This window comes from Mytilus edulis, chromosome 2 (genome assembly GCF_963676685.1).
Source record: "Mytilus edulis chromosome 2, xbMytEdul2.2, whole genome shotgun sequence".
NCBI lineage: Eukaryota > Metazoa > Mollusca > Bivalvia > Mytilida > Mytilidae > Mytilus > Mytilus edulis.
In genome coordinates this window covers 64,867,738-64,930,030 of record NC_092345.1, presented here as the reverse complement: position 1 = coordinate 64,930,030, position 62,293 = coordinate 64,867,738, and the positions used below count along the sequence as shown (strand labels likewise).

The following is a 62,293-nucleotide window of genomic DNA, read 5'->3' as shown; positions in this document are numbered from 1 at the left end:
CAATACGAATACAAAAAATCTGGACTTAAAATAAGGCGTATAGGTAGTTTTCGATTTGTTAGCCGGCATGACTTAAAACAGCGAATCAAAGAATTCAACTTTATTTATAACTAATATAGGACAATGCTGTTATTAAAAAATACTCCAATATTACCAATAACTGATAAAATCCAGGTCGACGGGTTCAAACAGAAAGATTTTGAAAGCAGAGAAAACTGTGAAACTTATAATCGGCATGACTTTATCAGATGACAATACTAGTACTAAAATAAGGCTTACGCATAGTTATATACTTTAATTCAGTCACGGACCCGTGATATCACGGGTGTGTTCTAGTATATACAAATGTTATGACTTTGGAACTTTGTTGTAATTTTTGTATTTTTGTCTACATACATATAGCAGATCTTCCGATTATCCGACTATAGAATTCAAAAGAAAGAGTTCCTCATATCTCATTGAATTGATAAAATGTTTACCCAAAGGATTACTATACACATAATTGATAAAAATTGGGATGAAAATATAATCCTTTTTAGCTCACCTAACTGAAAGTCAGTGTGAGCTTTTACCATCACGTTGCGTCCGTCATCCGTCGTAAACTTTTACATTTTCACCTTCTTCTCTGAAACCACTTGACGGATTTTGACGAAACTATGCAGGAATGTTACCAACAATCCTACCTTTGTTTTGGTCCAATTAAAAACATGGCCGCTACAGCAAATCTTAGATTATGAGCCTAGATCGTTCATATGACGGTCAATGGCACATTAAACAGATGTCAATATTTCTTCTAAAGGATGAACAAACACAATCAAAACATAAAAATGTACCTCCTCTAAAGTTTGGACGCTGATTTATCAACCCATCAAGAAGTGCTGTCCCTTCTTCTACCTTCCTGACGGAAATGATCGTGTTCTTCAGTGTTTACAGTATGATTTCTAAGAGAACTTTACCATGTTTTGTTTATACTGTAAACATTCACTAATTGACGAATTTGTTCAATTGATTTATTCAGATATTGCCATACAGATTTCTTACGCATATCATATATTCCCAGCTAAATGCACCTATAATAGTGACACATCACCATAACATCATATATAAAACAAGCTTTAAAACACACAAATCATACCTACTCTTTCCGCCGTGTTGACTGTCACCATTGTGTAATAAGTTGACACGTGATAAGAAGCAATTAAATAATCCGAGATAACGATATAACAATCCGAGATCTCGATATAACAGTTTCGTTTTCTCGAGATAACGATATATTTTTTATCGAGATCTCGATATATTAAACCGAGATAACGATTTAATAATCCGAGATCTCGATATAACAGTTTCGTTTTCTCGAGATAACGATATATTAAAGTTTCGTTTTCTCGAGATAACGATATAATAATCCGAGATCTCGATATAACAGTTTCGTTTTCTCGAGATAACGATATATTAAAGTTTCGTTTTCTCGAGATAACGATATAATAATCCGAGATCTCGATATAACAGTTTCGTTTTCTCGAGATAACGATATATTTTTTATCGAGATCTCGATATATTAAACCGAGATAACGATTTAATAATCCGAGATTTCGATATAACAGTTTCGTTTTCTCGAGATAACGATATATTAAAGTTTCGTTTTCTCGAGATAACGATATAATAATCCGAGATCTCGATATAACAATTTCGTTTTCTCGAGATAACGATATATTTTTTATCGAGATCTCGATATATTAAACTTAGATAACGATTTAATAATCCGAGATCTCGATATAACAGTTTCGTTTTCTCGAGATAACGATATATTAAAGTTTCGTTTTCTCGAGATAACGATATAATAATCCGAGATCTCGATATAACAGTTTCGTTTTCTCGAGATAACGATATATTTTTTATCGAGATCTCGATATATTAAACCGAGATAACGATTTAATAATCCGAGATCTCGATATAACAGTTTCGTTTTCTCGAGATAACGATATATTTTTTATCGAGATCTCGATATAACAATTTCGTTTTCTCGAGATAACGATATATTTTTTATCGAGATCTCGGTAAAACGGTAATGTTTTATCGTGATCTCGAATTAAAAAAAATATTTTCTAATGTTTTGTGTGTCCCCTTACGGCTTCCGTATTTCAACACATACCATTGTCACTCAATTAAAAAAAAATACAGATTTAATAAAACATTCCCCGTTTTTGTTCTCAATTTTAAAGCTTTATTGCTTCCACCTTGTATGGAAAAAAATACATTTTGTACTTGTAGTTCGAGGTGTTTAGCTTGTAGTTATGGATTGTGAAGGCTGACACATGTCTGTCCCTCTGGTATCTTTCGTCCCTCTTTTACAGCATAGCCATTAAACATTTGCTATTTCTATGAGTTCATAGTCAGACACTGTTGTGCACAATTCAATGCATGATCTGCGATGCCATATGTCGCAGTCGTCACAGCATACGCCCTCGAATTTCCATGTTACAGGATGGTAGTCTTTGTTGTTTTCTTTATTTGATGTCCCAATGTAAGGTTGATTCCAATGATGTATTGGGAAGCTTGCTTAAGCCTCGGTCACACCTTACCGGATATCTCGAACGGACGCCTAACTGATAACTTTTTTTCAATCCGTTCATGTCCGTTAGACGTCCGTTCTTATCCGTTAGACGTCCGTCCATATCCGTTGCATGTCCGTTAAGCGTACGGTACATCCGTCGACGTCCGTTCTGTCCGGTGGAAAATTTTGAGCATGTTCAAAACTTTGAACGGACGTCCAACGGATAAAATGTCCGTTGAACGTCCGTTAGGCGTCCGTTTTGTACGGTACTCGTCCGTTTCATTTCCGTTTTGTATCCGTTACGTGTCCGTTATACATCCGTTGGAGGTCTGGGAGATAAATTCACCAACGGACTTCTACCGGACGTTTAACGGATAAAACGGATGTTGAACGGATGAGAAACGGATTTCTACCGGACGTATAACGGATAAAACGGATGATGAACGGATCTGAACCGGTTAAATGCCAATTGAAAATTTCGCGTCAAAAATACCAATTATTGGTATGTCAGATTTCTTAAGGTTCATGAATTCTTATTATTCATAATCGATCTTAGAGTATAGGCACGTCTTCACAATCAAGCAGTTCTTATTCAGGCCAGACACTGCCCTTTGGCGGAATTTTGAAGAACAAACCAAAACCAGTTACACAGAAACATTTTGAATATTTATGCGATTTACATGTTTTATTATTGTCGCCTTTGATTTTTCCGTAAATCTTGTTCATCCGTTTTATCCGGTACGCTTCCGTTAGGTGTCCGTTTTATGCGGTACTCGTCCGTAGGATGTACGTTCAACATCCGTTCTGTCCGGTACGTTTCTGTTTCTCGTACGTTGCATATCCGGTGTGTGTCCGTTATGCATCCGTTACACGTCCGTTTTATTCGTTCAGTACATCAACGGACTCCCAACGGATAACAATTTTGTCAACGGACAACTTCAATATTTTCATCCGTTAGGCGTCCGTTCGTGCTATCCGGTAAGGTGTGACCGAGGCTTTATATTGTAGTTAATTCATGTGTTTCTGGTTTGGTATCTGTTGTTTTTGGGTTTGTTTGTATTTCAGTTTAGGTTTAGCGCGGAAGAGCCCGCACTGAACTATAGAACTGAAAACACTTTAGTTTACAAGTAGTTTGGCTGAGTTTTGATTTGGTAATATAATCCATTTCGTTTTTTGTTTGTTTTGGTGTATGTGTTTACAGTCTTGGTTTAGCGCCGTCATAGACGGTAATGGTTTAGCGCTGTCATAGACGGTAATGGTTTAGCGCTGTCATAGACGGTAATGGTTTGGCGCTGTCATAGACGGTGATGGTTTAGCGCCGTCATAGACGGTGATGGTTTAGCGCCGTCATAGACGGTAATGGTTTAGCGCCGTCATAGACGGTAATGGTTTAGCGCTGTCATAGACGGTAATGGTTTAGCGCTGTCATAGACGGTGATGGTTTAGCGTCGTCATAGACGGTGATGGTTTAGCGCCGTCATAGACGGTAATGGTTTAGCGCTGTCATAGACGGTGATGGTTTAGCATCGTCATAGACGGTAATGGTTTAGCGCTGTCATAGACGGTAATGGTTTAGCGCTGTCATAGACGGTAATGGTTTAGCGCCGTCATAGACGGTGATGGTTTAGCGCCGTCATAGACGGTAATGGTTTAGCGCCGTCATAGACGGTAATGGTTTAGTGGTTTAGCGCCGTCATAGACGGTGATGGTTTAGCGCCGTCATTGACGGTAATGGTTTAGCGCCGTCATAGACAGTAATGGTTTAGCGCTGTCATAGACGGTAATGGTTTAGCGCTGTCATAGACGGTAATGGTTTAGCTCTGTCATAGACGGTAATGGTTTAGCGCCGTCATAGACGGTAATGGTTTAGCGCCGTCATAGACGGTAATGGTTTAGTGGTTTAGCGCCGTCATAGACGGTGATGGTTTAGCGCCGTCATTGACGGTAATGGTTTAGCGCCGTCATAGACAGTAATGGTTTAGCGCTGTCATAGACGGTAATGGTTTAGCGCTGTCATAGACGGTAATGGTTTAGCTCTGTCATAGACGGTAATGGTTTAGCGCCGTCATAGACGGTAATGGTTTAGCGCCGTCATAGACGGTAATGGTTTAGCGCCGTCATAGACGGTAATGGTTTAGCGCCGTCATAGACGGTAATGGTTTAGCGCTGTCATAGACGGTAATGGTTTAGCGCCGTCATAGACGTTATGGTTTAGCGCTGTCATAGACAGTAAATGGACTGCAAATGCATGACATCGTGATTTATAAATTGTGATTTTTTTCAGAGAACTGCGATTTTTACCTTCAGTCGTATACAATTGCATAAATATAAATATAGTCGTATTTGGAACTTTTTTGAATTTTGGTTTTTGTTGCTCTTCAAAATTCCTATATGATTAAAATGCCTTCAACTGTTTTTATTCCAGCGCAATTACTAATACGGCTAATGTATATATAACGCGGGTCTAGTGTACTAAATTACAAGTTTATATGCACTTCGGATCCATATAAATTAAGAGTTAAAACTAACATTTTTCTTTTGTCAAGTTTTTTTTAAATAGAAATTCAAGGTTGGATTAGTTAACAATGTACTCTCCTTTTCTAGATTGGTTTTACGAATAAGATTCTAGTTTTTTTGTTGCATTTGTAGATTAAAAGACAAAAGTAAAGTGTGCACCTCAAATTTTAGTTGGAGAACCCGCCCAACACGAACTCGATAAACAATCATATATTGTTCAGTAAAAGTGAATGGTTTTCATTGTTTATCATCAAATTCAGATTGCGTATATTCTGTATTTAAAAATTGAATTTTCAAGTTCAATGCAAATTGAATACAACTAGATCTTTCTGATGTTGTTTTTTTTTTACATTTGAAATTTAGAAAACACCGAAAAGCCCTTTAAAACCAAATTATGAACATGCTATAGGTATTCACACAAGCACCAAGTGTGCTATTAACCAGACTTGCTCCTGTACGATGACCTATATAGTTGCTTACATCCACGTCATTTGAACTCTGGTGGATTATTGTTTATATTGCCCGGACACATTGTTCTGACTCCGAGCCGACCAGCCTTTTTTTAACCCTTAAGTTATTGTCGAGTGCTTATAGCGATGACGCAGCAAATACTTATTTCAATCTTTAGTTTGACTTGCCCGTGATAGAACCCACGGCATATCACTTTAATTCGTTTCGAAAACTCGCTAGTCCCACGAGACCTTTATGCGACCCATATGGTACAAGTGTAAAGTTCCCATATACATTTATGTTAGACCAGGCCACAACTTACTACAATATGATGCACACCTACAATGCAAATAAAACGAGACGAGGGCTATAAAATGTGGGTTATTTGACAAATAGTCAGCAACCTAACATTCAAAAGACAGTGCAACCCTGCATATAGCTAATAAGTACATAATTGTTATACTATCAAAAAGATCCATCATTGGGGTAAAATACAAGTTTTAATAACAGTTTCGTAAAACCATACTTCCATTTTTTGCGTGATTACGATATTTGGTACTCATTAAAACTTTAATGAAAATGACAGGTTTCTTGTTTTTTTTTTTAATTATTGTGGATATCATCAGAAAAGATACAATATTTCTTCGCAAAAACCGATTCTTAAACTTTTCGAATTATCTTTCTTTGTCCAGAAAATAATAATTAAAAAAATAAGCTATATATAGTTAATAGTTAAAAATCCACTGAATTTCACGGTATACACTAATGCGAAACAAAACCTTACAGGCCTGATACATGCATGATATAACAGTTACAATTGACAATTAAATTCAAGCAGACATTATAGTCTTAGACATTTGGTAAAGTAAGTTAACGTCTGCTACAAGATACTATGGGTTATCACACATGGAGCTTAGCCTTTGTAGACAACAAAACACAGACAGTTGCGTAAGACAATAAGTATTCAGATACAGAAGGCGTTACATGTAGAGTACCGTAAGGTAGTATACTTGCCCCTATCCCTTTCTAATTTATATTAACGATATCAGAGATAACATTACAATAAAAGATCTGCCTGTTTGTTGATGATTTTACCATCTACCGACCTATCGAGACAAAATACGATCAATGGCGTACACTATATCTTCAGCCAGAGACATGACTATTCAAAAATTCTCATTCTTCTCAAGAACAGTAATAGCCTGGTCCTGGTCAACATTAACGGACTTGACAGCGAAATCTCAAAGTATATAATCATTCTAGCCACTGACTGCGTAGAGTGATAGAACGTTTTTATCCTGCACCAACTGTACAGCAAGAACTGTATTTTTATTTTCTCATCTTTTCTTGTAAATAAACATTACTAGCAGTCATACGATACGCACAAAGCGTTGAGTGCACATGAAACGAGATTAACTACCATGTTGAAGAATAGTGGTTAATATTCCTTTCGCATACCAATAATCCTCTTCAGTTTAAGGTGAAAGAATGGTTCAACTTTTTCATCACAACAAAGACTTTCAAAATATTAAAAAGCACACACGAACCTTTTAATTAAACAAAATTGCAATAGCATATTTTTCTTACCAAAAAGTTTATTGACAAGGCGACAGACCTAATTGATAAATCTACACACCCATTCAACACCATTCATGGCATTCTTTCTAGAATTAATTATTTTCATGAATCTTAAATTAACATCTTATTATTCAAATGATTTATACATTAACTGTCAAGACAGTGGATTATTAGACATGGAACATTCTCCATTTCAAACTAAATCATACTAATTTAATTGATTCACGTCCTCAATAGAATTAGAGACATATATTACATATAAATGTCTCTGATAGAACCAACTGAGTAGATCATGTCTATTGTTATAGCTAGTTGGCCTTGTACGCGACCTTGTAGTCTGAGCGTTCGCCCTTATATTGGCACACTTTCGTTCTAAGACCTGCGACCAGGGGCGGATCCAGGATTTCTGGTTAGGGGGGGGGAGGGGGGCGCAATTTTTTTTATCTTCGCCGATGGAGCGAGGCGAAAAATTTTTTGAAGTAGAATTATTGAAAAAATTGTTCTAAATTGGTGAAATTGAGATTTCTCGAAGTAAAGTGTGGTAAAATTAACAAGAAATTAAAGTTTCAAGCTGAAACCGCCTAAATCCATACCTGACAACAATCTACAATCACCGTAATTAACAAGAAATATGTGAGCTTATATTCATTGAGACTACCCCATATAGTTCCCAGAAAACGGGACTGAAGATAATAAGCCTATAGAGACAGGTCTCGATCCGGAGTACACAAGCTGACCCTCCATATAGAAAAATCTAGCGAATGTTATGTCGATGGTTGCCTTGAAAACTGGTGTTGCATTCATATATATTAGTCAATCGAATATCTTCAGGGGGAAATGCAATAATGACGTACCGTTGTAAGAGATTTGTATGCTTCCTAGTGGATCATCTGGACCAAATAACAAGCGACTGACTAACGGATGGACGGACAGAGATAAAACAATATGTCCCTGTTCCGCGGAGAACCACCAAGTTATGATGGCAAGGTCTCCTACAAATCTACAACAATCTCCTAACTTACGCACTAAGGGATTCATATTGCATATATGAGTGAGATTATAAAGCTACAGTTATAAAGCTGCAGCCCCACAAACAGAAGCTGAAGATCATGCGAACATTTTATTTTGATTCTGTGTTCCTGTGCAAACCAATCTACAATCAAGACACCAGCACCTGTTATAAAATTATTTATATAGAAATATCAGATAATATCTTAACTAAAAACATTGAAAGACATGGTGCTGGTAGTTGTGACATAAAGAAATACAGGAACACCACAAATAAATAATTGTTTTGCACATCGTCTTGATGTGTCTATAGCTAAGCCATTTGTACATGGTTTCAATAATGTGAAATTTAACTGCCTTAATTAAAAATTACTTTAACACTCCATAACACAAGTCCTGCCAAACTTGGTTAAGACGATGGACATGTGAAGAGTTGACAGATACAGACGGGTGGACCGATGGACGCAAAGTGAGACGAGACAGATCACAATTGCTCACCTGACCAATATTTACTAGTATTATATTTTGCAAATGAAAATTTCTACTATTACCAGCGATTTTGAATTGTCCTTTAATAATATCTGTTTTTTTTACTTTTCATTTTCGGAGGTCGTGCCAGACTTTACTGTATTCGCCACAAACAACTAAAATCAGAATGAGATGCATTTACGAAGTTATGTTTATTTTCTTGTGATCCCAAGCATGTAATACGGTAATAATTCGGCTAAATTTTAGGTTGCAAGTGAGAAATAAATATAGACACAGGGATACAAATTAATAAACTAACCTTTCGCTTGAGACAGTATTTCTATCTTTCATTACGAATATTATGAAAGAATCTCACCTGCCGACTGTTTTCTTGACCGTGCCATAATGGAATTGTGAAAGTGAGTAAGTGATGTATTGGAACTTCAGTTAACCAAGAAATTGATTATAAAAATCGCAAATACAAGGTAACATTTGTTTTTACTTTAACTGCTAAAAAACTTATTCAAGTTGTCCTCAAACGTAGCTCGATCCGCGTTTGACACCTTCCTTTGAAATAATTTATAGAACTTTAATTAATCGTAGGTCAGTTGATAAGTAATCACGTTGATTCTGTTAAACTGACTGTTTTCTATACTTTGAACTTAAAAAAAGATGGAATGGTCTCTTCTGATACTTAAATAAACTGAAGACAACCCATGCTTAACAAATTTTAGGGGGGGGGGGGGGGCGCACGCCCGCCACGCCCCGCCTAAATCCGCCCCTGGCGACCTATGTCATACTTTGTGGTGATTCAGTCGGTGATCCCTTAACCTTCGGAAAAGCAATGTTACAAGGGCGAATTAAGGGATGACATCAAAAGATCGATGTAGGATAAAAAACTTAAATCAAATAGTTTGGGGGTGGGGGGTTAAAATTCTACAAGTTTTGTATATCTAAAATCAATTTTTACATATATCCCTATTGGTAAATCAATTTTTTTCCAAATTAAGTTAAGAGGGGGTGGGGGTGTCAGAGAAAAAACTATGTGAATTAAGTTTTTTATCCTACATTGAACTTTTGATGTTGTCCCTAACTTTGACCGGTTATCGCTGGTTTGGCATGATAGCAAGTTTATATGTACCAATCATGGGATTAAAATTGTCTATATTTACTTCTTAATCGAGCTTTGTCTTTGTTATTGCTCATACTACCAGAATTGTCGTTTTAATTGTTCATAACATATAGGCTTGTTTTCTTTTACTGCTTCCTACAATGGATGGCCTATTTTTATATTGCCTATTGACGTAGATTGGACTCTTCATATTGCCTTACCATGCATATGGGATCTTCTTTTCTTGATGTTTATACCGTGGGCTTTGTCTATTCTTTTTACTCATACAATGGGCTTTATCTATTCCTATTGCTAATACCATGGGCTTTGTCTATAATTTCTATTGCTAATACCTTGGGCTTTGTCAGTCTATTCCTATGGGCTTTGTCTGTCTATTTCTATTGCTAATACCTTGGGCTTTGTCTGTCTATTCCTATTGCTAATACTATGGGCTTTGTCCGTCTATTTCTATTGCTAATACCATGGGCTCTTAAAATGGATTATGTGTTTATTGCTCATAGCATAGATTATCTTTTCTGTTTGCCTTTCTTTCATCTTTGTTCATAACACGGGCTTTATCTATTCTAATTGCCAATACCATTACCATGAACTGTGTCTTCTTCTACTCTTCATACAATGAATTATGTCTTTCTTATTGGTCATACCATAATCTGTCTTTCATTTTACTCTCACCATTGACTTGGTCTTTTTTTTTATTGTTTTTATCATGAACTTTGTCTTATTTTATTGCCCATAATATGCAATATTGCTCATATTGTTTTCTTTGACATATAGCTACAAGAGTATTGTTATAAATTGGACTGTCCATTTTATTGCTCATACCGTGAGCCTTGACTTTCTTATGGATTATACCAAGAGCCTTGTATTTCTTTTGCTCATACAATGAGCTTTGTCTTTCTTATTGTTTATAACATGGGTCTTCTATTATTACTCCTTCATACCATGGCTTATGTCTTTTATATTGTTTTTAACAGGAACTATGACTTTCTTACTGCTCATATCATAGGCATTTCTTTCCTAAATGCTCAATTCATGAGGTTTGTCTTTGCTTATTGCTTATACCATTGGTTTTATCTTAACTCTTTGCTCATACAATGAAAACTGTAATTATATTGCCCCAACCATGAGTCTTTCTAGTTGCTCATACCACAGATTTTGTCTTTTCCTCTTTCTCATAACATGGGTTTTCTTCTTTTCTTATTGCTTACACTGTGAGCTTTTGTCTTTCTAATTGGCCTTACCATGAGTTTTGCATTAATATTGCTCAATATATGAGCTTTATTTTTCTAAGAGCTCATATCATATCTTTAATTTATGTTGATCTTTGGCCTTTTGCTTAGTTTCTTCTGTTACCTATTCTAACATCGGTCTCCTATGACTTCTTTGAAACTAAGTTTTACTGTGCTTATTGCTGTGTTCGTTTATTCCACGTTAGCTAGAGGTAAACGGTGAGGTTTGAGATCTCATAAAACATGTTTAACCCTGCTGAATCGGAGACCCATTGGTGGCCTTGGGCTGTTATCTGCTCTTTGGTTGTATTATTGTCTCTTTGACACATTCCTTGTTTAAATCTCAATTCTATTTTCATTTTTATTGTTCAATTTGTGAGCTTATGTCTGTTTTTGCTCATACAATGGGGTTCGTCTCCCTTATTCCCATTCCATGTGATATGCATTTATTATTGCTAAAACCATGAGCTTTGTCTTTCTTATCAGGCATACCTTGTTCTAAGTATTTCTAATTGCTCATACAATGAGCTTTGTCTCTCTTATTTGGAAAGAATTGACTCTGCCTTTGCTTACTGCTCATACCACAGGTTTTCTTTTACCTTATTGCTCATAACATTGAATTGGACTTTTCTTGCTTCTTACCAGAAAATTAGTTTTAAAAATAACATTCAATGCCAAGCAAACACACTAATATTTCCAATAGGTGATCACCTTAATAATTCTGATGAAGTCTAAGAAAAGAAAATTCAATTTAAAGTAAAGTTTGTTTCCAAAATCAATTTGAAGAATAGTAAGGTGCACAATTCTCATATTTACACATCCATTGAGATAAGCTGAAATCGTGTAGATAACAATTAACTATGTTATTCACAAAAGGGGACTATTGTAAGCTTGGTTACATCAATCATTCATAAGGAACTGCAATTTACCACAGAAAAGAAGCCTGAAAATCAACTTATCATAATCCAAAAGTACAGTAGCCCATTTTTTTTTTATAATCGATCTTTAATATTTGGAATTCTTATAATAAACTTTTACCCCATACAAAGCCATGTAACTTCAAAGTGTAAACAAGGAGATACAGATGAGAAATAAAGGTGACAGTAATGAGTCAACCCTATTGACTATTTGGTGTTTGAATCAAAAAGGCAAAACTAGATACAAATGTACAATAAAATTTATTCCAGTTATCTCCCTTAGGACAATAATATGAAAGACTTGGATAGAAAAGTGGAAATCATATCAGTATAAAAGGAAATAGCTCAGAATGTGACATAAACTGCATAAATAGTTTGCATATTCACTTCAATGTTGGCAAGAGGAAGAAAAGCTACAATGTAAAAAAGGAATTTCAACAGAAACATGAAAGCTAGGATATGCAAGTTTTCCTTAACCATTATGGCAGGCTTTTTCGTTAGCCTTAACTTTTAGTATTTATTCATATAATTTATATACATACATGCCTTGTCAAGTGGGTTCTACAAAGATAAGTTGTCCTACTTGAACAAATGCTTGTAAATCAAGTGTTTCTTGCCTGCTCATTGTTTCTGTGGATATCATTATTTGTAAACTTTTTTTGGTCATCTACGAACATGAACCTTCTGTAAAACTGATTTTTAGCCATCCAATAACATAATGTCTTTACTTCAAGTATAACCCTAATGTTTGGCCATGTGAATACTGTAAATTTGGAAATTAAAAAATATGACAGTGTTGTAATCGTAATAATTTAAATAGTTGTCTTTGTTTAAACTCGCATTTTGTGTAATTTTTATATGAATGAAGCCGGAATTTTCTCAATATCACAAACATTAAAATCGCATTTTGGTCTAAAATTACAAAGTCACAATATTAAATGAACGAAATAATTTCTGAATTTCTGAATTTAAAGTTATGCTTTCTCTTTAAGACAATCTCTGACAGTTACAAGAGATTCAGAAAGACTTCAGTAACTGCAGGGAGAAGCTATTTAGTTGGTTGTTTTTTTTAACTATCAAGGAAATGTTCTGTAATGACCTAATGTATTCTCATGTTTTAATGACAATTTATAAATGAGAAGAACATAAAAATTATCCTTCACATGCTAACTGTTACTCATAAAAAAGTTCAGTAATTTATGATAGTCCTAATTAATCTGTTTAATCATTGAAGTACTATATGGTATAATTAACTTGGACATGTTCAGTATCTTGCCAATGGTGAAATGAACAATAATATTAAACATATGTTAGACATGTACATGTTTATTATCACAAAAATAAATTATATCCCGAAATAATTCACAGTAATACTGTATTGTTGGATATATACATTGGCCCTTAATATACAAACTTGCAAGGTTGAAATTATATAGAGTCATTAGAAACATTCATTTTCTTTACAATTTTCCTAAACTACCTCAAATGTGCAATCTTTAGACTAAAAAAAAACACAGCATAACTTTGACGGTCAATGTTATGAAATTTTATAAAATGAATCTAATTTGTCCTGCGAAAGAAAAACTCACATGTGTAACTTGTAAACTGAAGGACATACTTTAGTTGTAAATGGAATAAATTTTAAAGTATGAGCCAGGACAAGACAAAAAGTGAAACATTGCCTTTCCAAAGAGATATGAAAAGATTTTATCATATACATGGTATTTTATTTCTAAAAGCTGTACTATATTATTTTATCAAATGTATTTATATTGTAAATTGTATAAAAATAAAACCAGCAACGTCACTTCCATGCTGGATATCTCATCTTATTACAATTCAATATGAATAACAATTTGTTGGGTACATGTCTTTGAGACAGTAACCCATTCACCCCCTATAGGTATACAAATTATCTCAAAGCAGAAAAAGCAGTATTACAGACAAGGCATACAGTTACTGGTGTGCATCACTTTAAGGGCTGACTGGACAAGCTGAAAGCAAAGTGTTTTCAATTCTAAACAAACTTGAGTTCCAAAAAAAAAAAGAAAAGATCTTCATACAAATAGATAGGTGAAAAAATGCATCTTTGAAAAACTTAATATTAAGCCATATGATGAAACCCACATAATCCAGATTTCAAGTTTTACAGATTTGATTACTTTTAACATCATTATTATTTAATGTAATTTACATTCATGAATTAAGTATTTTGACCAATTTGCTTTCTCAGATTCTAAATAACTATTCTTTTGTACTTGGTGAACTGTTGATGTCATGATATTTATATGTAGGTTTAAGAAAATTTTTGGTTTTAAGCAGGACATATTTAAGTATTAGATGTAAGAAATCTGTAGACATGAACAATGTACTATACCAAACAAGAAGGGATTTTTGAAATAAAACAAAAAAATCTGACCATTGTGAACCAACTTTCACTGTCGTACTATCAAAGTACTTTAAAGAAAAACAATATTTTAAAGAAAGGGATTTTTATATACTTGCAAAAATCATAATCAAACATCATGCTCGTTTTATAGATATACATGTATCATCTACACTTCTATTGCCTTCTAATTCATATTACAGAAACTCTAACAAGAAATAAAACATAAAAAGCACCATTTCTGTTGCAATTGAAAATTTATACAAGCTTTATTAGATTCTCTAAAGAGACTGTGTCTCTCACCTAGGTATATATGCATCTTCAAAAAATGACACTCTCCAACTTTGTAGACTAGAATAGAATTCATGACACTGTAAATCGATAACATTGTCATTAAAGAGAAATGACTCTTTAAAGAAGTAGTGTGAAGATTTTGGTTTTGTTGCCTTATTTGTAGATCTTGTCAATTGCTATTTAAAGTTTCTATTATAGTTTTCAACATAATAGACAAAAGTGAAAAAATGGTAAAACTTGACAGGGCAATATTTCCCTTTAAGAAGAAAAGTAGTGACAGAAATGAACAATTGCTAGAGTTTCTGAACATATCTGCCCTGGCAGATTTTCTCCATTAAAGATTCAAAATAATGGATAAAACTTGCATTTTAGCAGGTCATCAGACACATTTTGAAACTAGATACCCCAATAATAATTGTGGCAAAGTTTGGTTAAATTTGACCAAACATTTTCAGAGGAGAAGATTATGTAAAAGATAATGGATGACAACATATGCAAAGTGATGAGAAAAGCTCATTTGGGCCCTTTTGGCCAGGTGAGCCAAAAATTGACAAAATTATCACAGAGACAGAGATTTCTTTAGCTTACAATTTTATATATGCATTTTGAATATTCATAATGACAGTACAATTAAATATCTATCGACTATAAGGACACGTTTTACATCCTATATTTATATATCAGGACATGTCGTATCTTTCAAAGTGTTTCTTAACACTCACTTCTTGTGCAGGTGACTGGGATATTGACACATTTCGTTTTTTATTTTTCGATTTACTTCCTTTTCTTTTCAATATAGTTTTCAAGTTTTTAAATGGATTTGACTCTGGTGTCTGAGGTGATTTCTGTGGTGGCGGAGACAAAGAATCACTTTTTTCAGGCGATATGTATTCCATAGCAGACATAGAATGAGGTCTTTCTTTTGTAAAGGAATGATCTTTATTTGTATCCCTTTGAGAAAGAATCGGCATGGAGCCAACTGAAGTCATGTGATGTCCACTACTATCAGTATAACTTTGGAATGGTACATCATTATATTTCGGACTATCTTCACCACTTCCACTTAAATCATTTTCATATAATGATTGATTATCCAGTTCAGAAATAGAATTATCTCCCTTTGATTCAATTCCTTCTGGGATTTCTGGGAAAAAGTCAGAACATTCTGGATAACCAGCAATACTTCGACATTTCTTATCACGATTCTGATTAAATTCCTTTTTGTGTAATGCAGATAAATTTTCATGACTACTGAACATACGATTTCTAAGTTTTTTCATATTAGATTCTGGTTCTGTTAAATCCAATGCACTTTTATGATGCCATAATCTGTCTTTCATACTTTCAAACCTGCCCTTTTGTGGAGTCTTAGAACTTTTGTCTTTTCCCTTATTTTCCTTCAAACTTTCACTACTACAACTATCAAATGAACCCATGACTGTGCCATTTTTTCCTTTGCGTGCATAGGCTTCTCGGACAGCTTGCACTAAACGTTCATTTGTTTGAGTCAACAAGCTAATTTTTTCTTGTTGAGATTTAATAATATCATCTTTCTGTTTCATAACTGTTTTTACATTTTTTTGTTCCTTTTTTAATTGTCCTTCGAGGAAAAGTAAATGTGCAAGCACTTCCCCTAACCGACGATCAGCTAAGATTCTTTCATTTTTTAATGTTTCCTGATTTCTTTTCAGCTGCAACTGTAATGACGAATTTAAAGAATTGCTTTTGGCCTGCTGTAAAACCAGACTGGACTGCAACTTTTGGACCATCATCTTAGCATCTTTCAATTGTTGACGTAACAAATCAGCTTCTTCCTGCAACTGAAAGTATAACAAACCACTGTTAAAACTTAGTAATATAAATTTCACTAAATTGAAAACAGTTTGTAATATAAATTTCACTAAATTTAAGAAACTTGTAAAGAAAACTTTTTTCAAATCCATGTTATACGAAAAGAGTAACAGGATTTTTTGTATTGAACAGGATATGTTTTTCTAATGTTCAAGATTTAAAAAAATAGTAGATTTGTTTTTATATATATACATGTATATATTTTCAAACATGTATATATTTATATATATAAAAAAAATCTTATGAATCTACAATTTTTTTAAACTTAAACTTAAATGAATCGAATTGTAAGCTTGAACAGTCTAAAAACTAGCAAAATACTGAACATTAGAATTCCTGCTTTATTTAGACCTACATACTCAATAAGAATAAAAAAATAAACACTTTTTGCTATTTGCATCTGTTACAAATACCCATGACACCAATACACATACCCTTCCAATAACTTCATAACTTTCCATTACCAAAGTACTTTTATACGTTTCAGCATGATGTCTATACATTTTCTTCTTTTTCAAATGTATAAAAACATCAAAAAATCCAAATAGACACATTTATATTATATATCTCCAGTGTAAGCTGTTTTTGTATCACATTAAAAGACTCAGGTTTTATAATCAGTTTTGCTTTGTTGTATAAGAACCATTTTCCACTACAAGTTTTCTTTTCACTCTTTTCAATTTGAAATCAACAATCAACTTTGTAAATACGCTACACAAATAATTAAAGGCTAAAAACCCAAACTTGAAATATACTTTCACAACAAAACTAACAAAATATCCTATGTTAAATTTAAATTAAGTTTTAATCCAAATTTGAAATAAACATGGCTGTTGATTCTATGATATGAAACAGCAACAAGTAACTTTCTTATAAGTAATATCAGAACTGTTCTGAACATCCATGTTCTATTTTTTCTATACTGAATATCTATCATCCGATTGAACATGAAGAAGAGAGTTCTTTCAACCATGTATATAAAAGTATCACAAATATACGTTTGACATTAATTTACAATAGCCGATCAGTTACATTTTCCATCGATTTTTGAACATATGTACAAATTGTTTGATTTGGGTGGCAAAAAATGTTATCTTAAGAAACAGCTGTTTGAAGTTCAATTAACAATCAATAATTATACACTATCCATTGATTTTCTGCCAGACGAAATGTTTAAAACATAATATTTATGGTCTTGACAAATTTATTCTAACTGAAGGCAACTAGTTTAATAATAAAGGTATTTATATGAATGACACATATATGTCATTAACTGTCTTTTAAACAGGGTTTTATAACTCCACAATACACAATTAAGATTATTGTTCAGGATGCAGGAAATCTTTTCTTTAAAAACTTTATCTAAGTTGTCTAATCCTATCATTTTTACAGAACGGTCATTCTTCATTGTATTGTGATCAGTAAAATAGTCAATGTCCTGCCATGCTAACATACTGCCTGTTTGGCTTCATCTTTAAGTTTGCTCCCTATTGTGTTCGGTGGTTTGACAAATGAGATTCTAAGTTTACAAAGAATGATGGATGCCAAGTGATGACAAAATGTTTATCTAGCCTCTTTTAAAAAAGGAAAGCTGCTATAGCTAAGTATAACATTTGAAGAGGGTTCTTGTACCTAGGTTATTCATATGAGAAGCTTTTCAACCCCACAAAGCAAATTTTGCCCTTTTGGATATTTGTATTATTCACTTTCTCTAGAAATTGTATCCTCAGTAACCTTTTTGTAGGATTCAACCTCTTTTTAGAATATTGTTTTTTAAATTTCACATATATTTCGTTCAATACTTTCTTTTAATGTCTGATTTTGTGATCAACAAGCATGATAAATCTCTGAGGGAGGACATTATGCTACAAAAATAACCTGCCCTTATAATCTTATAACTAGCTCTAAAACTCATGAATATCACATTTACAAAATATTGTTCTGCACAGGAACTCTGTCTGTCCTGGTACAATTTTAGACTTTAAATTATTTAGCTAATTAAGTTTCACATACACTAGATTTGCTTTACGGAACAAATAATTAATTTAAATATTAGTTAAAAAGAATTTAAATTTAGTTCCATTTCATTTAAATCAAAGTATTTTGCATGACATATAGTACAATAACTTCCAAACATTCACTATTAACCAAAACATCAAAACATATATCAATCTTGATAACATATACATTCCCTTTTAAAATCCAAAAGACAGGATAAACTATTAAACAAGCTTACCAAAAATATTGCAAAATTTAAGTCTCACCATTATTTCCGTATGAAATCAATTTAATACATTTCCTTTTAAAAACGTGAACTACTAGACCGTACAATTACAAAGCAAATAATAAAATTGTCTTTCCAATGTCATTATTAATTACTATTCAAGCAAATAAAAACATTACAAAAATGGTTGTTTTATGAATTTTTTCATGTATAAGAGAAGAAGTCTACTTGCCATATCCATGTTGCACCATGTCATTTTGGTTTAAAATGGAGTCATGCACTCTACTGTTTGTCCTTTCAGGTGTAAAAAGTAACGTAACCTTACCTAATTAGCATAAATTTGCATTACAGGTAAAAAAATAACTGTTCATCATGTCTTTTAGAGTTGACTCATAGCCCAGAAAAAGCTACTGTTCAAGACTAAGTAATCAGAGACACATCTACTTTAAACAATTGATATTTTATTTTGCATATAGTAATTAAAGTTCATGACGAAAGTTTAAACTATTCAAAAATATCGTGAGGAATAGAATATGCCATACAGAAAGTTTTTGAATGCAAAAACTCCAATCCTTTGTTGTCCCCAATGAATATTAATCAAGTGTACTTTGTTTTATCATAATCTAATTTAAAGGTCTAAAAGGCTTAAGTGAGCATTTTCAGGGCCAATGCTTTGGAAGTCATTTTAATAGAAATATAAAAATAAGATAAAGCATGATTGCTTATAAGCCAACTATCCATACAAACCAAAGGACTAAGATGATAACAATCACAGGTCACCATGCAATGACAAATACATATATATGCTATAGACTAAGATTCTTTAACAACATTAATAACATGTCAATATATATTGTCTTAAACTCTTACATAGGGACAGTCATGAATACCATATTTAAACTATTAGGTTTGCATCTTTAATTTGACAATTATCAATTACTGTTTACAACTTTCCATATATGGTGCTGTCTGCTGCTAATTTTGTTTACATAACAAATGACTAAACATTTGCCTCCTACATAAATAAACAATTTAATAAATACTTACCTTTACTATTGAAAGTTTTTTAATGAGTCACACACAAAATGTAAGAATAATTGCTGAATACTTTAATATTCAAATTATCTTTCAATTAATGCTTCTTGCTGAATTTGACAAGAGGCTGCCAACATTTAGAAAATGTTACTTTATGAATGTATAAATCCCCATAGTAATTCAAAACATTGGTTCACAATAAGGACAATGACAATTTTTTCACCAATCCTAACCACAAATACAGATATTATATTATAAAAGTGATAATAAATTCAGGTAACAACCTTGGTTTCTAGTTGATTAAAAAATGTTGACCAGTGGTCAAAATTATCACATCAGATAAAGAACAGCATTTACATGATCTAGATGTACTAAGTAGTACCCACTTACTTCTAAAATTACCTACTGGTACTTATCACACATCTTACAAACTAAGTAGAGCACAAGTTACTCCCATTTTTAATGAAATAATTACATTAGATGATACTTTATTCTGATTGGCTAACTGCACACCACGTGTTATATCGTAAGCAGTTGCATTGCTCAATACAACTTTTCATTCATGATAACACGCGGTCCAACAATAAAGTGCACAGGTGAATTAAATAAAAAAATATATAAAATTCGTGTTTTCATGATCATACCGGTAGCTAAAAATTGTAATTATAAGTATTGAATGCTTCTTTTTGTAACTTTATAGGGTTGTAAAAGCGTTGACAGTGCGCACATTTTTAGAATGAAGCGCTTCCGCGCTTCATACAAAATGTACTTCGGTCAACGCTTTTACACCCCAATAAATTTACAAAAAGAAGCATTCAATTCTTAAATAAATCCCTTTCATTCTTTTAATGTAGTTTATAATTGCTAGAACTAAAAATATACCTCAAGAGTTTTTAAGATAGCAGCACAACCAGTAGTTGTAATTAGTCTGTTCTGAATGTTAAACCTTATGCTTTATATAACTACCAGTTTATATATATCTTTTATTTTAAAATCGGGTATTTTATTTTTATTTTAAAAGTTGACACAAACTCTTTTGTTTTACCACCATTTTTTTCAGAATATATTAAGAAACTGATTTAACATGATATAATATTTAAACATAACTTTTTTTGTCTTGAGGAGAATGACACCCAGTTGCATGCGTTTCATTGGATAACTTTTGTGAACTTTATACCAAAGGACGCTACAAAGATAACCTTCAACGTAAACAAAAGAGAGTTTCAACTTCCAATAACATTAAGTTTATGTTACATCATAGATAGTATCTAAAAGTACATTTTATTCAAAGACAAGGACTAAACCAGAAACAACAATCCAATGTCAACGTAGAGGTCAAAATTTGGTATGCCACTATTTGAAAACCCATCTAATTATACTAAAGAATTATAATAAACTTGTAATACAAATAAAAAGCTGAACTCAAAATTTGTTCAGGTGCATGGTTAATCATCTTTGATTATTCTTTAGCAGGTAAATGAAAGGTAAATAGTCTGAATGACGTGATTATATCGCTGAAAACCACTTATTTCCTCTGTTATTGTCTACTGTCCTGGAGTTTTATTAAAGCTGAGTACATATATTTATTGTTATGATACTGCATTCAAAAGATAAGTTCCATAAAATAAATTGAAATAATCAAAGAATTGTATAGATGTTATTGTGTTAATAACTGTGTCTCAACTCGATCAACTTACAGTTTATTCTAACAATCAACACCACATTTCAAGTCTATATATAATTAAATATCTTAAGCATAAAGTACATATAGATCTGTATTTATTTAATTCCACCAAAAATTTAACTGGTTCAATAATTCTTACACAGTTTATAAACATAAGAAAGTTTACTAAGCATGAGAATTAAGCATGATAATTTTCAACTATTTACTGTTCATTCATTTACTTTTGTGGATATCAACTTTGCATGGATTCAGGAAAATATTCCTTAATTATTGTTTAGGACATTTTAATACTCCAACACAATATGGGAAAAGAATAGTAAATGTTTAATTGCTATTATATTTTAAAATCAATTGTAATAACCTATTTTGGTGTTCCGTTTTAAATAGCTGTGTTACCATTAATATTCTTGTCAGAATTCATTATTTTGTGTTTTGACATGTAAATTGCAAGTTTTATAGATTTTGCATGTTGCCCTGGATCTGTTTTAGTTTCTGATTCTAGACATTAAACATTGCAATGAAAGCCTTTCAGCTACAATAAAGGTTGATATAAAACTTATTCAATACATTGAAATGCTTACAACAACAAAAATATTTGCTAACAAACTGAAATAATAATTGGCTTATTTCCCTTGTTTTGCTTCTATTATCAGGAACATTTTTGAGTTGTTTCAATATTCCTAACATTATTTGACATGCATACATAGAAATATAATTGTATGATGGAACAAGTGAATAGTTTTTCTATCGACTATATTGATAGTTTAATTCCTGCTGGCGACAAGAAGTCCTCGGTCTAAATGTGGTCATCCTATCACTACTACACTGTTTACTGTTGGAAATAAAACCATGCTGAAGGGCTAACCAAAAACCAACCAGAAGTTGAGAACAAAAACTTAAAAAACATAACCAAAATGAAGAAAGGCTAAGAAAAGAAACAAAATATTTTGTTTAATTGTTTCTGTATAATTACACTGTGGGGCAATTTATAATAGTAAAATTCAAAATGGAAACAGGGAATATGTCAAAGAGACAACAACCTGACAAAAGATCGATAGCACAGCTGGAAAATCCAGCACCCATAGGCTGGCTTCAGCTGGCCCCTTAACAATAATGTATGCTAGTTCAGTTAATGGACATCATACTAAACTCTGATACATAAAAACACAAAACACTTTAAAATATTCCTTAAGATATCTTTGTGCTTGAACATAGTTTTTCAAAGGTGTGCTTGTCTAACAACAAGCATTAATAAACAAAATTTCATTTGAGAACATCCAAGATATGAAAATGTGGTGTGATTGCCATTGAATGAGACAACTCTCCAACAGAGACCAAATGAAGTAGAAGGTTAGAAACTATAGGTCAATGTAAGGTCTTTAACAATGAGCAAACCCATACCTCATAGCAAAGTTATAAAAGCCAGAGAAATGACAATTGTAACAAAATTCAAATGAGACAACTAACAAACTATAAGGTTCATGTTTGAAAAGCCAACAACATAGACTAAAACTTAACATTAACATACGGCACATAAAAAAGCATAACATGTTTGTCAGTTTTATATTTTGTGATCGAGGCATTAATAATAAAACCAATACAATATTTCATAAAAAGCACATCTGGTCCTATTTTTATTTCAATCAAATAACTTAGATAATATGTGACGGATGATTTATAATATGAATCAATAAAGTTTATAGGATTGTTAGTTGTTATGGGTCTTGTTATGTCCAACAAATATAATATATGACATTTTTACAATAATCTTAATATAAACTAGGGAACAGTTTGAGTGGACTTAAACATATGTTTCCCCTTCATCTATTGCATGTATTTCCCCTCCATAAAAAATCAATTACCAGTATGCAGTAAGGAGGTTCCGTCACAGCAAGTTATAATAGATATGGTTTAGGGGTCAGTCAGAGATAAAAAAAATGTATGCTATCAATGAACTGAGGAACAAAATCTTGGGTTAAATGGTAAGGTCTTATCAATACAATTCAAAATATATGTGCTGAAGGGGTTGGGTCTGATCATTTTTTGATTTATTTGACAATTTACAATATTTTATAATCCACAGAGACAAAAGAATTGTGAACTTACTGTACTGAAAGAATATATAAAGTAAAGGATTGAGGATATGAATCGTTTTTAAGTTTATTTAAATCTAAGATGGAGGGGACATCACAGAGGGGGAAACCTATGGGCTCTGCTGTCCTGTCATGGCATTAACCTTGAAGGTCAAATATCAAGGTCAGATGTCATTGTCATTGGTATATGGCATTGTATTTAGAAGTTACACACATGTGCCACATATCAGAAGCCTATGTGAAAGGATAATTAGGTCCTCTACATAAAAATTATTTTGACCTTGAGATGAAAATTCAAGGTCACATGATCATCATCTGACATCATGCTTTGCAACACACACATATCAGAAATAAATGTTAAGAAATCTAACAAAGATTTGCCTGGTATCAGGTTGTATGAGAATGAATACCAGCACAAAAAAGAAACACTGGTACTACATGAATTAAATAAATGTCTTACTTCACCAAAGGGGAGAAATAAATAAATCATTTGTACTAATCTGTAATCTGAGAGACGCTTTATTTTTTATTTCCATTTTTGTAATCATCTTTGTTTATATTAATGCAATTTTCTCACTATTTGTAAAAATATTCTGTTGTATTAAAACAAGAAGGAAGGCTTATTCTGCATAGATATAATTGCATAATTACTTTAACTTTACTTGTGTCACCTACAATGTAATTACAGGTAATTTGACAATTTTACCACCTATTTTTCTCCACCTTATGTTGATAAAATCAACATTTCAATCTATTAAAACATCAAAGATAACGAAATTGTGCAATAACAAAATTTGAGATTTTAAAGAAAATGAGCTTAAAGTTGCTGGTATTCCATTTCATTTTAACCAATCAAAACAGAAAAGGATGTGTGGATTTTTTTTAATGAAACCTGACACAATAAAGACAGGGAACATCTGACTGAAAATATTTTGTTCATACAAGACAGGTTTTATATGAAAATTAGAAAATGGAATCTAAAAACAAGAATTTCTACTGTTATCATTCCCCATATCATTACCCAATTATAAGTACACAATATCTTTGTAGGTTCTATTATACAGCGGCAGATCCAGAAAGGAGTGGTGGATGGGTGGGTTCTTGGGGTTGGGACTCAACTTTTCTTTGGACATTCAATTTTTTTGAATAGGGACAGATAGTTGGAACCCCCCTTTATCCTAGGTTGGGACACCACCCCTTTTTAAAAAGGCTGGATCTGCCCCGGTATTACATATCTTCAGAGCAAATGAATTGATAGTTCAAGATGCCTATTGGATATATTGTTGAACATTTTAATTTGCTTTCTGATGCTTGTAGTATTCTTCTTTACTAAGTTCCTTAACTTTTAATTTGTCACAAGAGTTAAGTCCCTTTTGTAGTACCAACTTTGAATTGAAAAAATAATTTTGTTAATTTTCACTTGAAATAAATTTCCATGATGCAACACTCATTTCCCATGATAAAGACTTTATAATAATAAATCAAGGAATACTACCAGCTGTTTTCTAGGTTTATATATATAGATATGAATTAATCTGACACGACCACCAGAGGGATACCTACATATTTATAGGCATCCTTAGGAAATGAAAAAAATAATATAAACAAAGTCAAGTGAATAGAGCAGAAAACATGTTTTAACCATCACAGTTACTTAAAAGAAAAATCTGCAATAGCTTATCAGACATTATTGAAGTACCACTTCCCAAATTTGAAGCAACATTTGTATTCTTATGACCAGATACAATACATTAGGTAGAAATGCAAAACAACAATGATAAAAAAAGCATTTTTATTCTTCCTAAAATTATGTTTTCTAAAGTTGAGATACAATGGAAAGCATAGATCAAAAGAAACTAGTAATGATTCAGCTTTATTGTACATACCTATTGTTCAAAACTTATGAGTCCTTGCAGAACTACAATGGTTAGTGTAAGGAAAATAAGTCCTTGATTTGTGTACGCCAAAATATCAACAAGATAAAATGTAGCCATGGGTCAGCCAGGCTTTACAAATGATGTCAGGACCACCAAAGCATTTATTATCACCAATTATGATGTTGGTCAGTTAGTTTATTGACAAACCAAGCGTGAAATTACAAGTGAAGGACCACAATAGCTATTGGGAGAAACTTGAGATCATTATAGCCAAAAGTTTAAATATCATGTAGATAATACCATTAACTTTACATTGCCATGTCCAAAAATGGTCAAACATCCGTGTTAAAGATATCTTAAACATCTAAAGAATGTTAAATTGGATGTAACTAACTTGACAATGATCAGTATAAACATCAGAATATCTTATAACGGTTTAAATTCAAACTTTTATGTATGAGAATGTATCTGAAATATGCAAAGCTTGCTATTCATTATCCTTCAAACTAAATGTAAATTTGTATTTTAATATAATATATATTTGTTTTAAATAAGGGAAAAAATCAGCCATTTAATACTGCTATTTTTTATTTAAATATAGAAAAATTAAGATGTCTTCTTATCTTGCCTATTTCAACTAACAAACTTGAATGTTCTTATGTGCTACAAAAATTCTATGCACACATCAGTCTGTATCAAATTCAAAAGTCATAAAATCTTGCTTTGAAAGCATTAAAGTCAACTCATAAAGTAGTTATGGTAAATTATGCTTCTCTTTTGGATAAATCAATAATTTTGCAATTCAAGTTGCATTTAAATCATTTCCTTTGAATATAATTGGTAGATTTAATACATTACATAAATGCTTCAAAAGATTTTATATCTAAAATTTCTAAAAGGACCAAAATTGTACACAAGCAGTAAATAGAGTTGTTTGAATGATTTATGTATTATCTAACATCAAAATATTTGAATACATTAGTTTATCTGAGTGAGGATCTAAACTGCGTTAAGTTTTCAAATTATTACATAATATTAAAGGTACAAAATAATATAGGACATGCATGTGATGCTACCATATAAAGTGTCATAAGATAAACCCTGAGGTAATTTAAAAATATATTTTTACACAAAACTCCCCAGGAGTGTTTTATATGTTCTTATAATACATGTAGAAAATCAACTTTTTAAAAATATGTAGATAACAATGAAACATAGAAATGTTAAGCTGATTACAACTGCCAGAGGCTTTTCAAACTGCTCCTACCCTAAGTAGCAGATTTCTTTCACTTTTGACACTTCCAAACTTGCTTTTTCTACAGTCCAAAACTCAATTCAAGTAATTTTATGCCAAAGGAGTCAGCAATTTTAGCAGAGAACAAAGATCTTCCAACAGGTCTTGCAAAAACAAAGATATCAGCATTTCAGCCATGATTGCAGCTGCTTATACGACTTTTTGACACAAAGCATAAATTTTTCATCTTGTACTACACAAGCCTAAAATATGAATGACTACCAGTAGCTTATCATCTTGAGGGGACAGGGTCACATTACATTGACTATCACTCATTTTAAAAATAACTCATATACTACTAATTTAATCTAAATGTATTATCACTGTTTTATTTTGGTATAACATGGATTATATTTGGTGGTGTTACAATTGAAAATACTGCATACTTTTCATTATGAATTGATCAATTGACAGTAATATAAAATGGTTTTATGTGTTATTACATGAAAGTGAAAGATTAAAAATAAGCATGTAGTGAATCAAGTCCTATACTCTATATAGAAAAATATTAGGCACCAAGATCAAAGGGAATAATGTGTAATTTGTCAATAAAGCCATTTATGCTGCACTTGAAAGCTTTCATTATTTGAAAATATGCAATTATTGTCATATTTTACAGAAAAATTACATTTCCGCTGTTTTAAGACTATAAATCTCAAAGAACATTTATAAAATTTTAAGATCTTTTTGCAAATACTTATAACTCTTTAAGCATAAATCAGCTGATTTTGCAATACCCATAATTAGAAATTTTTCACTTCATCCATTATTCGTAAAAATGTAAATAAAATTTTACCTTAATACTTTTGCGAGTCCTGTTGAAAATTTTTGACCAGTGAAAGAAATCTGTAGAAGGCATATTTTGTTAAAGTATGTCCACATTTACTGATCGTTGTCCACTACATATGTTAAATAATGTTTTTAACACATTATTACATGTTATGATCAGTTACATATATAATTACTTACATTACAAATCAGGGGGCAAAATTAAGGGCAAATCCAATCATGTTCAAATTTGCTATTTTTTGCCTTATTTTCTACCCTTTTACATATAACATAAATCTAAATGGATTTAAAAGAAACTACGTAAAAAAATTAAACTTTGTAAAGTTTGATTTGCTTTCAACCTTCGTCAAGCATTTATTCCCCCCTTTCAAAGGCCCTTAGCTGAATAATGCATATAAATGTTTTACAAATGGCATTGACAGGTCACACGGTCAATGATGATATAGATAATTACCAAACTTATGTTTTTCACTATGAAGTAGGTCAATACTAATAACTTTGGTATAGCCTGAAGCATTTACTTGTATCTAATACACATAAAAACTGATGGTTGGCAGACAAATATTCTACATCATTTGTTAATTACTTTTTAAGTCTTTTCAAAAAGATGAATTTGTAATATAAATTCAGAACCACAACTTGTGATTGTTTACATATGATAGCAGTCCAGCCAAGTTGTCAGCATAATTGATTGATTGATTGATTGATGTTTAAAGCCACTTTCAACACTTTTGTGTGCTATTTCATGGTGGACCATTTTTATTGGTGGAAGAAGCCTGAGTGTCTGGAGAAAACCACAGACATGCGGTAGTAATCAGTATAGTTAATGGAAGATATGTTCAGTCATAGATGTATAAATGGTTATTTTGACAACTAAATTATATACTATCTGCATTCCTAAGGAGGCTAAATCAGGACCCTTTTTTATGAATACTAGGAAGTAAGAATATTCCTCATTGATACAGCAACAAGTGCTTAGAATATCCCCCTCACCCCCACACAATTGAAAGAATTGGAAAACAGGTAGTAGAGGTCTGGCAATTACAAAGTCCTCACATATACAGTTCATCACAGTCAAGCTGCTGAATGACTAAAAAGAGGTTTCTGACCAAAATATTTGTTGACAATTGGATGGACAAAGTGATTGAAATTTAGTCCCTTCTTATAGAGTAAGGTTATAAAATGCAAGTAACTATTAGTCTTGTGTTTAGAGCAGCAAAAAAATTCATGAAAATTAACTGAGGAGCAAATCCAGGATTTTTGAAAAAGGTAGGGAGGGGCGTTATTAAATAAATCCGAAAACATATACTACATGTATGTACTTTTTTTTAAAAACAATTTCAGCACATGTACCAGATTCCATTTTAATGAAATGTTTTTACAGCAGAATGTTTAGTTAACGTTTTCAGATATATAGCAGGTGTATACTTTCGAAATCACATGACTATTTCTACCTTGGGGACATATATGCTGGTGCATATAAGTCTGTGGATATAAATTGCCAAGGACACCTCAGTTCAGGAAGATGTAACCAAGAGAAATTTACCCAACCAGAAAATATATTGTGGGAAAATGATATCCCTGTTTACATTAACATTTTATATTTCTTATAACATGGAAATAATTTTCCCTATTTGAAATACTGAGGTAATTTGTTTTGTTTCCATTTTAAAATGACATGCATGAACTTAGAAGACAGTTTTACAAGTACCTTATTATTATACTTCCAAGGTATTTTAAATCTCTAACAAGATGTTCTCTGCATGTTTTAAATCATCCTATAATACTATTTTTATTTAGATAAAAGTCATTACCCCTTAAGTCAAATATTGTTAATGTATTACCTTTATTTAATAAAAATGTTACATTCAAATCATGAATTTAATCCTAAGGGAGATTTAAAAGTCTGACAATACTTTGATGTCCAGGACAAAAACCTATTGCTTGTAAATTTCAAGTCAACATGATTACTATTTTTTAATCATTATATAAGTTATAGCCCTGGAGTAACAGTAAATTGTTTGCCTTTTATGTTGAGAGCTTGAAGTATTTAATTTTTCCTATAATATACTTCAACATTTAAGAAATCAAAATAAAGTGATTAAAAGTTTTTCAAAGATTTATATGTGACATTAAAATCAACTACATCAAGGACACCTGGAATAACCTGGAGTAGTTGTAAAGTGAGTCAGCATATTCAATCAAGTATTTATTTCTTCTAAATCTTTGTTGTTTAGAAGTTTATTGAGGGCAAACATACCAAAAAACACCTCCTACATTAATGTAAAATTTATCATTTCAAATTCTAAAAAGATATTTCACCTTTTAATCCTGCATGATGTAATACCTTTTATTCCTAGTCAATGTATAAAACTGTTGATCAGTATCCTATTTTTTCAGATTAAATGTAATCAGATACTTGTATTCTAAAGCAGTCAAGTGGTAAAGCATAATGATGTCATAAAAGTCCACAAAATTTCATTCTTTTTTTTCCGAATTAAACGTTTACTCCTCACGAAAATTAACATTTTCCCCCCAAGATGCATAAATACATTGCGTGGAGTACAAAATTCAAATTGGGTTGCCATCTATGATACCTAGCTTGAAATAATTTATAATTACTCTATAAAATAAAGACTTCCTATCCCACAAAATTTCCTATAAATGATAAAACACTTATAAGTATTTTATAAAAGATAATAAAGCACCTCAGACAACAAAGGTTACAGTTCACAGTCAGGTAAGGAAATTGTGCAAAGAAAACAAACAAACTAAATGCAGCGTCATCAAACACCTGATAAACACATTATATCATCTATAGACATGCATTAGTTCAAGGTCAGAAATATTATATAAGGACAGAAAGATGAAAAAATCTACAACATCCAAGAAGCCAACCCTCTGGACAATTTGTATACCTATAAGGTATATCTGACACAACAGCAATAATCCAAACCTGCCATGATTCCTTTTTGGTGTCACATGTTATATTTTAGCTTGGTATGGCCAAGAAGTTTGGTTAAGTACGTATACTTTTAAAAAAGTTATCTCTCCTTAACCAGTCATTGGGTTATATGTATTGTGGATTGCAGTCCTTATTTGAATTATATATATTAGTTAGACTGTTTGTTCTCTAGATTTATTGTGACCATTACATGTACATGCAAAAAAATAGATCTTTATTAATTCCAACTGAAGTTCATAATTTATGCTGCAGTAAAGCATAAAACATGGAACTACCACTATTGTACCAACTACCATACCAAGATAAAATTTTAACATTGTCAAGATCTTTCAATAAAGTTAACTTTATGCTTTGGTTTTTAATCATTACACACTCTGACTAATCACCATATGTTATAAATGTATTCATTTTAACCAAGTAACAGAAAATCATTTTCTCACACTACGATTTTAATTTAACTTCTCAATTTGTACCCAGTAACAGTTTGTATTTCAAAATCTATATAACAATTTTACAACACAACATTAATCGTCTCCTAGTTTGAACAATTTAATCAGTTTGATTGGAAAGTTTTTTGATAAACACTAAGCACTGTTACCAAGTTTGAAAGTTTTGTAAACAAATAAAGTCCAAGTATATTCCCACAATTCTCACAATATTGTATTTCTAACAATATTTATCTCACAACGAATCACAAAACAACTATTCATTTCTAAACAGTTATCTGACATACATGTACAAATTGTTAACAATAGCTCATTTTTCTAAACTAATAAATAGCAATAAGGCTGTTGATCAAATATTTACCCTTCAATAAGTAAACCAGAATCTTGTAAGTGAATAATATCTGGACAAAAATCGAGAGTTCATTGCTAATAAATATCAGTCAAGATCAAAATTGGAAAATGGACTAACTAACAATACTATTGGAATGAAGCCCAGGTATTGTATTTCTAAAGGGCCAGGTAATTGGAGGTATTTCCTTATGGATTCTTAACCACCCTAGTAACCTCAAGCTCATCTCAAGAGTAGGCTGTCAGAGGTTTGATCCCTAATTGAACCAAAACAGTAATTACTGCTTCTCAGCCAACTACGTGGCAATTAAAGTAAGAACAAAGACTGTTTGGCTCATAGTCAGAATAATGTGCATAGATAGGGTGTCATGTCTTGTCATTTAATGAACACCTACAAGTCTGTGTGTTAGTCTAGTAAGCAGTTATTATTCATATAACATTAATTACTATTGTCTTGAATATGCATGTAATTAAAATTTTACCACTGGACATTAAGAAACCATTTATAAATCAGTCAATTATAAAATTTTGATATTGATGAGTTATCCCCCTTAAATTAACAGTAAAAGGAGCAGCAAGCTTCAAAATTTATTTCCAAATTGGACAAAAAACAAAATCAAAGATGTAACTGTCACATTGGATACTTATTTTAAACTAGATATGGTAGACTTACACACCTAGAACTCATTTCACCAACAAAAAAAATTGACACAAATTTTGACATACATTTGTGTACTGTAAAATCATAAATTATTGTGTGAATTTATTGTTGTGATTTTATCATTTTAGACTTAAATGTGATTTAAATTTTTAAGATTTTTTGAAAAATCCTGTTTTATTCATATATAATATTCAAAATGTGAGTTTAAAATAATGTGTTTACAACTCTCACATTTTTCGCAATAATAAAAAACCTCGCAGTAATTTCTGAATTTACAGTAAATGTGTACAGTGAGTTAAATACATACATTCATATAGAACAAAGTTCGGGATCACAGGAAAACTTTGACTCATCCAAAATTTTGAGTCAACAGAGCTTCAGACCAGAGTTAACTGTAATTTATACTTGTTAGACTTTTTGTGAAATGAGTCGCTGATATTTACCATAAAAAGAGGGACAACTATCACTTTTTTCTCAGGTACCTACACATTTGTGTTTAAGTTTTTCCTTTATAATATTCACATATAATGGGTAAATTACTTGTAGTTTTTTATAGTTTATTCAAACATCTGCATAATCATGTTCAAAAAACCTCTTTGATTGAGATATTCATAACCCAATAACTGACCTAAAGCAAACACCAATCAATTCTGAACCCAATAATTTACTTATAATGCCATGGCACAAAGTTCTAATTCTAAAACAGGCTGTTAGGTCAAGAAAACATTTTCCTTTATCAAATTGGTCTCAATCACATGATATATGGGTAGTTGTTAACTTGTCTAGTTTCGAAGGTTATAGTTTCGCCCTGTTTGTTTACATTGGGTTGATAACATCATGATTTTTACAAATTTGGTAAAGTAATTTGAAGTGACCTAGTTCTTTTTATCAAAATCTATAAGGAATAATTTTGTCTGACATTAAATGGCGGTCTTCAAAAGAGCTCTTGATTAATTTCACTGTTCTTTTACAAAAGAAACAAATTGAAAAAGTCCAAGATTCATTTAATTTTTGTATTAAATATTTGCAATTCAAATAAAGTACAATCAAATACTTATTTCTTGTAGTTTGCATACTTTATATGAAAGACAATTATAATACCTCACAACAGTTTGTGTGAACTAAAAATTAATACCGCCACCTGCAGTGATAGAGGTGAATACGTGATCGACATACTTAACCATCAGTTTTTCTACACAGCCACAAAAAATTCTATACTTATTTCAGAAAAGAATATTTTGACTCTTAGATGTCTTTTTTTTTCCAGTTGTATTGTTATTTGCTACTGTCTCATTAAGTATTTTCTGTTTCTCCTTTCCTTTATATGTACTTATTAATTCAGAATTCAGAATTCAGACTATGACTATTAGAAAAGTAATACGAAAATACTGTAAGCATGTCTCTATCTTTTGACCTGCATTCTGCCAACAAATTTTTGAAGATTCCTATATCATCAAAATTGAATTATATATTCTGAAGAGGCATTTAGTATGAAATATCAAAATATCATGATATATGTACCCCAGATATCTTTTCATAACCAACCATGCATTATTTTATAGTTTTTTCTATACATACAGCATTGTCAGGTGGCACCTTGTCAGCAGAATCTGTGAATGGAGAGTTTTCTCCCTTTGAATTTTCTTGTATCATGGTTTCCTCTTCAAAATCTTCCATTGTTAAGATATCTTCATCTTTATCGTATATAAGCATTTCTCATAATCCAATAACAAACAAATGTGAAGATGTCGAAAATAATGCTGAAGAATGAGTTATCTTTCTTTGGTCAAATTATATCCAATCATAATCCTGCAATAGAAATTAACATTTTTCAATTAAATTTTAAATTGATATATCGCATACTAGTGTAATGTGAGCTAATATTTTGTTAAAAATCAAACCAAACAAATTTAACAGAATAAAAATTCTGTCAAATTTTAGCATATTCATTTAATACACATGTAATATGTTACATTAAACTTGATGCAAGCAGCTGTGGTTCAGACTCTTGAATTAAAAAAATCTTGCAATGTGGTTTTTATTATTGCTAAAAATACATCAGTGTTAGTTTCATATTGATTAAACTTGCATTTTGAAATTGTGATTACCCTATTTCTATGCCGCTTTCCCTGTTGATTTGCCTTAATGAAGTTTGTACATGTATTTTCATTTGCTGATTGACAACTGTAACAATAAATGCACACATTAATTGTTTTGTTACAACTGCATATCTGCACTTGCACATTTTCTATGTAATCCTTGCTGATTAAAAAGAAAACCATGCAGTTTATATACAATCCTATCTTTTAGGAAATTACTTTTTTTGTTTGGGTTGCTGTATCATGTACATTTAGCTAGCTATAAAAATCAGGTTCAATCCACCATTTTCTACACAAAAAAATGTCTGTACCAACTCAGGAATATGACAGTTGTTATCCATTCCTTTGATGTGTTTGAGCTTTTGACTTTGATTAGGGACTTTCCTTTTTGAATTTTCTTTGGAGTTCAGTATTGTTGTGATTTACTTTTTACCACATCTCCTTTCATTCAAGCTATCCTACACTTCTTTAGGATACAATTTATTTAGTCATTTATCCATAGTAATGTCCATATTAGTCCTGAAATCGATACAGTATAAAACGAGTTCAACCAGCTTCCTACAAAGTATTACCTTTTCGGTACCCTATTCCTTAAATCTCTTCAAAAATATAAAGGAAATGAGTCATATATGTACACCAGACATAAATCTTACCAATTTCCTGGAGATAGCTAAAATATCAAAGGAGTGATATTTTTGTTGTTGACCTTCATCCTGACCTATCTAATAATGAGCTCCAGTACACCCAATCTGCTTTAGTGTTTTGACATATCTAACTTATGGTATTTCATTGGTGCTTTAAGTTTAAACTTAATAGGTACTTGTTTATATAAACATAATTATAGTCTGAATCAAAACATTCTTAGCATAACTGACTCTTATAGATCTTATGAAGAATTTAAATGATCAGAATTAAAATACTAAATATTGTAATTTAAAAATTACTAAACAAAGTTCAGAATTAAATTAAGTCTTTAATTGAAATTAGTTTAAATCATATATGGCTAAGTTCCAAAACCAAACTAACTAGATTTAACCAGAGACAACTATGCACAGATATATGAAACAGAAATACGATACCAAATATGGTGGGTTTTTCTTAATTATTTGGTGCTTGGTGCTTACCATAAACTTCAAATTAACTTAAAATTTATGTCTTATCCATTGATTCCTGAAGATAACAGTTAATGGTGATGTAAATGGTTTTTCTCCCTAACTATTTTATATAATTAATCAATATTATGTACAGACTTAGGGTGATCAGATAAAAAGCTTTTTGCTCCAGATGTATTACAGTATGGGAATAATACATCATAGAATAGAATAGAAAGGATATGGTGTTTCAATCCATGACACAAAATCACTACAGGTTTATCAAAACACCAAAAAGCAAAGAAATAACACTTTCCTTGTTGTTCTTTATATTACATTGGTCATGCAGCTTCTTAGAACTTAAGTACTGATGACAAACTTAAACAATAGAAATTACTCTCCATGTGAGCTGCATGTTAAGCTCTAAAGTCAGTTTGGCATTAATGTAACTGCAGAAGTATTTCCATATTTTAGTATTTAGCTCAATTTGCTCCAAATGATTCTAGATCCAACTCCAAATAACCTTCTGATGTCATGCAATAATCACTTAGAAAATTTGATGGAAATTGTTTTAATGGTAGTTTAATGCAGAATATTGCCTGAACTTGTGTGAGTAATGGCAGAAAATTTGAATACAAGTTTATATTACTACTAACTAACGACTACTAACTTTGTTATTCACAGTAGCTACCAATACTTACACCAAAGTCTTGCTTTTTAAAGTTTGTTATCTTTATAAATTTTCAGGAGTGTAAAAAAGTGTTTTTAAGTACCTAGTCTCAGCCAAGAGTCAGACTATTTGAACTAGCATCTGCAGATGTATTCTGCTGCAGCTAATTTTTAACTTTTTACAGGGTTTTTTTTTTTACATTGAGAATAAATATAATCCACAACAAAAGCTTTCAGAAATATAACATTTGTAGTAAAATATCCAAAATTGGAAAACAACAAAACAATTATAAAGGTGAAGAACCTTTACTTGACAGTTAATTGTCGAAATGTTACAGTTTATTGTTTTTTCAATACAATCAATCATGCTTGGTTAATTCTTGGTCAATAGAAGTTCAAAACCATTAATGGGATATCAAATATGAATTTCATATTCCCAAATGCTGTATATAAATATGTATTTAAATGTCAGCAATTCAAATTTCTGAGAAAATTGATTAGATACATATTACAAACTATCATAATGAAAGGACAATTACTTCCTAATTAGGGAGCTACTATTTGATTTCTACAGGTGGGGTTGGGGGTGGGGGGGGGGGTAGTGTCTTTATCTTCCTTATTTAGCAGGAGCTTTGCTTTCAACGATTAACAATTTGTGTCCTTAACCCTTAAAATTAATAGTTCACCACTTATGCAATAACTTATTTACAGCAGTCTGAATATTCAATCATCACATATATGAATATGCACGTTAATATAAAAAAAAAGATGTGGTATGATTGCCAATGATACAACTCTTCAAAAGAGACCAAATGACACCGAAATTAACAACTAAAGGTCACCATATATGGCCTTCAACAATGAGTAAAACCCATACCACATATTCAGCCAAAATGACAAATTTAAAACAATTCAAAGGAGAAAACTAACGGCCTAATTTATGTACAAAACAATGAATGAAAAACAAATATGTAACATAGCAACAAAGACAACCACTGCTAAGAATGTTTATGTCCTAATCACTACATGTTTCAGCGACCCATTTAGCAATGATTATCTCTGTACAGGAAAATGAAAGAACACTTTTTTTAAATCCTTCTTACCTTCGAAGAAACTGTAGTTTAAATTTTTCCTTATTTCCCAGAAAACACAAAACTCATCGAAAAAGTTTGTTATCCTAAGTGAAAGAGGAAAGACAACAGGTCTAGTTAATGAGTAATTACTATTTTTACGAGACTAATTACTTACAATGATATGTTTATATTAATTAACTACCTGCATGTACCTGGCAGATAATGACGTAATTACTTCAGTCAAATCAAAGACTATCATGTACTTCTGTTATGTTCTCAAGCTATCTTGTTAGTTATCGTCAATTAGATCACGGTAAATTAATTACATGTTTCTCTTAGGTTAATAGAAAATACCTATAGAAGATTCCAAAGGGGGAAAGATAACTTGAATATAAAACATAAAATATTTGATGCATGGATGCAAGTTTAAAATTGTGTGAGCGAACTTAAAATCATATTCACCACAATAACGTGGTTACTTCTATGTCATTTGTTCTCTGGTGGAGAGTTGTCTAATTGGCAATCATACCACATCTACTTATTATACAGTGATATGAATATGAAACAAGGTTTGTACTTAAATGACATAGTGAAACAGATCTTTAACATGCTAGCTCACAAAATCACATGCCGCAGGAAGACATGTCACTCCAAACCAAAGGGGGGTTTGGTTTGACCTGGTCTTACCTAACACCCCATCTAAATAACTGAAGGCACAAGCACAAGACTTTAAAATGAGTAAACGGAGTAAGGGCTAGTAGCCATTTCACAAGGAAAGAATGAATCATGCATCATTTGCATATTTACACAACTTCTTTTTTGGAAGGTGGTCAAGTCTATGTGTCGACTTTATCGTCATACCTGTCAACTCACCCGTTTTTTGCGGGTGACACCCGTTATTTTCACCTCTCACCCGGGAGTTTTTCTTTACCCGGCGGGTCCCGGGAATTTCTAACATTACCCGTTTCACCCGGATTTCTGACCGGAATTGTTTCCGGTATTTAGAAGTAATACGACCTTCGGTTTTATCGGTCTTTTTCAATGTAACCAAAAGTCAAAATGTAGGACTGTTTACCTGAGCTACGTAACGAATGATGAAGAGACAACACAGCTACAAGATGAGTTCAGTGACTATCAGTTGACCCAATTAGATGAACTTCCACTTTGCACTTCCCCTGAAACTGACATTGGTACATTTTGGGGAGAAATGTCCAAGTTGCATGACATTTTTCTTAACAAGCCAAGATTTTTTGTTTTGTCAAAACTTGCTAAAACATTACTGGTTTTGCCAAACAGCAATGCAGACAATGAGAGGGCATTTTCTTTAGTAAAGAAAATAGCTACAGAGTTTAGAGCTGATCTTAATAAGGATACACTGTGTGCTCTTCTTTCTTGTAAAATGAATACACATTTGCATTGCTATGAACTGAAACCAAGTGCAGTTCTTTTAAAGAATGCCAAGTCTGCTACTATGGAATATAACAATAGTCTGAAATAAACTTGTATACATGTTCTAACTGTTTCATATACATATTGACTATATAAATTATATGTAAACATATTTTTGTTCTTCAATTGAGCCCGCAAAATGTCGTACGCGTTATGACCTGAGATTTTTTTTCTCAATGCAGGTCATGACCTGACTTTTCATTTTCAGAGGTTGACAGGTATGTATCGTGATCGTTGATTCCTGACTTGTAACATGATTAAGATAATACATGTACATGCTCTGAATCATTCACAATATATGAGAATGGGCTAATCTAATTCTATTCTGGGCAAACATTCTTACATTTACTTAATAGTATATTAACGTTGAAAACTCAAACTATTGAAATTTGGTAAAAGTCTGTATGTATTCAATATTGATATCTTTAGTACAATCTGTAGTTTATACTTCTTTAAAAATATGTTGTATAAACAAGGTATTGTTTAAAATTGGAATACTTTCAATTAGGGGATTGTTTTTACCAAAATAAATGCTTGTGGTGCACAATAATTTAAATAAGCTTTGTTGTGAAGTGCACAAGATCATTTAAACTTCTGTACACTAATTAAGCTCAGATTTGTAGCGAATGTTTTATTACATTGAATATTTTTTAATTTCTTTTAAAGGTACAAAGTATCTACATTTAAAAAAAAAAAAGAAACCGAAAGCTGTAAATAAGGCTTGCAAAATATGTATTGTAAACAGTGGCGGATCCAGAACTTTTCCTAAGGGGGGGCCCGCTCCAGTCATACTTCAATGATTCCCTATATAATCAACCAAATTTTTCCCATGAAAGGGGGGGCCCGGGCCCCCCAGGCCCCCCCCCCTGGATCCGCCTATGGTAAACAAAATTTTGATATGAGCTTGTATCTCTCAGAAATCAGTTGTTATGAGACGTCTACAATGTTTATTTGTATCATAATCTCTTATAAGGACTTTTATTCTAGATTATTTCTTTCCTTTTTTGGAGATTTCATATAGCATTTAAACTTCTGTTTTGTCTAGTCTTTTTTTTTTAAAGGTTCTTTTTAATATGTGTTCTTATCATTGACAGTGCAAGTCTTTCAAAGCTAAAAACTAATATTCTAATTTAAATACCTCTTCAGCAATTCTTTTTTAAATCCGAAATGTCTGAAAATATCACAATATGTTAAGATAAAACTACATAAGTCATCCAAAAAAAGCTGTGAAAAAACATAAAAATCCACAAAAAACTACATTTTAAAATCTACACACTTCCACAAAACTGTAGAAAACAAGTTGTCATGTTTATTTCACTTCCTCCTAATGACACAAGAAATGTACAATTCTAAATGTTAATTTCTTAAGGCAGTCTTTTTAAAAGTTACATTTTCTCTTTGTAGTTTTTGCACAGGTAATATACAGGTATATATATAATGTTTAAACATGCCATAGGTGTCAAGGTGTACGTAAGGCTACAAGAAAATATTTGTTTAAAAGCATTGATTAAGATCTTAACAATTAGAAAGTAAATGTTTAAAATCAACTTTATAAAATAAAACGATAGAAACATGGACTTAATAGACCAACTATGGTTCCTTAATATGCTCGATACAGTTGGTATGTCAATATGTATGACAAATCCTCCCAGGTTCATAAACTGCTATATTGCAGAAAAAAAACCAGAATGATCTTAGTATGGTAATAGAAGTATTCTAGAGGAATAAAGTTTATATTATAGGTTACATAATGTTTTCTGATGTAATCCATGTACAATGTTTTTTCAGCACCTGCAGATATTTGATATTGCTCAAACAGCTAAATAAATATCTTTTCAGGCCATATCTATATACTGGACCAATAAACTCTTTTTTTCTGATATTTTTCAATAAATGTGACAATTTTTATTTATATATGATAATGAGGAATACAAAATTTAGTCAAATGAATGGAGAATGTGTCCATGCGACATAGATGATGCCCCTTCTTGCATATAACAATATAAAGGGGCATAACTCTAGAACAGTATAAATGATGCCTCTCAAATTCGATCTGTGTTTTGTGGTAATAGTCGTTGTGTATAAGTTTCATAACATGTGGTTGAAACAACTAAAGTTAGAGAACATTTACGACAGACAAGGGTAATATTTCTATTCAATGGATTCAATAATTATGGATTTAAGTATAGAAAACAGATATTTAAAAAAAAGGTCTCAGGACCATTGAACTTCATTACAATTGCTCAAATAGAACAAAACTCACATTTTAACTGTAACATCTTATGATATGACTTTACAAAATATATCTTATCACCTGATCTATATATAACAGATAAAAGGAGGACTCACCAATGTTGTTATAATTTGTGTCAAATCATGTTTGCTAATTTTTTAAATAACGTAAATTTATACTACAGATTTCTATAGCCACTAAGGTCAAAACTTCTAAAAAAATTGTTGTAATGGTACAAAATTCATATTTCATAAAATGATTATATACAGAATACATACTGCATGGTAAAACAACAATTATTAATTCAGACATTACAGAAAAAGTGTGGAAACAGAAACCTTGGTACAATCTCCTATGTTCAAGGTCCACAATTTCCCCAAATAATTAGATGCTAATCAACTGATTGCAAAATGATGTGCCCCCTCGGCAGGTACTTTAGATCACTTATGACTTAAAAACTTCAAATATGAAAATATATAACTATCTTATAATCAAAAGAATACAGAGGTGTATTTCAGAGAAAATTATGCACTTTTTATGTTAATTTAAATTTTTACAGAATTTTTGTCTTACTCAGCTTATAACTAACTTGTGTCTACTTGATCATAAGATGTTACAGCTAAAATTTGGAAGTTATTGAGGAGTGGTAAACACTCTGTGGTATTTCATTACTATACCTATCTAACATATACATGGATTAATTATCAGATTATTCATAAGAAACAAAGCCAAGCTGACACATTGCTGGCACATGTATATAGGGATGTTCTTACCTGCTAGTTCTAGCTTGGCAAATTTTCTATCAATCCAAATAAAAATCTTAATCTTTATACTGACATTTTGAACTTTCTTGGTTTTGTTACACTTTAAAAAGAAATATCCATGCCAAGTCTACTGATAGTACACAATACATTTTGATAACTACCCACAGTGCAAGGTTTCCCAAAACGCACCTGTCTTGAAGTAGGATTTACTGAGCAGAAGCTGTTATGATTTGCACATATGTTCCATTTCTGCACTACCTTTTTAATATTACAGATAGGGCAATAAAGTAATCTAATCTTTATCAGATAAATTCAAAGTGTAAATATTTCAACTTAACATTTTTTCACTTCGACAGAAGTCAGATAAAATCAGGTTAGATAATTGATATTTTAAATTAAGCCATCTAAAACTATCTCAGGAAATTATTAGTCAATTTGACTTTTGGTGGTTCCACAGTAGAATATACCTAGCTAGTTCATGAGGTCACTTAAAAAATCCTCAGGACACCGGATTGCATTTTTGAATTCATTAATTGAATAAAGCTGTAAGAAAATCAGGGCAAATTTCTATAAATGGTAAAAATGAAAATTTCTCCAACTCTGCACAAAAAAAAAACTAAACTCTGTTAATCCAATTTATTTCTAATCACAATTGAAAACACTTACTGAAGTGCACCATTTTTTAAGACCAGATGAAAATGGGGGTTCTAAAAAATTATGAATCAGATAATAACTGCAATATTCATAATAATTACAAACTGAAAATCAGATCAGTGTGGCCTTTGAAAGTTAAACAATATCTATTGACCCATTTTTCTATAAGTTTTTAATTACACTTATGTCAACAAGATTATTAAATACCACAAGCTATCAAAAGAAAATGAGATCTTAATATCTATTATACATTGAAATTTTATGCTAATTCATGCAATGTTCATTACAAAATGAAAAATAATACCCTTTTTTATTTGTGTTGCTGGGTTTGATGTTCCCCACATTCCTTTCATTCATATGGATAATCTTAGTAATTTTCTTTCCATCAACAATTTAAAAAACAAAAATCATAAATATCACAAAATATTTGTTTATGAAAGTGATTCCCCTTTGATTCCAGAATATGCTAAGGCACTGACCTTAATAACGATCATCAGGACACAATCTCCACTTAAATTTTTTCTCTCTTTTAAATAAAACATAATTCATTTCAATTCTTTCAGGTCATTTCTTTAAGCAAACATGCTATGATTGATAAGTAAACAGTATTACATGCCAAACATGATGTACTTACAACAAATTAATGGATTTCCAAACGATGCTTTCTCTTAACCACTGAAACTTTTAGACCTTTATTTACAGATAACTTAACACAATATAAAGACAAATATCTGAGATGGAAAAGTTTATTTCCTTTCGCCCATTTTAAACAAACCCTCTATTGATGTGAACGGACATGATTTCAGTTTCCTGTCCGTCAGATAAGTGGTAGCGGACCATTTATGGGAGAATTAAAATCCATTAAAGTGGTAAAACATGACATTTTATTGTTAAGTCATTTAATTTATTAAACATGACATGATTACCTTTCCCGATGTTTTACTTTTGACTATGTTTTTGATATCTCGTTTTTATACAAATATCATGTCCACCTGATTGTTATAAATTTCTTAAAAATACAATAAACTAAAAAAAATATGGAAAAAGTGATATGATGTCTCAAATCATGATACAAAATCCATACATGCAGCAAAGAAAACCAAGAGAAAAGGAACTGATTTGTTATCCTAAAGTCACAGTAAGGCATTAAACATAAGAGTGAAAGCTCACACCTTACTGCATGCATAAGACAGTCACTAGCACAGGTTTGAGAGTAATTCTCTCTAGGTGTCTGCAATGCATTGCAGACTGACACAAATATAAGCTAATTTCAACATAGTATAGACTTTCAAATTGTGCTTAACATGCTTAAAGCCTTTGTAATATCAAGTTGTACTGCTTTGTTTATGTCGTTACCTCTGTATAACATTAAGGAGAGGATTTTTATGTCTTTACCTCTGTATAACATTAAGGAGAGGATGTTTATGTCTTTACCTCTGTATAACATTAAGGAGAGGGTGTAATGTCTTTACCTCTGTATAACATTAAGGAGAGGATGTTTATGTCTTTACCTCTGTATAACATTAAGGAGAGGATGTATAATTGGAAATGAGATCAACTGTCCACAAAAAAACCCCAAAGGACATGGATGTAAGCAACTATCATATTGTCAATGACTGGTCGTCAATAATGAGTAAAACTAATACCTTAAAAGGCCCTGGCATTAGAGAATTTAAACAGGTAAACCCACAGTTTGTAGTTTGAAAGGTTCCAGTTTGGTAAAAAAATAATGTTCTGTGAACTGGTGAAAACCTACAAGAACATTCTTGTAAGTAGCAACAGTTACTGCAAGATCCTATATTTTTCTCTACAATAACTTGGAAGAAAATGGATGATGATCTATATTCAATGCAGTAGTAATTACATTAACATTAAAAGTACAAAAATGTAGCTTAACTTGAGTACCAATAACATATGTTTTATTATGTGTATCCTGTTTCACAGACCTGTATTTTTTCTAAATCCTCTTTTGATTTCTGCTTACAAATAATCATGTGTGATCAAGGATATCATGTGTAATAAAATGCAATTTTCCGCCATAAAATAATTTCTCAATTATTGTTTTATATTTGTAAAACATAATCTATTTTAGTACATTCAATGTTTCCGTATTTGTGTAATGTGATTTCACATTTACATTATTTCCTCTAATGGCTAGCCACACAATTAAGTGCTTCTAAAATCAATGACAAACTATCAATGGATAATTTACAAGTGGGTAATCATGAAAGTATATCATACATTTACACTAAACATGAAATAGTTTAAAATTAGAAAGAGCATGACTGAGAAAATAATAGCTAAAATAGTTCAAATATTTCCGTATTCATCACTGCAGATATCAAAATAGCTAAAAAGTCCAAAATAAATGTAGTCATACACTCAGATTCAGTCCTTTTAAAGAAGTTGAAGTAAAATACCTGTAACCTGTTTGGATATTCAGTGAAAGCAGAGATCAACATGAAACTAGAGGCTCTAAAGAGCCTGTGTCGCTCACCTTGGTCTATGTGAATATTAAACAAAGGAAGCAGATGGATTCATGACAAAATTGTGTTTTGGTGATGGTGATGTGTTTGTACGTCTTACTTTACTGAACATTCTTGCTGCTTACAGTTATCTCTATCTATAATGAACTTGGCCCAGTAGTTTCAGTGGAAAATGTTAGTAAAAATTTACAAATTTTATAAAAATTGTTAAAAATTGACTATAAAGGACAATAACTCCTTAGGGGGTCAATTGACCATTTAAGTCATGTTGACTTATTTGTAAATCTTACTTTGCTGTACATTATTGCTGTTTAAAGTTTATCTCTATCTATAATAATATTCAAGATAATAACCCAAAACAGTAAAATTTCCTTAAAATTACCAATTTAGGGGCAGCAACCCAACAACGGGTTGTCCGATTCATCTGAAAATTTCAGGGCAGATAGATTTTGACCTGATAAACAATTTTACCCATGTCAGATTTGCTCTAAATGCTTTGGTTTTTGAATTATAAGCCAAAAACTGCATTTTACCCCTATGTTCTATTTTTAGCCATGGCGGCCATCTTGGTTGGATGGCTGGGTCACCGGACACATTTTTTAAACTAGATACCCCAAAGATGATTGTGGCCAAGTTTGGATTAATTTGGCCCAGTAGTTTCAGAGGAGAAGATTTTTGTAAAAGATTACTAAGATTTACGAAAAATGGTTAAAAATTGACTATAAAGGGCAATAACTCCTAATGGGGTCAACTGACCATTTCGGTCATGTTGACTTATTTGTAGATCTAACTTTGCTGAACATTATTGCTGTTAACAGTTTATCTATAATAATATTCAAGATAATAACCAAAAACAGCAAAATTTCCTTAAAATTACCAATTCAGGGGCAGCAACCCAACAACCAGTTGTCTGATTCATCTGAAAATTTCAGGGCAGATACATCTTGACCTGATAAACACTTTTACTCCTGTCAGATTTGCTCTAAATGCTTTGGTTTTAGAATTATAAGCCAAAATCTACATTTTACCTATATGTTCTATTTATAGCCATGGCGGCCATCTTGGTTGGTTGGCAGGGTCACGCCACACATTTTTTAAAGTAGATACCCCAATGATGATTGTCGCCAAGTTTGGATTAATTTGGCCCAGTAGTTTCAGAGGAGAACATTTTTGTAAAAGATTACTAAGATTTACGAAAAATGCTTAAAAATTGACTATAAAGGATAATAACTCCTATAGGGGTCAATTGACCATTTCGGTCATGTTGACTTATTTGTAAATCTTACCTTGCTGAACATTATTGCTGTTTACAGTTTATCTCTATCTATAATAATATTCAAGATAATAACCAAAAACAGTAAAATTTCCTTAAAATTACCATTTTAGGGGCAGCAACCCAACAACGGGTTGTCCTATTCATCTGAAAATTTCAGGGCAGATAGATCTTGACCTGATAAACAATTTTACCCCATGTCAAATTTGCTCTAAATGCTTTGGTTTTTGAGTTTTTGAGTTTGAGCCAAAAACTGCAATTTAACCCTATGTTCTATTTTTAGCCATGGCGGCCATGTTTTTTGATGAAATGGGAATTAAAACACAAACTTTATTCTAGATACCCTAGGAATCAATCAGATGAAGTTTGGTTTGAATTGGTTCAGTAGTTTCAGAGGAGAAGATCTTTGAAATAGTTTACGACGACGACAACGACGGACGACGACGATGGACGATGACGACGACGGACGCCAAGTGATGGCAAAAGCTCACATTTCCTTTTAGGAAAGGTAAGCTAAAAAGGCTCAAGTGCTGCACTTATATTCTGGATATCTTAGTAATGTATTGTTGGGCTTCAGAGGAAGGTAAAATAAGGAACTGGTACACTTATATAATCCTTCAGACAAAGGCAAAGTGCTGTAAAGGTACACTGGTGTCATCCTTCAAAGTATTGTAAAGATGTCTAATAGACAAAGGAATATAGTGATAGACAGGTTTAGACCATCAGAGAAAGACAAAGAACTGTACTTAATCTTATAAGGGAATATGAGAATAACCAAAGGGAGTTAATAGTATTTTCGTTTTACAAAGTTCAAGGTGTCTTTTGTTATCTTATGGTTGCTGTCTCTGTCCTTGATTTCTGTATCCTCTCCAGTGGCGGAACCAGAACTTTTCCTAAAGAGGGGGGCCTGCTGACTGACCTAAGGGGGGCCCACTTCAGTCATGCATCAGTGATTCCCTATATAATCAACCAAATTTTTCCCATGAAAGGGGGGGCTTGCCCCCCCTAGATCCGCCCATGCTCTCTACACAGATGATGCAGAAGTAACTACATGTACTGGTATATAGCTGTTCTAGAAAATTATACCATAATAGGCCATAAGATACTAGTAAAGTAAAGTATTTCAATGGAACATTATGATGGCCTGGCATAAATTCCTAAAAAGATTAGATTTTAAAAAGATTCAAACATAATTCTTCAACTTAGTATAAGGTGATTTATGATATCCTACCTTTTATCTAACTTGTCTTCAAATAATGAGAAGAGGAATTAAGGCAATCCTCAAATTTAACAGTACATTCAACCACATTTAAGCAAATGTAAATAAAACTTACATAATTTTAATACAAATGTAATATGTTTACCTTTTTAATGATGACAATAAACAACAGCTTGAAATAAGGCAACCAAACCCACTTAGTCATGCTGTATGTGAATTAGATTGCAAGTGCAACTCAGTGCATGTAGTAATACAGAGACTCCCATGAGCCTCATTATGAGATAACCATCATGCTAAAGCACTCAAGAAGATATACTGCTGACACAGAAATATGTGTCGCCTCTGTATTTAATTTTGATGATTGAATAGAAATGTTGAATACTTTTAACACTTTTCCTATGTTAACCATTTAAAGTCATAGATAAACTCTGTGGAAATGAGATATGTAAATACTAATACCTTAGACTAATTCAACATTGACTTCTCATTATTCAAGACGCAAATCACAAACTTTAATATGTAATAAACAATGCAAAAGTTTCAAAGTTAATAGACCCTAAGAATAGACCATGACTGAGGGGATGGGACCCAGTGGCGGATCCAGAAATCTTCTTAAGGGGGCCCAATGACTGCCTAAGAAGGAACCCATTCCAGTCATGCTTCAGTGATTCCCTATTTAATCAACAAATTTTTCCCACAAAAGACAGGCCTGGGTCCCCTAAAAAAAACCCCTCTAAATCCCCCTCTGAAACCAGATGATCTCTATGGGTCATCTCATTCTCCTCTAGGCTTGTCAATAAAATTAACAGTTGATACATAAAGACAGCTTGAATTGGGAGCAGTTTCTTGTCATTAGCAACAATTGACAGAAACAACTCTCAATTTCTCTTCCCTCAATTCATTCTAAGTGTAAGTTACAAAATTATCAATAAGTGTGACAGTGCTTTCATCAAAAAGAGGAAAACACAGAAGCCATATTTTTTATTACCCTGTTTACGAAATGACAATATCAAACAACTTCTTCATTGGAAAGCACTTTTTTGTGAAGAAAAAGCAAAATTATACCCATCGTCATTGAGAACACATTTGACAAATATCTCCTGGGAAGGTTATTTTATATTTAAATAATTCTTACCTTCACATCAGTCCTGAAACCTATTCTGACAAGATAATATCTATACACACACAAAGTCTCACAAAAATCAATTTCCTATAACCATATAATCAAATTCAGTACATCAAACTAAACAAGGAGAAATTATACACAAACTGGAAACAAACATCTATTTCATACATATATTTTAGCTTTTGACAATCATAAATGAGTTTCTGACACTGGATGACTTAACGATAATTTTTCATTTTTCATTGTGTTGATCACACCTTTGTGTCATCATTACCTGTTACAATTCAGACTTCCATTTGTACAGGTGATCAAATTGTTTATTCCATCGAATTATCATTAATTAACTATTAAAGGATGGAGCAACCACTGTGAGTCATAACTCATAAAAGGAATTATTAAAATTCACTTTTGTAAAATATTTAAGAGAAATGCAGCTGCCAGGCATAAATTTAATTCTTTATAGATCAAGGTATTGCAAAATATTCATAATCTAATAAATATTGATTTCAATTTAAATTTATGAAGAATTTGTCCATGGGACACAGAAGCCCTGCTTGTAAATATATGTCAAATGTTTCAATTTCTGCAAAATTTACAAAGGGACATAACTCAAGAATGGTGAAAATGACATTACCTCCATTTAAACTTAATCAGGGTTTGGTGGTAATACACATTGTGTTTAAGTCCCACAACAACAACTAAAGTCAGAGTGTGGAAATGGCAAATTTAGCAATTTTTTCATTTATAAAGGGACAAAAAGTGAAAAACAGCAAAAGTGATGCCACCAAAATTCAACCTATAGATCTGTGCTAAATGGTAAAGAAGCATTGTATTTCATAATATTTGGTTGAGGCAAACTAAAGTAGGGACACGAAACTTATTTATATGCCTCAATATTATTGTAGGCTGGCAGAAAAATAAAGTATCAAAGATAAACCAATCCAAAATCTACCACTAAACCAAATTTTAAAATATAACATAACAAGTGACATCTTAAATTACTGTAAAACAAATTACATTTCTCAGTAGCAGGCTTCCACCAATACACTATAACAATCCATCAATGTAACTGGTTACTCTTAATAACTGTTTAAATGCATGTTTTAATGAACCAAACATAATGGATGATATCGATTACATGTTACAAAAATTAAAGCGTTCTGTCAGAAAATACATTTTCAAATGTAAAATGTAAAACTTTTATAATGATTTCTGTGTGAAGATAGATTTTGAAATGCAACTAGCAGTGGTTAAGGGAACAAAAACATGTCTCTCCTTCGAGTTTAATTTTAAGTAGACATGACTGTATTAAGGCAGTACGAATACTTATCAGTTGTAATAAAACCTGGTCATATGTCAGTATCCTATAGGAAAAGTCTATGTCAAAAGAAAGAAAAAAACTCTGGACCAGACAAGGTTACTTGTAAAAACAACCTTGAGGCCTTAGTACAAGATCATTGTGATATGTAACAAACCCACATGTAAAATATCACACTTCTTCATCAAAAAGATAAGGTTTTGGACTGGACAGGCTTTTCCATCAGCAATATTTCAACCTTGAATTCAAAGTTCAAGGTTAATTAAATTACATCTTCAAGATCATTTCAACACATTCTAAGGGGCGTAACTTCTTAAATGAAAATAGTGTTCAGCACTGATTTTTTAGGAAGTTCAAAAAATTGCTGATATAAAGGTTTAACATAAATTTCACCATGAGTTGGAAAATTGTGTGTATTATAGAGCGCTTATAAGACTGGGCAGCCTGTATTTTTATGTCCCCATACAGTATTGCAAGGGGGACTAAAAATAACATTCATTCAAATGGGAAATCTCACTACAAACATGTGTATTTCAAATCAACAAAGAAATGTACACTAAGAAGGAGCCAACATGACATGAATTTCAAAGAAAGGAAAATTAAATCAAATTATGAAGAAAACAATTTATAAAATACAAGTTTCAAGGTATATAAAGGCCATATCTCAATGTTGACTAAGTCTCTTGTGGAGAGTTGTCTCATTGGCAAGCATACAACATTTAAATTGCTTTTTGAGGGTTTTTTCTCATTGTTGGAATCTGAATCAGAATATTAAGCATAGGTACAGTGATGCAACTACAGTTAATAATAAAAAAAAAAAGGTGTTTCTTATGCAAAATTGTTTACTAAAATGTTTTCTGTATGAAATATAAAGTAAATATACATGTACTCACATAAATGGAAAAATTAAACTCTCTTCAAATCCTAGTAAACAGGTGAAAATGTACTCACAGTTACTCCTGAAAATTTAGATCAATTGAATACAAACTTCAAACGAAAATACAGACAAAGCTTTTCACCTGAACAATACACAAATTTTACTTGTGGTGTCAGAAGTTGTCTCCCCTTAACTATCCTTTATCAAAATATTAACAGTTATGGCATTAAATTTTCACCACAAAGGATCAATAAAAACATGATTTTATAATGTAACAGATCTTCAACAAAAATTTATCAAATGTTTCTTTTCAGAATTAAAGCAAATGAAGTCGAGTGTATGGTTTCACATAATGTTTTACAATACCTCCAGGGTAAAACTGAAAACTTTGTGTTTAACTTTCAAACACAAATCAAATACAATGTTTTAGAAAACTACAGACACATGTTATAAGTTATATTTATTTGGGTTATATAAATGATAAGATTAACTGATGGTAGACAATCATCTTGTTTATATTTAATCAACTAAAAATATTATCAAATAGATCTTTAATCTAAAACTAAATATCTGATGACTGAAGTTATGAAATAGCCGAGATCAGTTTGTTCCCTTGTTTTTTTGTTGTTTACCCATTTACGTCTTGCATTTCTTTGCTCGAAATGACTTATTAAGATTTTGATTTTTCCAATAAGGTTTTAAGTACGGTCGGAATGTTCCAACTGGAATACAATTAAATATTTGACGCCATATCAAAAAATGTTTAAAAGGCCAAATAAATTATGAAGTTGAAGAGCATTGTGGACCAAAAATTCCATTTTGAATACTATTTCAATGTCAAGTGAAAGTGAAAGTTTGTAATACATAATTCAAAGTTGTATAAAAAACTACACCAAGACAAAGTATTAAGCTGTTTCACTAACAAAATGTCTACTTATTGTTGCTTTAAACAGTACCAGTATGAATAATGTGCAATTACGATCTATGGGATAGAAAAATTTTTAAAAATCTGAATTCTATCCTATAAAGGTTTACTTTTACAAATTGGATGGAGAGTTGTCTCATTTGCACTCATACCACATCTTTTTATATCTACTTTTTCATAAAAGCAGTTCTTAATTAAATTTAAAAAAAAAAAAATATTACAGATGTTATGACTTTATTCACATAGTAAAACACTTTTATAGATCTTATAACTGCTGATTTCACCAGACATAAGATTGCTGCATCAATGTCTAAGCCTTGCAACTTTCCATGCAGGCTAGACAAACACTTTTTTCATAAATCAAAACTATGTTTTGGACCTGATAGCCATTCTTAATAAGTTATTAGTACAAAAACTTTAACATTTCTCTCATTCTCGACTCTATTCTTTTTAACTAGGTTGTAGCCATGATAAGCTGAAGTTGCTAAATGGCAACGAGTTGAAGAGGTGACAAGCTGAAATGCCAACAGGTTGTGTTGGATGTGAAAACATAGATACCAATCAAAAGCACATAGCACAATCATGTATTCATTTTTTTAGTCAGTTCTCAAAGAATCCAAGGTCATATGTTTCTGCTTAATTTTTCCAGCAAATTTACATGACTTTTTTTTACCCAAACTGAAGAAGTCATCTTAATTTATTTTCAGGTTAAATCTCATCTTCAATATGACCCCTTTGATAATAATATGTCATGAATGCATTTCATAATGATACAATCAAATTCTTTTCAATACTCAATTTAACTTTTTTTTACAAAACATTTTATGCATTTTTTTTAAAAGCTTGTAGTAGTATCATGATAGCCATCAGGAATACATTCATCAAAGTAATATATTCTATCCTGAATCAGAAATGCCCTTCTATAAACCACCTGGTATTTTTCTATGATTCATGCATTCAATGCAATTAAAGTGCAATATATTTCTATTAAATTCTTCTTCAAATTTAATTTTAAAAGGATTACCTATATTCAAGGTCAATCAAGGATGTTCATTGCCAAACACAAAATATAAGATATTTGTTATTTGGACGAATACATTTCTTGGGATTACCAATTTCTCCTCTAGATTTATTCTTATATCTGCTTATGTAATAAAAATAAAAGAAGAATTTGTCTGAGGACAAGAAATCCCCTGTACTCAAGCTTTGCAATTTACAAGTAAAAAAAGGGTGGCACACCTCTGGAAAAGTTAATATCTTTCAACCCAAATTTACACTCTATCTGCATACTGTGGTTCTAAGTATTTTGTATGAGTGTAGAATCGAAAACATTTTCATTTTTAAAAGTCATAAAGTTGAAGGGTAAGTGACCCACTGCCAAAATTCAAAATGCAACTTAAGGTTTTAAACATTTTGTTCGAGTTTCATAAAGTTTGATCAAGAAAACTTTAGTGTTGAATCAAAGAAATTTACAATTTTCCCAGTTATAAAAGGGCATAACTCTAGAACTGTAAGCGATTCACTGCCCAAATTTGAACTCTGTCTGTTTTAGTTCTCAGCATGTGTGTGAGTTTCATAAAATTTACATGAGGCAAACTTTAGTTAGTGCAGAAAGCCAGAAATGTTAATGGGACTGACAGACAAGGGTAACACTTAATTTAATGCCTATGGAGGAGGCATAAAAAAGATCAAGTGTAAATACAGAAAAATTAATTAGTGGCATATATTCTGTGTGTAAATTCAGAATTTTTTAATATTATGAAAATTTCAACAATAAATTGCTGTAAAACCACATTTTCCCCATTGATCTATTTTAGCAACAGGGGCCATATTTGTTGATGGCTCAAATCCCCAATATCCACTTTTTGAAACTAAGAGCGCATTTGTTTCTAACCTAAACGATGTAAACGATTACGCGCGTAGTCGTTTAATCCATTTGTTTCTTACATTTTTTGGTCAACGTTGACATCGTTTACATAAACGATGTACGCGCAAAATAGTCGCGTAGTCGTTGATCGTTTATCGTTGAGACGTATAAACGATATATTTGTTTCTGCATATGTCGTTTAAATAATTACGAGCACGTGTTGTTTTCACAAAGTCCTGGTTATTTATTTCCTGCACTTTTACCTGTTTGTTTACAGTGCGTGAGTGTAATCTATTTCTGTCTGACTACGCGGGGTCGATAAAGTTTATTAAACGATGTATTTGTTTCTAGCAGCTTAACGTTTACTAAACGATAGTCATCGATGACAAAATTTCTGGTTAGAAACAAATGCACTCTAAATACCCTGGGAAACATTTACATGCAGTTTGGTATCATTTTTTTTTAAAGTTTACAACACAAATCTGACTGACAGATTCCAAGTGATGGCAAAAGCTGCCATGGCCTTTTAGGCCAGGTGAACTAAAAATATATAACTATTACAGATAGATCCATTACAACTATATTCCTTTCCCATTTTTTCCTTTGTTCAATTTTTATATAACGTATAAATGACCATTCCTATGGATCTATTTGAAATTACGGAAGAAATTTAAGATACAGTTTCACTGAGAAAGCTTAAAAAACAGTTACCGGTAGTTCATTATTGGAAATAGTACACAAACAGTAAGACATAAAACTAGATGAATGATTTATTAATGTTTTATTTCATTCACTTAACACTGTAGATTACATCACTATAATGCTAGTCAATGTCATCTACTTTATATCTTCTGTACCATCAGAAACCATTCTATGCAAAAATGATTTAGCCTTTTAAGGATTACATGTATTGTGGAAGAACACACCCATGATTTATGATGATTGATCTTTAATTTTTTTATAAAAAGTAGATTGTAAATTTCACTTATCTTAAACTACAGAACAGTCAAAGTTCTATGTTCAAAGGGGCATAATTATAGAAAAGTTAAACGTATTGAATTGTAAAAATCAATTTAAATAATCATCTGATCATGAGGATCCACTATTTACAAAGTTTGTGTTGGTTTTATTAACCATTCAAAGGGATTTGTACTTTTTGTAGTAAGGTGTATGTAGACTAGGCATGATTCTAGTGTAATATTTTTGGTGGTGAATCATGATGTAGTCTTTCCCTATACTTATATAATTGACTGAAATAAAAAAAAAATGTTGTTAGTGAAGACTTTAGTTTGCTGCCAAATAACGTAAAAAATTTAAAAAAAAATGAACTGCTGACACACAGATATATCTTGCCTTTATGTAATTTTGACATTGAAATGCAAATGTTGAAATTAAAGTGGCAATATTCAAACATGAAAACTATGCAAAACATTGTGCATCTATAAATGAACATGACTAAAGGTGCAGAGACAAACAACCTCTATGTTAATGAGAAATGCTAATGCTCATTAAACAGCATATCAAATACCAGACTTAAAATATGCGGTTCATCTTTAAGTGAACTTATAAAAAACATGTAAACTATGAAACATCTGAGTGACAAGTTGCTAACCAAATATGATGTCATTCTGTTCAATTGTTTTTGAGAAATTTTTGGGGACAAAGGGATTCAAGAATGTCTGGATAGACAAACAGGTGGACTGATGAACAAACAGACCGGGTGATTGCAATATAGCCCCAACTTTTAAAGCAGGGCGTATACTTATAGGTTATTAATTGCTGAGGTAAATTTTCAACCTAAGGTGCACAAAAATAAAAGCAAAAACATATCTGTTTTGGCTCAAAAAATCATTGTCATGTAACAAAACTTTTCCTTATTTTCAAATTAGGAACTGTGAAAGCACTATGACCTTGACATTTGATTTACTGACCTTATAATCAACTTTTTGTGGATAAAAAGGGGATTTTCAAGTTTGGTGACATTTAGATGAAGATTCAAATGATAACACTTAATAACCAAATTATTTTCCTTATTTTATTCAATCAATTTGCCATGACCTTGACCTTTGACTTGATCACTTCAAAATCAAAAAGGTCTCTTTTTTTACCTCAAGGTATGTGTAACCCATCAAATACATGTAAAGATATTTTTTATGACCCAAAAGACATTTCTGAAAGTGCAATTTTCTAAACATTTTAGTCAATTTTTAAGCAATGTGAAACTGTTATTTAACATTCTGACCCAATATAAATGTTTTGTTCTTTATAAAAGGCATTCTAGGGCTAATAGGGCTTAGATTTGTGAAAGTTGGATACACTGTTCAAAATATATCATCTAAATATCTGAATTTAGTCCATGTTTCATTGTTTTAAAATATTGTGGCCTAGACCTTTAACTTATTACCTTAAATCAAATGAGGTATTCTTCATTCCATTGGGCATTTTCAAACCAAGTCTGGCAAAAGTTTGACAAAAAAGTGTCTGGATCAAGAAGTTTGGATAAATGTATTGACAAAGACTTAATCAATCATTAATGCACTAAACAAATATGAATTAAAGTATACAAACTTTATTCGCAAGAGTTCAAATACTAATTGCATACAAACTTTCCGTGCTGGCATACTCTGAAAATGGTGTGCTTGGCTTACTTTAAAAGATGATGCAACACAGTAAAAAAGCTATGTAATGGAGAGCTAAAATTATACAAATATAAGTTGAATCAAAATTTTTATGTATAAATTTTAGAATCTGAAATATTGTAAAATAAGCACTTACGTTTACCTTATAGTTAATTCCTATCTTCCATTCTACATGATTACACTTTAATATGGCTAAATAATAACAAGTATAGGTGGATCCTTATAACTTATCTCAGGTGATGTTGTAAATTTTAATAAGGCACCTTGTGACATCTTTATATGACAATTGAATTTGATTAAAATTTTACTTATATGCGATGGTAAAGTGCCAATGTTAACACCTTAACGACTAAATTAAAAGGTAACATTTTAATTAAAGTTTATTTGTTAATATATAAGATGAATATCGTGGAAGGTTTATTTTTTTGTTACAAAAGAAGGTCACAGAATATAGTGAGGTAATAAAATAAGATTCTGTCAAAGGACCAGCTCATAATTTGATACCTACATTTACCAAAATATGTACTCTGTGGTCTTGGATTTAAAAATGATGTTTATGCAATTAACCTTTGAAATATAGTCATGTTTTTTTTTAAATATTCCCTTTCAACAACAACCCCCCCCCTCCCCCCCAAAAAAAAAAACAAAAAAACAAACACCAAACTTATTGGACATTGAATGACATTAGCATGACAAAGCCAATGTATATCATGTTATCTTAGGGGGAAAATTTTTCTTAGTTTTTAGGTTAGCAAAAGATAAAATTTTCCTTAATTTATAAAACTTGATTTTCATTTTGTCATCAGTAACATCATATTCAACTTTGAAAAGCATTGGTAGACTAGTTCATCAATTAATGTATTGCATGAAAACGACTCAATGTGCCATATAACTTTCCCTTTTCATTAATAACCCTTGTTACTTTCAGAAAACCCATTTTAAAATCAAAAATAAAATGCACTTACTAAACTAAGAAAACACTTATTAACAAAAAGTTACTTTGTTACACATAAATACCAGTTAATCTTTAGCAAATGTTCTGTGAGCCAGTAGCAAAATATACCCTTGCTCTCCTTCTGAATAAAAAAAACCACATTATTTCATGAACATCCAAGCAATAGACTAGAAAAATCTTTTAAAATGCATCATGAACCTCAATTTCAATGTCAGCCTTTGCAAAATGTGTATACATATTTGATGCCTTGTCTACTAAGTGAAAGAATGCACATTAAAGAACCCTTGCAGCAACTTTTTGTTGGACCTTTTGCACCCTTAAACAACCTCAAAAACATTTCTTTTTTGCCAAGTATCAGTCAAAATTTCACATCTATCATACTGCGAAACCCATATATGATATTAGCCTTTAAAATTGTTTCTATTTTGCATGAAATTTTGGATGTTAAGCTTATAACAATCATTCATTTGGTCACCTTCAATAAAATATATTGCCATGATTCTCTCTATTAGGCAGGTATTTGTATAAGATCTGTATGAGGCCCCAAATCATGTAATTATGAAAAATGATACTGTGGATTAATTATTATTTATTGGATATAAAAAAGAAGATGTGGTATGATTGCCAATGAGACAACTCTCCCAAGAGACCAAAATGACACAGAAATTAACAACTATAGGTCACCATACAACCTTCAACAATGAGCAAAGCCCATACCGCATAGTCAGCTATAAAAGGCCCCAAAATGACAATGTAAAACAATACAAACGAGAAAACTAATACCAATATTTGTTGATTTCGAGGTTACCTGTTACCAAAAATTCTAATGTACAACGAATTACTATTTTTTTATAGGCTTGTATGCAGACTTTTGCAAAGCCACAAAATTAAATATCCACCAAAATGAAAGGTAGCCACAATCCACGAAAATAGCTAGCCACGAAAATAAATGAATCCATAGTAGTTGTTTAAAATAAAAATAATCCTGGAACAAACATTATAAGTACAATGTACAAACATCCAACAAAAAAAATTTCTAGCTTAGATAGTGTATGTGTTAATGTTATATCTATATTTATTATGTACCACATGTATGAAAAATTACGTCACAATTAATTTCTACTACATGTATCTCTCATTAAAATTCTGATAATATTCATAATTCATAATATTGTGCAAAAAAATCTATTTCTAGCCCAAAAACTGCACAATGAGTTAAACCAGACAAACAGTACACTATAATGATTGGTTGACTGTAATGTTTGCTAATGAAATACAACCAAAATTAATATGTTTTGTCTTCCTGAAACTTTTTTAAAAATACTTAATTTAAATGAAAATCCTCTTATTAATAATATAAGTACTGTCAATATACATAAACTTTTTGCACTAAAAGAACATTTGAAATCATTAGGTGTTGAGCAGACAAACATTGCAGAATATTTTCAAAATTTAAAACTAGAGGCTCTCAAGAGCCTATGTCGCTCACCTGACTCTACTTGGGATTTTGAAATAATATTAAAAAATGTAAAAAGCGAAACAGATACTTATAATGATGTCTGAGGCCAAATAAGGTTTAATATTGTTATGTTTGCTTTCATTCCCTTTAATGGTTCTCTGAAAGCGGACATTTGTATGTATTTCCCATAGGGTCCTATTTTAAACTAAGTCTCCAGCTGGCCACCATCTTGGATAATTGATCAGCTACAAAGTAACAGCACTTGGTCAGCATCTCATAAGGAACATTCATGCCATGTTTGGTTTCATTCCATTCAGTGGTTTTCTAAAAGAAGACATTTGTATGTATTTCCAATAGGGTCCTATGTTAAACTAAGTCCTTCGCTGGCGGCCATCTTGGATAATGGATCGGCTACAAAGTAACAACACTTGGTCAGCATCTCATAAGGAACATTCATGCTATGTTTGGTTTCATTCCATACAGTGGTTCTCTAAAAGAAGACATTTGTATGTATTACCCCATAGGGTCCTATGTTAAACCAAGTCCTCCCCTTGCGGCCATCTTGGATGATGGATCTGCTACAAAGTAACAACACTTGGTCGGCACCTCATATGGAACATTCATGCTAAGTTTGGTTTCATTCCATTCAGTGGTTCTCTAAACGAAGACATTTGTATGTGTTTCCCATAGGGTCCTATGTTAAACCAAGTCCCCCACTGGCCCCCATCTTGTATGATGATGGATCGGCTACAAAGTAACCACACTTGGTCAGCACCTCATAAGGAACATTCATGCCATTTTTGGTTTCATTCTATTCAGTGGTTCTCTAGAAGAAGTTTAAAATTTAAAAAGTAACGACAACGCCAGACGCCGGATGTTGAGAAAAGCTCATCATCCCTTCGGGCCAGGTGAGCTAAAAATGAACCAAGTTCCATGACCTGCCATATTTTCAACTGATTACCAATATCACTACGTGTATATACATCTTCAATATTGGCATAAACATTTTACCAAAAAAAAAATTCTAGCTCCATGATTTTTTTTATTAGTTGTTATTGGCTTTGAACTAGCTGTTAGTCGTCTCAGATCTGTCTTTTTTGTTATGGTGACGTACAAATACCCTGCCATGTCCGGTCTGTATTATTAATACTTGTCTTTCTGCTAAATGTATCAATCTGATGAGTTTAGCCCTTTTCAATTGAATTTTACAGTTTGTTCATATCTTGTGCTGTTTAACAACTGTCCAAGGTTAGAGGAGGGAAGGCACCCCAAACATATGAAATTGACAACTTCTGTATGTGTCGGTCCCAAGTCAGAAGCCTGTTATTCAGTGGTTGTCCTTTGTTGTTGTTTATCATTTTTGTTTTTTGTTCATAGTTAAGGCAGTTTATTATTGAACTGTGCATTAATCTGTTGGAAAGTTGTCTCATTGGAAATTAAACCATTAACCTGGGTATTATTAGTTATCTTGGTGTAATCAGGGGTGTACAGAATTTTACACCGTTGTTGAAAATTCATACACCCTGAGGCGCAGCCGAATGGGTGTATGAATTTTCAACAACGGTGTAAAATTACGTACACCCCTGATTACACCAAGATAACGAATTTATTTCTTATGATCAATTCCTTTACTCATTTTGAAACCAGGATGTTAAATTGTAAAAATGGTAATGAAAATTTCCAGCGTAATATTTTTTTCAATGTCCATGTTGCTGCACATTGTCAAATACTTTTTTACTTTAATTTTGGAAAAATTCAGAAATTTTTTGTGTTCTTTTGAGTTTCAAAAAAAAAAAATTTTAATATTGTTTAAAAAAAAATTGATTTTTTTTTTTTTTTTTTGATTTTTTTAAGCATTTTCTTTATATTATTATTTTTTTTTTTTTTTATTTTTTTTTTAAAAAATTTTCCCCTTTATTTTGGCAACATTTTATTTCTGAAAATTTTTATTTATCCCGTGGTGAACAAGGGTGGGGTGTTATTTACACCGGGGTAGTCAACCAATCAGATTGCAGTATTTTTGCTGCATAAGAAATAATAGGTTAACCACAACTATTTTAAATGATCAATAAATTGCAAATTTTCTATAGGCTGGTATGCAGACTTTGGCAAAACCATGAAACCAAAAATCCACCAAAATAATTGATTCACAGTGTGTATACAATGTACTAAGATTCTACTTTTTTGTTTTGTCTTTTAATTAAGTCACACTGTTTGCCCTATTGCTATTTTTCATTAACTGGATTACAATGCTTACAATGTTGCCAATAATAATCCCTATATAGCTATTATCTATCAGATATACATACTGGTACATACCTACATTCTGTTGACATGCTGTTCTCACGTCATTCTTCCATCTCTTTGTAAACTATTATCAATACACAAGGGAACAAATCCTATAAATTAAAATCAATCTAAATTAATCTTATACTCAGACTTCATTGGATAAAGTAGATAAGTGGCCTTGATTTCAATGATTTAAACAGGATTATTACTTCATGTTATACAAAACTCAATCTATACTGAACACTATATATAACACAACCGTTTATTGAGGAAACTATCTAAGAATTTTCAAAAAGACTGTATTATTGAAAAAGTTCTTGATTAAAATCTCAAAGGTCTTTTTATAAGATTTTTTATCATTCTTTTTAGCCTTTTTATATAACTACTTTGTTTACCAAGTATTGAAACATCTCTAGATGTCCAAACTTTTGGTTTTGAGCTTTTCTTATAAAGATTAATCTTGAAAAGTGTTTCCATACAATTCTGAAAGGTTTTTAATAAAACCAAAGAAAGGACAGCAGAAAATGAGAAAAAGGGTGATCATTCTCTGTTTATTCTGACAAAATCTGAATTAACAGTTAATTTTGAATGATATTTTCTCCAATTTAGCTTTATTTTTTATTTTTGTGATGATTTTTAATATCACCCTACTTGATTGATATGGTTGTTTCCTCAGTCATGAAGGAAGAGAAGTACATTCATTGACTTTGACTAGGAATACTGTCAAATGTCTTTTAAACTGAAAGACTGTGGAATAATTAACAACAAATAAAACTTGACATTAAAATGGTTTGATTTTTATCCAGATACATAAGTTTTTTTTTATGTCTTTATAACAAGAGTCACTGACTCCAAGCTTATAAGGTACCCTTTACATTATAACAACAACTTTAAAAGCTTAAAAAGATTAAGTATTATTAAAGTAATAAATTACAATGGGTCTCAGAGTTATCAGAAACTGTCATCTTAATTCCTTTTAGCACATATCCAACATAATTTTTATTTCAACCTACTAAAAGTATGCCTAACTAAAGGTCATGAACTTTTCTTTATGTCATGTCAAAATCATAAATATAACATCTAAATAATACTAAATACATATATAATATATGTTGAATACAAAATACTTTATTATTTAAATGTCAAGCGGGTAATGAGTACACCAATTCTTTAAAGGTATCATTTACAGATAGTTTTGAAATCCTTCAAAAGTAGTAATCAATTTATATGTATATAGATACTAAGTACTACCAGTGCATGAAACGCAAAATAAGGTTGAAGTTGTATCACTATAGGGGACATTTACCTCACAACCTGATGAAATTTCACTTGAACTAAACATAAACTTTAAGGGGATCTCCATGTTCTGGGGTTTGTAAGTCACAATTAACATGCTGACAGCTTTTTTTAAGTTTTATAAAAGAGGGGCAAAAGATACCAGAGGGACAGCCAAACTCATAGATCGAAAATAAATTGACAATGTCATGGTTAAAAAAGAAAAAGACAAACAGACAAATAATAGTACACAAGAAACAACATAAAAAAATTAAGATTTAGCAACACAAACCCTTCCAAAAACTGGGGGTGCTCCAGTCCAGAAGGGTTAGCACATCCAACAGATTCCTGCTCCACATGTTGCACCTGTCATGTTGCTCATGTTATATGTCAAACCCCCCGTTAATAGTCTAATAGTCTAATTCGGTAGGTAATAATCGTGAAAAGGGAAGGGGATTGTACTGTTACAACAAAAGGAACATATTTGGTATCATCTGTGAAACGGATATTCCATCGTGGTCAACCAACTCGTGATGGAGTCTGTAAAATTACGAAGGTATGATTTCAACATCACCATTTAGAACTCTTGGTTTACTAGTTTCCTTGTAAGCAGCAATGCCCTATGAAGTAAATCATGATAGGAAATACAAACCCAGGAATATTGTATCAATTGGGAGATATATACTCTGTTTATAGACGCTTCTCGAATGTTGTTACATAGAAATGGAAAGTGCACAATTGGGAAGCTGAAAT

General features: G+C 31.7%; 1 protein-coding gene across 7 annotated transcripts; it reads right to left on the bottom strand.

Moving 5' to 3' along the window:
* Window positions 1-15,107: 15,107 nt before the first annotated feature.
* On the bottom strand, window positions 15,108-60,355 carry LOC139512697 (uncharacterized). Of its 7 annotated transcripts, none has more exons than XM_071300554.1 (5): window positions 60,296-60,355; window positions 50,148-50,213; window positions 39,320-39,352; window positions 33,379-33,609; window positions 15,108-16,353 (listed from the first exon to the last, which is right to left on the bottom strand). In XM_071300554.1, exons 4-5 carry the CDS (start codon window positions 33,511-33,513, stop codon window positions 15,214-15,216), a joined length of 1,275 nt encoding a protein of 424 aa, XP_071156655.1. In that variant the 5' UTR covers window positions 33,514-33,609; window positions 39,320-39,352; window positions 50,148-50,213; window positions 60,296-60,355; the 3' UTR covers window positions 15,108-15,213. The 7 variants fall into 7 exon arrangements, with proteins under 7 accessions (XP_071156655.1, XP_071156657.1, XP_071156652.1 ...); XM_071300556.1 differs by lacking the exon at window positions 60,296-60,355 and adding an exon at window positions 50,498-50,551; XM_071300551.1 differs by lacking the exons at window positions 50,148-50,213; window positions 60,296-60,355 and adding an exon at window positions 47,946-48,147.
* Window positions 60,356-62,293: the final 1,938 nt, after the last annotated feature.

Coding starts and splice junctions, on each gene's coding strand:
- LOC139512697 (XM_071300554.1), bottom strand. CDS start 33,513: ATGCTTATATACGATAAAGATGAAGATATCTTAACAATGGAAGATTTT. Junction 16,354..33,378: donor AGGTGCCACCTGACAATGCT/GTATGTATAGAA, acceptor TTATACTTTCAG/TTGCAGGAAGAAGCTGATTT.